The sequence below is a fragment of the Bicyclus anynana genome, chromosome 15 (genome assembly GCF_947172395.1).
Source record: "Bicyclus anynana chromosome 15, ilBicAnyn1.1, whole genome shotgun sequence".
In the NCBI taxonomy this organism is placed as follows: domain Eukaryota; kingdom Metazoa; phylum Arthropoda; class Insecta; order Lepidoptera; family Nymphalidae; genus Bicyclus; species Bicyclus anynana.
The window spans coordinates 9,017,465-9,078,412 of NC_069097.1; the positions used below are offsets into that span (position 1 = coordinate 9,017,465).

Sequence of the window (60,948 nt, forward strand, 5' to 3'; positions counted from 1 at the left end):
GCAAATAGTAGAGCAGTTGTTGTTCACAAGTTCAAAGGTGTTGAAGTGTTTAAATGCATTTTGAAGAAATTTTGGTTAACTATTTATTCCATTTCAATTAAGTAAGGAGTTTAAAACGTATTTTTCTAATTCAGTCAAATTGTCTCGGTTTGGTATTCTGATAAAAAGGCAGACATTTCAATTTAAATGGCGTTTGCATTATTAAATTTCCCCATTAGAATCTTGGCAAGTGCATCAATAATTTCAGTCAGTATAAAATTATAGATTGAACCCTTAAGCAGGCAGCTAATGTAGTTTTGCTAAATTCCTGAATGTGAGTAAGTAAGCAAGTTATAAGAGCAAAAGGGATAATTTCTGTGAAACATTATATAAGTGTACTTAAATAAATAGGCTGGTTTATATCTGGCTCGAGGGATCGCTTTACTTTTTGGAATGTTATTTCTCTTAAATATTTTTGATATCATTGATGATGATCTGAATAAAATTGCTGAATATGTTGCTGCATTATATGTAATAATAGTTATGCATTACACCTGATAATAGAGTCAGAAGATTCGAATGTAAGTCTACATCCTTTAACAGTTCTAAAACGCTTTATTTTATATTCTATTGTTCTGTAATAATATTGTCTGTAGTCTGTACCAATAACCATACCTCTAATCTGTTTCTGCATAGTACCAGAATATCGTCTCGTCTCTTTTATTGTACAGATAACACATGCAGAGCTTCATGTTTTCTCGTGTAAGACGGGTTACAGTTTATCGGCGCAGGTCATCGTCGCGTACTTTTCCTCCTTGGTCTAATTTTAAACCATTAACTACTATAGGAGTCAACTGTTTGTAGTAATTGATATGCGTGAACATGTTAATTGACATAACAGTTAGTAGCGTTCAATGAAAACTATAAACAAGAAAGAACCAATCGAATTTAAAGTATTTAATAATTACCTACAAAGGTTCAATTTACTAGTTGTATAATCATTTACTTTAACTACTATACTTTATCTGTAAATACTATTACTATGATTAGGTATTATACGGTGAAAATTTTCCGAAAGACCCTAAAGACGTCGATTTAGTCAAAAAGGTTAGGTTAGGTTACCTGGATTCTTAAAAATGTCTTTTGTTACAAAACATCAATGAGTTTTGTATTGAATTGTAAAATATAATTAGTAGTCATTCATTTGCAAGTGACCTAAAATTCTATTGTTATCGTTTAAGTAAGGTCAGTGAAGTTTTAAGGAATGGTTAGTTCTTAAAAAGGAACTGGGAAGGTTACAAACAGGTATTCTAATATTTGGTATCATGCAATCTATCATAATATTAAGGCATCATCGACTATCACGCAAAATTGCGTACGTTAGAAGTTATGTCTGTTTTTAAATATCCACACATGATCTTTGGAATCATATTCTGAAATGATGCAAATTATCCAGAGCACAAAGGTAAGTTTGTGTATTGAATTCCTGCAAACTACTCAAGAGTAATAAGGATAATCCTCTAAGGATTGAGGGTATCCAACAATGGCTATACCACGATTGTCAGATCTAACATTGCATCATGAAATTATACAAATGGCACAAAGGTGTATCGAATTCTTGAAAACCACTAAAGAATGATAAGGATGATCCTTTAAGGGTATCACCAAACCACGATTGTTAGAATTATGATTGTTGAAGAACCAATCACATTTGAGACAAAAGAAATAGCTCCATCCGCTTCAGTACTACGTACAATATCACAATATTTTTGCGTCGGGTCTAGAAGTGGGAGACAAAGATCTTGGTACAAAACACATTTGGTATAAAAGGGTAGGTAACGCTGGCATATTACACTTTAGGAACTATTAGCGCTAGTGAAGAAGTTCTAAAGCTTTCGGTTTCTGAATGTGGCAGTCTAAATATTTTGTAACTAAGCTTTGTATTCATTCTACAGAAAATGGTTTGCAATAGGTATAGATAAAATTTAAAGGGTTATTTATTTAAACAATGATATCGCAAATTATTATTAACCGAATTTTAGCTTTCTGAGCAACAATGAATAATGGACAGTTTAGATTTCAGAACAGTCGCAGGATAAGGCTGAGCTGAAGGCATACTTATGGAGTGACAGGTAGAGACAATGTAGAGCCACGGCAGGCAGCAGGCGCCGAGAGTGTGGTCGACACGCTCGGATCAGATACAACCTAAATAAAGCGGGCCAGCAGGGAGTAGCCGTCTCGACTCTCGGACGGAACACGCACACACGCGGCCGGCACACACGCCCACGCCGCGCACACAGGCGCGCCTCACGCACACATTCGTCGCCAGACGAAAATAAAATCCACTCCTTATGCGCCATGCAAATAGGAAGCCGCCGGGACATAATAGCGTTACCCGGCTGATTGAGCGAGCAGTCAGCAGATCCTTACGTTTCGTGGCACTGTCGTTGGACGGTCACGGGCGCAGCATCTCAGGCCGCAGGTCACGACGCTCGGTCGGAGATCTCATCCGAGGCACCGTCTCAGAACTGGTTTTGCACGCACGCTCCTATGGAAAAGTACACGGGCGTGACGTCCACGAACATTCGGCACTCGCGATATCGCGGCTGTCTCACTGCGGTCACTCGGCAGGAAAATCAACGGGCGGAGATTAGCATGAATGATATCATGAGTCGTCACGAGAGGACGCAAATGAGGTGCGACGACGACGCGGGTCGCAACGCGACTGGCGGCGGCGGCACTACGGAGCTCCGTGCGTAGTGAGTGGCCGTGAGGCGCGGGGACGAGGAAACCCGGCGCGAGTACGGCGCGCCCGGCCGACCCACGCGAGGGGCCCGGGGGACACTCGGCCGCGGGGGGAGGGGCGCGGATTAATCACGTAGTAAGTATGCCCCCCGGGGCCGCGCGCCCGCGCCCGCCCCGCGCATAGAACCTGCGCGCACCGATACATGAATAAATACTAAATGCAACCGACGCTCGTCGTGCCAGACTGAAACCGGACACTTTGTCGAAGCTAAATGAATTCCTGGGTGAGCGTTGCCACCGAATCTTGGCTCGGGCGCCGTCGGCGGCGAGGCGCCGCACCTCCGCTCGCCACATCGACTTGTGATGCAATTCTGTAATCGCTTTAAGAAAGTTATCAATCGACTCTCGGAATTCAATGCCATACGCTTCCACTATCCGTTGGTTCTTTTATATAAAGTTTCATAATCTGTAACTGTAAAACTGTCTTACAATGTTGCATCCAACAGCCGAACGTTTAGTGAATCTGTGTATTCCGGTTAGGGTTTTTCCCAACCTAAGCTGCCGGTTCTAAGAACAAATCCGACATGTTACTTACAGTATGTGTAGGTACCTTAGCAAAATATTCCAAACATTAAAAGCTTACGTTACCATGTTTCTGACTTTTAATTAGGTTTAGCGGTAAAAACCACTCAAAGGCAAAGTTTACTTTCTTTAGAGAGGGACTGAGAAAGCGCTTTTATAAAAGCTATTTGTAAGCTGTAAAAAAGTTACAGCCCTTAAATTGCACCGCTCTCCGCGGATCAATTAGCCGATCAGAACCTCCAAAGTTACAACGGTCCTAAATATTGGCTGTTCAATAAACTTTGACGGCCTCCGTAGCGCAGTGGTATGCGCGGTGGATTTACACGACGGAGGTCCTGGGTTCGATCCCCAGCTGGGCAGATTGAGATTTTCTTAATTGGTCCAGGTCTGGCTAGTGGGAGGCTTCGGCCTTGGCTAGTTACCACTCCACCGACAAAGACGTACCGCCAAGCGATTTAGCGCTCCGGTACGATGTAGTGTAGAAACCGAAAGGGGTGTGGATTTTCATCCTCCTCCTAACAAGTTAGTCCGCTTCCATCTTAGATTGCACCATCACTTACCATCAGATGAGATTGTAGTCAAGGGCTAACTTGTAAAGAGTAAAAACAAACTATCTGGTTAATAAATGTAATTCTACCGCGAAACTTCTCTCGGAACATTTTAACCCTCAGAGAGAATTAGATTTTACGATTTTATCTACATAGAGTTTACTTTAGGCTTCGGCCCTGACTACCTACATATACCAGTAAATAGAGATGATAATATGATGTATAAATAAGAACCTGGCTAGAGAAATGACTTAATAGAAGCTTGAGTGACAATTTCTTCGATTATAGGCGGTATTAACATTCATTATTTATGTTATTATGGAGGGGGGTATCAGTTTTGATATAAATAAGAGGGTATTTGATGACTTGAGTTCAGTTGTTTGTTAGGCAGCGTTGACACCGTCACGCTGCCAGACGCGTTAGTGATTTTGTGCAATAATGTTTTGTGTTGTAATTATTGTTTATCATAAACTGTTTTGTGTGGGCATGGAGACCATGTCGAGCAGGGAAGGTGAACATTTTTGCGTTATGAAAGGATCCTTTAATCCTTCTCTCAAGGTCACAAGTCCTGGGACCTGCTCGAGGTATTTCCTCTACCACAAAATAATGGTACAATCACTGTAGCTGCTACCCGACATGACACACTTGTGTCTTGAAGAAACAACATTTTATTTTATCACTTTTCTCGCTCAAAAAATTCGTCAGTGTAACTTATCATAGCGGTATCAAACCGTTCTGAGGGACCCCACCCAAATTTTCACGCAATGAGATCAATAATTATGAAAGTATATAAAATAAAACATTATTTATTATTTTTAAAGTTTTCAAGTAATGTCAGATTTCCTCGAAAATTTAAAGGTATAGTTAACTAGCCTCTGTTGGCCAGAACTTCGTATTTTTGTAAAAGTAAAAAGCTTCGTAATTTTATAAGTTTTTTCCTTTTTTTTACATAACATAAAAATCGTGTCCCTGCTGTCGCCAGGCCAGTCATTTAGCTTCATGACTTCAAATATGCTGATATAGATAAAACTTTAAGAGTCTTAAACGAAGGGTTGCCACTAAGATAAGTAACTGCCGACCAAGGATATGATTTCTCGTGTTATGCGGTGGAAAATATTAAAACGTTTTATGGAAACCACTGTCCAAATTTCATTTTTTTCTTTTAGATAGTGTAAGTGTCATAGGCTCCTTAGTGGGACCTCTGCAGCGGTTTTGGGTGAGCCAGAAGCATCCCTTGAAGTCAGAAGCAGAAGGGGCGAAACGACTGTTTAAGGGCGTTTCTTCTGAGACTCGGGCCATGGCTTAGAAGGCCATTCTGGAAGAGTGTTTTGGAGTGTATCAATACGGGCGTTCCGGGATCGTGAGTTAAAAAACCCACGTCAGAGTGAGGTCAGAATATCGAGGATCTCGTTTTCGCCAGCGAAATCGCTGTGTATAGCTTGTTTGTGTTGCCTGGTAAACATTGTCGGTCGTTATGTCATCGTCAAGATCGTAAAGGACGTTATTCGGGCGTCTAGATCTATAATTAATCGATGTTGGGATAAGGGGTATAGTTGTAATAGTTGCGAATATAACTCTATAGTAGGAGATTCACATATTAGAGAATAATTATCAAGGCAGATAGAACGTACGGAACACGACGGATAGCCGTTCCAAATACAAAATTCCAAAACTGACGAAATTGAAAAACTGTTTACAAAAACTAAAGAAATAAGATTGTTTTTTTTTACTGGTAATTATTGATTATTATATTAATTTACGTAATTGTTGTTAGTGTTAAATTTTGATATACCAATTAAGAAAAAAGTTTGTATCTATGTGCGAATATCAAGGAGACACGCGACGTTTGTTTTTTATAAGTGTCACCGGCTTCATCAAGCTGCTTGTAAAGTAACTCATTCTGGATCATTCTTTATTCTGTGAGTAGGAGCATGCCTTCATAAAATGTGGTATGTCTAGCCATCACGGGTTAGTCTATAATGTCGCCCATCATTTTTCAAACGTTCAGGGACGTTCTAGATCTCAATAACCCGCCCTATCGAGACAACCCCAGCCTTTACCAGGGTTAACCTTCAGCCATTTATTATTCACAGTCGGGCAATAATATCATATAATCTGACAAAAAGGTTTCTACCAAAGGATTGTTACAAGCAATAAAGCTTATTGGTTTAGGTAGAATATACAACTTTGAGACTTTTGTATTAATTTATTTCTTCAATTCGCTAGTAATAATAACTAATTATTATTATTTATTCGATAGCTCTAAGGAACGCGACTTCATCCGCTAAAAAAAACACATTTTTTAATTATATAGAAAACTAGTAGACGCCGCGTGGTTCCCGTTCCCCTAGGAATACGGGGATAAAATATAGCATATAGCCTTCCTCGATAAATGGGCTATCTAACACTGAAAGAATTTTTTAAATCGGACCAGTAGTACCTGAGATTAGCGCGTTCAATCAAACAAATAAACAAACTCTTCAGCTTTATAATATTAGTATAGATTGGTATTGTAAGATTTCCTTATAAAGGCATGTCATTGTAAACTTTTATGTACCTACATCAACAAAAGAGGAATGTCTTTCCATGCATTATTTTGTTATAATTCGTAGGGATTACTTGTATATCCCAGGAGGATCTTTTCCGATATTTCCTACATTTCCACAAAATCTTAGCAAACTTAATAAACATTCCCCTTGAATCACTCTATCTATAACCGCATGGAAATCCATTCAGTATACTCAGTAAATGGGCTGGACTCAAATCTGGAAGGTCTAAGGTTCACACCTGCTTGACTATTCATACCCTTTTCGCTTAGTTCAAGAGGATAGGGCTTATGTTTAAAAGAAATACGTGGTACATTATAATGATGAAAAAATTGCTTTCCGTCCGTCTTCACTATATAAAAACAAGATAGGTATAACAGAAAAACCAATCTTCCCGTGTGTTAAACTATTCAATATTTGTATAAATTCTTTAACCTGCGTACAGAATAAAGACTTTTATTAGTTAAAAATTACAAATAATTATTTATTAGCCATAACACTACCATCAAGTACCTAGGTACTTGAAATCATTGTTTCATTTTGACAAAACTGAGATAAACAATTGCATCCCAGTAGTAAGTCGTACCATCTCGGCGAGCACTTAGAAGGATTATCTTCCATTGTCAAAGAAACGGTTTCTGCGATAAGCTGTAAAAAGGAACCCTTGAAAATAGAATGCTTAACTAAGTATTAGCATTTAGACACTATTGTAATATTAAGTAGATATATTCAATGTATTTATTTTAGAGCACTTGAGCCTTGACGTCACAATTTTCGAGTGCATACCTAACTAACTGTACTTTTTAATTTATTGACGTAATATTGTGGTGAATGCTTGTTTACCAGAATGTAATGAAAAATTAAAACTTAATTAAAATACTCTTAGATGGTTCCATTTATTTGAGTCCTCATGTATTATTATATTCAATGTATTATATTTCTCTAAGTACTTGAATCTAGATGTCACATTTTTCGACTGAATACCTGACTGTAGGAACGTCTTAATTATTGAAGTAATAATATGGTTGTGGTTCCGTTTTTGTACGTGTGTATGTACATTCGGAACCCTAAGAACACCTATAATGTAATGAAAAAATACTTACTTTAGTACTCTTATTTGATTCCGTATATTTGAGACTTCATAATTTGAATTATGTATTCTGTGGTATTCTGTGGTTATTCTGTGGCCTTTTTGTGTAAACAAGAAAAATAGGGATTATTTTTTATATACCTAGAATTCAAGCAACGTAAGTATTATAATGGAGGAGTAATCTTCAGTGATTTAAGCAAATCAAGAGTGATTGACGTCAAGTGTCAACATTGAACGATAATTTTATAAGAAAGCCACGACATGAACAATCAATTCTCATTTGATAAGACGAGTATTAATTTATATGAAATAAATATGCTTATTGTTCAGTTATAGGTATTTATTCATTTAATTTTTATTTTGAAACCTATTTCATTTGTTTCATATCTATTGCATTTTATGTTTATTCCATTTACGAGTACTTCGTTGCTTAATGACTCTTATAACGAAAGAGTAAATGATAATAATTATCTATACAATATACATACTATAACTAGCAGACGCCCCGCGGTTTCATCCGCGTAGTTTCCGTTCCCGTAGGACTACACATATAAAATAAAGTCCATGTTACTCGGTGATGATGTAGCTTTTTAATAGGTAGTATTTTTTTAAATTAATCGAGTAGTAAACTACTAAATATACAAACAAAAAATGTTGTTTATAATATTAGTTTAAATTGTAACACCTCGAAGTCCAGTAGCTGGTAACTGAATAAAATCTTTGAGCCCCAAAGGCCACGCGTTGAACTCTTCGGTAAGGGCCATCGATCGATTTGTTACGCTCCGCGTGGAAACGAGTTTTGAATTGGTTTAGACCTTTTCAGGAGATCGCTAAGGTCAATGTTTTGAGTTATATTGAATTATCAAATATTTTTCAAGAGTTATAATAATATTATACCTATTCCTAAACAAAACATTGAATCTTCAGTTATAATTAATATTCTGATTTAAATTGTTATAAAATGTAAATCGAGTTGTGGTAGCAGATCTTGTTTCAAATTTACTTTTTTCACATTTTTTTCTTTTGTTATGGATATTAAGTATATCGTCATATATTTTTTATTTCTTATCTTTATTCTGAGTCTTTTACTATTTTATTTATTTATTTAGATAAATATGAAAAGAATGTAAATAAAAATAAACATTATTTATTCAACACCGCCACAGTCGTATTTTTTTTAATGTAAGGTTGCCCTGTACAAAGCGATAAGGTCGCCTTTTGTACTCTACTTGTTAGACAATTAGTCTGTTTTATCTTACTCTTATGTTTCCTTGTTTCGTGGACAAATAAATAGTATAAATAAATCAAATATGTAATCCAAATCAAATGATCCATGCGTGGATCCACGCTAGAGTTGGCGCTCTTTTGGCATATATGCGTAGTAAGCCTTGCCATCCAGAGGGGATCCAGTTTATTCGGTACCGGCCGGCCATGGGTGAACAATTAGATTTCTAGTAAATACGAGTAAATTAAATGAAAGTCTTGTAAATAAATATATTTATTGTATTGTACACATCAAGACAGCGATTGTATGCTTGGTAGGTATTGTTTTTGGCTGGTGGAGGCTTCGTCCGAGGCTACCACCCTACTGGCAAAGACGTACCGCCAAGCGATTCAGCGTTCCGGTATGATGCCGCGTAGAAACCGAAAAGTTGTGTGGATTTTCATCCTCCACCTAACAAGTTAGTCCGCTTCCATCTTAGATTGCATCACTTACCATCAGGTGAGATTCTAATCGAGGGCTAACTTGTAAAAAATAAAAAAAAGGTTAGAATTAGTATTACTTAATCTCTCATTTATTTATTTATCTTTTTTTTTAAATTTTAACAATGTTAATATAAAAATATAATACAAAACACTATTAAAAATTCATAAAAAATAAACCCTCCCGGTGCGGGACATTTGAGTGCCCAAGCAACCGGTGGTCAGGGTTCCAGAGTGAGGAACCTCCTCACAATACGCGTCGTCTCAAGAATCACTGCCTTCTATATCCGACTCCTGATCCAACAGTATTACTTGATTATTATTATTTTCTTCTTTATTCATAGTTTACTTTGCAACAAAAGAAATAGCATAATTATTCAATATTATGCAATTCATAAGTGCCAACTAAATGTTATTAAAGTGAAATCATCGCCAAGCATCAATAACAACAAAAAAATTAAAGGTGCGGCGCACAAGCACTTATTTATCCGTTCTCTAATGTCATCTCTTTGTGACTCATGCGCTTTGTTATTCAGAGAGTTATACGATGTTCAGAGAGCTTTTAAAATCAAATTCCAAGTTCAAATTCCTTGGTTTAGGCCAGGCCTTCAAAGGCCAGAGAAGTGCTGAATTCAATGTACCTACTTGCACCGACTTTTTATGCTAAACTAGCGAACCCGGTCAAGGTCACTTCTTTCCTGTCCCTACCTTACATTACCCTACTCCTAACCCAACCCGAAACCCACACTACCCCTACCGTACTCAACCCTACCCTACCCTACCATTACCCTACCCCCACCCTACCCTACCCCCACCCTACCGCTAAGTTCATTAGTTACAAAAAATGTGATAATTGAAAAACCGCTCGACCGATTCTGTGCAAACTTTACATAAACCATCTATTAAGTAAATATCCCGAACAAAACCACTGAACTGATTTAAAGAATCATTTAACCAATGGAATGTCACATTATCAGCAAATAACAACAGGTTATAATATTCATCTCCGTATTTCCACGGGAACGGGAAATACGCGGGAAGTCCTCTAGTGTTCAAATAAAACTGGGAACAAGGGAATCTTAAAACAAGAGGGAATAGACATTTTCTAAGCAAGCGAGGTTGATCTTAGGCCACACCTTCAATAACCAGGAGGGCTATTCAATAACATGATTGAGGGGTGTGATCGTGGTCAAGTGCGAGTTTATGTAAAAAAATTGAATTCATAAGTGAAACAAATAGGGAAAGATAAAGATTTACTCTGCACCAGTACGCGTATAACATGTTCTATGTAGATGGTAAACCGTGTTTGCTTGTCATTCACCTTATTTCTTACAGCGACAAGAGAGCAGCTGGGCAAACGAGTTGAGAGGAGCATGTTTAAAAAGTGTAGGTACTCACGTTGCCTCACTGCCCATTATATGTGCATAGGATGGGTTATTTGAACATCTATACTTATAAATGAAATGACCTCTGCCTCCGATTCCGGAGGGTATGGGTTCGAATTCGGGGCATGCACCTCCAACTTTTCAGTTGTGTGCATCTTAAGAAATTAAATATCACGTGTCTCAAACGGCGAAGCAAAAACATCGTGAGGAAACCTGCAAAACAGAGAATTTTCTTAAATCTCTGCGTGTGTGAACTCTGCCAATCCGCATTGGATTCATTTGAGAGTAGACTCGAGCTCAGCAATGAGCCTAATATGGGTTAATAATGATGACGATTTATAATAAAACTATACCTAACGGCAATAACACTGTACAATAATATATATTCGCTGACAATATAGTACTTGACGTGACATGCCAAAAATGCATGTCATCACCATTATCATTGTACCTATCAGCCGATGGTCGTCCATTTCAGGACGTGGCCTTTTATAGGGACTTCCAATCCTGAGCTGCCTGCAACCAACGTTTTCATTAAATGTGTTATGTTCAGACATACCTACCTATATCTACCATATTTTATGTAAACTTTCAAGCCCTATTTCACCACTTTAGGGGTTGAATTTTAAACATTTTTGAATCACATTATATTTCGTATTTTTTTCATGATTTATGAACAATTTTTAAAACTATAACTCTAAAAATGACTTTCCATATAAACTTTCAACCCCTATTTCACCCCCTTCTTATTTTATTTTCTGAATAAAAGTATTCTATAACCTTCTCCGTATTATGGTCTTAAAGCATGCCAAGTTTCATTTGAATTTATTGAGTAGTTTCAGCGTGATGCCCGAATAACAAAAAAAAAAAAAACACGGACAGACAGACAGACAAACAATCGATCAAATATCTTCAATGTACAGAATTGGACCTGCTACAGTTTTATTATAAGTATAGATATAGATGTATCTATATCATTCATATATCGAATGATATATATTTACTTACAAACGGCCAGTGGCGTGCACTTCATAGATGCATAAACACAACGCACACCCTGTGGATTCATTACGTACCTGATAAGAAGGAGGAATTATCCATTTTGTGCAATTTGCCATACATACCCTAGTTAAAAACTTTGTGCACGCACCTGTAAACGATTTTACGCTATATCTTTCGATATACGAGCGTATATCACGTGAAATAAAGCACAGAGTCCGGCTGTGCGTCACGCAGGTCATCGGTCGTCAGAGACGGCGTTCCGCGTGGTCGCGCGCCCACCAGAGCGTGGCCGCAGGTGCCACCGCGTGATCACTGTTTTAACTACTACCCGCAAATGCCCCTTAAATCGTCTGCTTTTCGTACAGAGAAGGGACCTCTTAGCATACCCTGCTAAGTGTACGACGCAAAAAGAATTGTACACCGGCCTTCGGCCGGGGGTTTCTGATAGGGCCTTCGACCGTGACTTCAGTTAGGAATTTTACCCAAGCACAAAACGCGCGGCTTTCGGCCGCGCACTTAATTATGCACCGGCCTTCGGGTGTTATAAGTTTGAAGTCGATGTCTATCTGTGTATGGCATCGTAGCACTCAAACGGATGGACCGATTTCGTTGCGGTTTTTTCATTTGAAAGCTAGTTCTTGACGGTGGTTCTTAGCTATGTTTGGTTAATATCGGTCCAGTAGTGTAAGATTATCTGCTCTTTTCTAAAATCATATAGCCGCATTACTTTTTAATTAACAAAGCTACGTTATGTTAAAAAATATCATCAGTCTATTGTGTTTGTAGAGCAATGGTTTGATATTAAGTAAATTTTAATTTCATTGGTAAGTTTCTACTAATTTAAAAATGCGACTTCGGCTTTGTTAACGCTCCTTAATTTTTTTATGGTATAAAATCCTGTTTGACCACGATCTCACCTGACGGTAAGCGCAGACACAGACTTAGATTTAAGAATTAAGAAATACTTAGTTCGCGAGAGAGTTCCAAACCCTAGTCATGTGTAGAAGCAAATCGCTTCGTAGGTACTCGAGTTCTAGGGATTTCAATGATGGAAACCTACCCAGTGTCTCGCAGTGCCATGCTAAAATGGTGACGGTAGTACAAGCTCAAATAGCTCAAGTAACATTCTCCGAAATATCTATACTAATATTATAAAGCTGAAGAGTTTGTTTGTTTGTTTGAACGCGCTAATCTCAGGAACTACTGGTCCAATTTGAAAAATTCTTTCATTGTTAGATAGCCCATTTATTGATGAAGGCTTTAGGCTATATATTATCCCCGTATTCCTACGGGAACTTGAACTACGCGGGTGAAACCGCGTAGCGTCAGCAAGTTTTGAATATAATGATCGACTAGCAAATTTCCACTGCGATGACCAAGACTTTGAAGTTTTGTCAGAATGGTTGAGTTTTCATTTAGGAGTCTCCAGGTTTTATTTGTCAATATATTGGGTAGATGTCACAACGCATCGACCATGGGGGAAAGAAAAGGGAAACATTAACAAAATTGTACTTGACAGTGATCTCGCTTCATGGTGATAATACATCATGCATGTTAGTCACTATCTTATCTCTAACTACATGTTACGTATATTTTACTAAAGGTCACCTATCATCTAACTAATGCCTTGTTGTTAATGATAACAACTAGCTCTTTAATTATTCGATTAGTCTTTAAGTTATTTACTTTATTTAATCAGTAGAACGTACATACTAAATAAATCGTAGTAGTAAATACTAAATCTTTCTGTTACACGATTTAAAGTATTTTTTTTATTATTTGAAATCCACGACTATAATATATGCGAATATAATATGCAATTCTTAACAATTTTTAAATTATACAAAACCTTTTTGAAGTGAAAACTTCTTTAACTGCGTTGTGCAGTTTTTTGGAATGAGTAAAAAATATTACGCTCGCATCAGGGTCACGTGATCCGTATTCTACTGTTTTATACTTGTCGACGAACTTTTCGCCAATAACAGGACTTATTCGAAATTGAACTTTATGGATTATTGGATGCCAAAATAAAAATGTGTCTTGTCAACAATATGTCTTTTTCTCTTCACGAAATATGACTCATGCTAGGCTACCATATCCTAACCAAAGCAAATAAAAGCTTGAAAGCTAAAATAACACGATATTATTATTTATTACTAATGTTCTATCGGAAAAGTCTGTCTGTTTTGGTTGTACTGCGGCACTCATCAGAGACGTCCGATCCGCAGCACGGGTCAGTTTTTTTATTATACATTTATGTTCAAAATTGGCTCAGCTGTGGTCTATGCGGATTGGCAGACTTCACACACGTAGAGAATTCAGAAAAATCTTAGGTATGCAGGTTTCCACACGATGTTTTTCCCTTCACCGTATTCAAACCTACGCCCTCAGAATCGAAGGCAGAGGTTATATCCACTACGCTATCACGTCTCATAATAATTTAGCGTTCCGGTACGATGACAAGATGAACCGTCAGAGACTAAACTTGGACCTCTTTAAAGTTACCCCGCTTCCATCTTTAAAAAGCATCGTTACTTAACATCAGGTGAGATCGCAGTCAAGGGTAAACTTATCATTTAATAAATAAAACTCTTCTACACCCAACGGTACGGTAAATTGTTGAACCGTGAAGTTTCTTTGAACTTCGAAGATATTTTTCTAAAAAATTCCATATTCCGTAAAAGTGTTATCTAAATTGTCTTCTAAATGTTGAAAGGAAGCCATTAGCCCCTTTTAAATTACCACTTAAAACATATTAATTTTACCTATCCCACTCACAAGCGTTGGACTGCCTGTGATTGCCAGACCTTTGTCTATTTAAAAATTTAAAGTTTCTCAACCTATGCTCCTACAATAGGTAATAAATAGGTAAGTAAGAGTATGGTAGGCAACTTTGGAGTTTAACCTTTTTTTGCTTTTCGAGATAACAAATTTTAATCTAAATCTATTTATATAAAAATGTATCTTCGAAATGTATCTGACCGCATAACTTTCGGACGACTGCACCAAATTGCATGATTCTTAGTTTTATGAATTCGTTATTGTTAGTACAAGGGTGTGTAATAAAAACAGAAAAAAGTTACAAAGTCTAAGTCTAAATTCACAAATATTTTCCTTAGCATAATATGAAAAATTATGTCCCCTGTTGAAAAGATATTTAGCTTTATGGTAATAGTTTGCCATAAAGTTTCACTCTTGAAATTTTACCTTCAGTGGTGTTTTTCGAATTATTGTCGCGAAGCTAAGCTAAAAAGCTAATTAATTGTTCGTGAATGGGGATTTTTTTATATTACCTATGCACCGGAAAATATAGAATATATTTTTCATATTTCATGAAAAAAAATATGACCTGCCACCTAAAAAAAGCACTAAGTTAAAATCTCTGTAGTTTTATTTTCGTGTTGAGTAAGAAGGCCGATGGCTTCATGTGGGACCACTACGGCGTCACCGGGGGGTTTGGGCGAGCGCAGAACCATCGCCTGATGAGACCCGAAAGCTGAAATAAAGATAGAGGAGGGAATGACTCTCTAAGGGTCTCTGTAGTTGCCTACCGCACATACTTATGGTAAGAGTACAACGTGATATTCTGTCAGATTTAATATAACGAAGGAGGTGTGGCTCTACAGGCTACTTCTTGTATTTATATAAAACAGGTTACGACGAGACGTTAACTCAAAGTCAGATTTGCTTTATCCTTTAATAACATTGGACAACTAACATGCCTTGGAACACTTAATACTTGTTTTACCAAATAGGGTGACACCTACGCTGGTCGTAGGTATTGGTAATAATGGATTAAGAAAGGTATTCTCATTTTTTTAAATATTTCTTACCTATATGATTAAGTCTTACATTTTCTCCTATCTATGCAATTAATATTATAATTTTATAAGCATGCACCTCCAACTTTTCAGTTGTGTGCATTTTAAGAAATTAAATATCACGTGTCACAAACGGTGAAGGAAAACATCGTGAGGAAACCTGCATACCAGAGAATTATCTCAATTCTCTGCGTGTGTGAAGTCTGCCAATCCGCATTGGGCCAGCGTTGTGGACTATTGGCCTTACCCCTCTCATTCTGAGAGGAGACTCGAGCTCAGCAGTGAGCCGAATATGGGTTGATGACGAATACGTATGCTTACCAATAAATAAAATAAATAGATATACTTATTTGTCTGTAATTTCTTAAGATGATCTAAATCTTTTTGTTTTTTTTTATCAGATACTAGCTGTCGCCGCGCGGTTTCACCCGCATGGTTCCCGTTCCCCTAGGAATATGGGAATAATATATAGCCTATAGCCTTCCTCGATAAATGGACTATATAACACTGAAACATTTTTTCAAATCGGACCAGCAGTTCCTGAAATTAGCGCGTTCAATCAAACAAACAAACAAACTCTTCAGCTTTATAATATTAGTATAGATACATATAAAGTACTAACGGACGCCTGCGACTTCGTCCGCCCTTAGACCTCCTTAATCCGGCCCTCTCGCAAAATCCGTCCTTAGTGGACGTCTACTACCTATGAACTACCTCCTTGCTAAATTTCAACTTTGTACGTTAAGCGGTTTTCGCGATACCTTTCGCATTTATTTATTAAGATATCTGTACTAATATTATTTATAAAGAGGAAAGCTGTGATTGTTTGTATTCATTTAATTGGCTTCGAACATACTGCACCGATCTCAAAAATTCTTTCACTTTTGGGAAGCTACACTATCACCGGGTTCTATAGGCTATATTTTATTCCCGCATCCCTATGGAAATAAAATATAGAACGGGAACTACGCTCAAACCACGTGGCGTCGGGTAGTATTTATGTAACAATATACGTCTTCATATTTGCATTAACTAAATTATTTATTTATGGTCCTACGAATAGGTAGGGATCTCCAAAAAATTAAGGCTTGATAACCTCCTGATTTTGGAAGTCTTCGATTATATTGGACAACTAACGCGCCTTGAAACACTTATGACTTGTATAACCAAATCAGGTGGCTCCCACGCTCGCTCGCTAAACAGTCATCGAGAATGAATTGAGAAATATTTAGTAGATACTTTTTTCCGACTGCCTCAATGGTTTACTGGTTAACCTATATGGCGAGTTTCTGTTTTTTTATATATTAAAAGTATATTTGCCATAACTTTTAAATATGACCAATATTCTTCTCTAATTTGTCGGAAGAGACAGCGTTAGGAGTGGGTACGACAATAGTCCAATGGACAGGGATCGAACCACCACCTCTCGGTGATTCGGTGATGAATCCGGCCTCTTTACCGCTGAGTTATTGAGGCTTTGATGTTTAAGCCTTGAGGCAGGTTATGAAATATTGAACTTTTTTTCTTCCAATGAAAGCTCAGTAATAATCCTTAACCATCTTAGACTAAAAATGTAAAACACTTAAAAATATTTCTTGTTTTTTCTCATAAGTTCAACAGTTTATCATACACATTAAAATGGATAAATCAATAAACTTATAATATACTTTTAGCAGACTTAGAAGTGGATTACAAAACAATAAACCCAATGTCGAACAAACGTTTATGATTCACAATATTTGTCAAGACAACGTAAAAAAACAAATCAAACTGTAACCAAAATAAGACCCTAGAATGGCAGAGAATGACCTTGAGTGGAGTCACGAAATTGTGATCGTTGTATGTAGGGTTGAGGACGTCCTTGACAGTTAACTAACATTCCTCTTTTCCACTCAAGTCATTCTCCCCGCCTATCCCAAGTAACCCATAAAGAATCACACAACAAGAAATGTAGACTGCTCGAACGCCACGAGCATACTAAAACCTACCGTATGACGAGCGCCTTATATCGCAAGTAGTTCCCGCCAACCAATCGTTACCCCTCTCTAACTCCCTACTCTTTACGGAAATAAGTCGTGCACACCTAGCGTCAGCACGAGCCAACACGAGATCAAGCGACGTCATATCCGTCTCAGACTACTATTTCCTACAATACATATATATTTATCATGGACGTGGAAAAGAAATAAATGATTTATTAAAATAACAGGAACCCAACTTTTAAATGTAAGTAGGTTAGCTGATTTTCCCTTGTGGGAGATGTAAAAAAATTTTAATAAAAAAAATATAACCGACTTCAAAATCTAAAAACGTACCCACTAAACTAAAAAGTGAAAAATAACATCATAATATGTTCTACCTGCTGATCAGTATGAAGGCGGTGCTAAGCCGGTGATGTATTAATTCATCCATATAATTTTCGAAAGTTCCCCTCAATTTCTCCAGGATCCCATCATCAGATCTTGACATGATGGCAATGGGACCAAATGGGGACTATACTGTTTCAAACAAAAAAAGAATTTTTGAAATCAGTCCAGGCGTCTTTGAGTAATCGGTGTACAATGTACATACATAAAAAAAAAATACCGACCGAATTGAGAACCTCCTCCTTTTTGAAGTCGGTTAAAAAATTAATCTTGAATCTTTATCTATATGAACAGCATTCTTCCACCGGCAACGGTAGATTGCAACACTGACTATTCAAAACATCTTGTATAGGCGCCTGCTTATTTGAATACGCATTTGAGTGGAATCCACCAGTTGTGGGTCATTGACACGATATTTACGTACATTTCTATATTATTGTAGGTTAACCCACTGTAATTTATAATAAATTGATAAATGAAAAAAATCGACAAAATATATTAAGAAAACAAATGCGATCTGGTATGTCTTTGCATAATATATCAAAGGTAACATTGTTAACCTACCATTTACCTAAATATCATAAAAGTAAAACAAAAATAAAAACATGTTTTTTTTAAGGTAAAAATTAAAAAATGTTCCGCACTTTTTTTTGTTCAGCAGAAAAAAGAATGTGCCTGATAATGGATCATAATAAATACTTACTCGTATTTCAATCATTTTGTAATTCTTTCAATTAAATTTGCCTTATTATTTAATTAATAAATCGTTTAAATATTAATAAATAATCTATATTTATTAAATAAAGAGGTAAAATTTGTGGTATTGTGGGGGGTAATCTCTGGATCTACTCAACCGATTTTGAATTTACTTTTATCACTAGAAGCCACGTTATTTGTGAGTGTCATTGGCTAGATTTTATCCCCGTATTTTCACGGGAACGGGAACTACGCGGATGTAACCACGGGGCGTCGGCTAGTAACAATGTATTTACGTGAAAGCTGTTTGGTGAACAGTTTTTACATAAAGACATGCAACAAACTACGATTTTTTTTTTAACTCTAACTTTATACTCAATACACATTTACTATAAATATTGCAACAACCTTATAAACTTACATTCATATTAGAGATGGGCCGAGTACTCGGTTGATACTCGGTACTCGGCGTACTCGGCGGATTTTTGATACTCGTACTCGGCCGAATAACTCGGTCGGTGAATGCCGAGTATACCTTGTTTAAGAAAAGCATTATTTAGGTACATATAATTAAAACAACAGTGTTAATCAAAAAGTATTTATCAGTAATTTAGGACATCTTTGAAAATCTCAAATAAATTAAAATGAAAGATTTAAAAGAGCAACTGTTGAATTTCCCGTCGCTCTTCTCAACAGGAGACTGCGCCTTCTGAGCTGGTGGTAGAGTCACTACAAATAACCAAACTTGACGTTTCAAAAGTGCTTGTAAACTAAGCCTACTTGAAAAAAACAATTTTGAATTGAATTAATACTTGTTTACGCGCGCGAAATCGGAATTTGATTGAACCGAGTTACTCGGCCGAGTACTCGGTTGAAAAAAAATTTAACCGAGTAAAACTCGGTACTCGTTACTCGGCAAAAGTGTTACTCGGCGCATCTCTAATTCATATTATACAACTTAATGACTATCATAAAATTACTGACTCTAGTAGATAGTATGACTATGCCTTGTGATTTTACTTGTAAATTGGCTCAACATTCAACATTGCAATCGACTGCAGTTTATTGACTCTACAGCCATGTCTCTGAGATCAGACGTCTGCCTGCCCACGCTCATATAATTATTATTTTAGACATAACTCTGTACCTATATATCTCTATCACTAATATACATCCGTATGTTTTACTGTACGTAAGTATTCTGTACATTAAAGCGTGTCGCCATAAACTCATAAGTAGACAAAAAAATTACTTTCAATTATTATTTTTGACTAACTGATAGTTTGAATAGACAAGATAGATAGATGGATATTGCTAGATTGTAGCCCGTCTCGTCGATCACGAGAAAATGGATGGAAACTTTCATTGTTTATGATCGATTTTTTTCTTTCTAGACTTGTATTTGTAATACCTTGTAACTGGCTACAGAAAGGATCACGGATATAAGATTTCTTAAGCTTAGCTTAAGTAATTTGTGTTCTATACAAAGGATAAACAGAAAATTTTAGTGCGAAACGTCACCTTCATAACGAGGAGATCAATCTGAAATTGTTTGATCGATACTTTAGGAGATTTATCAATCAGTAGCCTAAATGTATCAATCGAAAATATAATTGATTACTTTAACCTCAACCCAAATATGTCTAAACCACTGAACCAAATTGTGATGAATTTCGATACAGAGATAGATAAAAAATCATCTTGGTAAAATGTGCTCTTTCTTTTCTTCGGGAACGATACTGTACTTCGAACCCTCGAATGTATGAGTATTAAAACTCATACATTCGAGGGTTTATTCGTTACATTCTTAGTGGGAATTGTGAGACCTTTTGGCTTATTCACTTATTTGATTTTTAACAATTTATAAAGTTTACTAACTAACTAACTAACTTACTGTATGATATTTAAGAAGGGTTGTACTGATAACTCTATATGACATTATTACATAGAATCCCAAAGGAGATCATTCACGCTCCATACATTTTTGGGCTCTTTTTGAAAGTGCCGGCCAACAAAAAAAAATGGCACGACTCGTTAGAATTAGCCATTTGGAGCAATAGCTAATATGGCATAAAAGTTGTCGGGTGGCTCTGAACCAAGTTATACAGGTTCGACGATTCGTTATTTCCATACATTTTGTTAATTTTCAAAAATGCCCGCAAAGAAAAAAAAACGATGCGTATCATTAGAACTGCCCATTTAAAGCAATAGTTAGTATGGCACAAATGTTGTAAGATTGGTCTGAACCAAGTTATTAAGGTTCGATGACTCGTCACTTCTGTACATTTTATTGAGTTTCGTACGAACCCACCAACAAAACAAATGATACGTATCGTTATAACTAGCCATTTGCAGCAATAGTTACTGTGGCATAAACGTTGTAGTATAGCTCTGAGTCAAGTTATACAGTTTCGATGATTCGTCAAATCCATATATTTTATTGATTTTTTAAAGTGTCGTTCAACAAAATTATGATGTGTATCATTAGGACTTCCTATTTCGAGCAATATTTAGTATGACACCAATGTTGTAGATTTGGTCTGAACCAAGTTATATAGGGTTCGATGTCTCGTCACTTCTATGAATTTTATTGATATATAGGTGTATTGTTTTAACTGGTCATTTGTAGAAATTGTTAGTATGGCGCACATGTTGTTGGATTGCTCTGAAGTAAGTTATACAATACAGGTTCGATGGCCCGTCATATCCATACATTTTATTGATTTTAAAAGGTGCATGCCAATAAAATTCTTATAAGTATCATTTCAACCGATTATTTAGAATAATACTTAGTTAGTAGTGCAGACACGTTGTAGAAATGCTCTGAGCCGAGTTATACAGGTGTGACTATTTGTGTCATTTTTAAAAAATGATACGTATCGATAGAACTGGGAGCTCAATAGAATTGAGAGTAATAGTTAGTATAGTACAAACTCTGTAGGCCTGCTCCGAGCCTTGTTATACAAGTTCAATGATTCATAATTTCTATACATTTTATCTATTTGAGCAATACAGTTAGTAGGTAGGCACGGCAAAAACATTGTATGATTGCTCTGATCTAAGTTATTTCGTTCGACGATGCGATACTTTGTTTTTGTTGATATCCGAATGTAATGGGAAACATAAAACGATAGTGACGTATACACTGATCCAACTAATAATATAAATTAAATGTCCTCATGGTGTAAGAGCTGCGTCATCATTATTTTTTTTTTTTAGTTGCATTTGCACAATATTGTTGAATTTGCATACTTGCACAAATGTTAAGAATCATTGTTTCTAGATTTTATAATTGTTTTATGTTTTCCAACTCTTTCGAAAATCAATGTATGAAAGTGTCGAATTATGAAACTTTTATAACTAGGTTCAGAACTAGGATTGTTCTGAACCGTGTGTAACGTGCTACTAACTATTGTTGATAATGACTAGTTTTAACGATACGTACCATATATTTTTGGTGCCATATAAACGATACTTTAAAAAATCAATAAAATATATGTATTTGACGAATCATCAAAACCATATAACTTGATTTGGAGCTATACTACAACGTTTATGCCATAGTAATTATTACTGAAATTGGCTAGTTATAATAATAAATATCATATATTTTGTTGGGCGGCACTTACAAAACTCAATGAAAAACATAGAAGTGACGAGACATTGAACCTTTATAACTTGGTTCAGACTATACCCACAACATTTGTGTTATACTAAATATTGCTCCAAAGGGGAAGTTCTAACGATACACATATTATTTTTGTTGAACGGTACTTTAAAATATCAATATAACATATGGATTTGACGAATCATCGAAACTGTATAACTTGACTCAGAGCTACACAACAACGTTTATGCCATAGTAATTATTGATGCCAATGGCTAGTTATAACGATATGTATAATTTATTTTGTTGGTGGGCACTTACGAAACTCAATAAAATGTATAGAAGTGACGAGTCATCAAACCTTAATAACTTAGCTCAGACCAATCGTACAACATTTGTGCCATACTAACTTTTGCTCCAAATGGGCAGTTCTAACGATACGCATCATTTTTTTTTCTTTTCGGGCATTTTTGAAAATTAACAAAATGTATGGAAATAACGAATCGTCGAACCTGTATAACTTGGTTCAGAGCCACCCGACAACTTTTATGCCATATTAGCTATTGCTCCAAATGGCTAATTCTAACGAGTCGTGACATTTTTTTTTGTTGGCCGGCACTTTCAAAAAGGGCCCAAAATGAATGATCTCCTTTCTATATTATGTCAACTACCATACGTTAAAGTTAGTGAATTAGTTGGCATCGGATGACATTTGTTACATGGAATCTTAATTTCATTTGTGTCAACTAACAGTCAGGATCAGCCTGGCTGTCCAGCGCGGAAATGCAGCCAGTATTCTTGCCACCATTCCACGTGGGCATGATTTGTATAGTTATTAGGATAAGTTAGCTTAAGTTCCTTATTGTATTCTTTCTCAATAAAAAAAAAAACTAACAATACGTCAAAGTTAGTGAATTAACCTGCTGATAGACTTTCATTCAATATTTTGTGTTTTGCCACTTAGACACACACTAATAATCTGATGTCAACTCGTCTCCGACATATTCTGATGTTACTCCACACTTTTCTATATGTAATTTTTTTTAAAATCCGTCCTGAGATGTGCGCGAACATACGCTTCTACACATACTCGTAGGTGTGTTTTGACGACCTCCGTAGCGCAGTGGTATTCACGGTCGATTTACAAGACGGAAGTCCTGGGTTCGATCCTTGACTGGGCCGATTGTGGTTTTCTTAATTGGTCCAGGTTTGGCTGACGGGAGGCCGGCAAAGACGTACCGCCAAGCGATTTAGTGTTCCGGTACGAGTGTGGATAAACGAGTGTGGTAATCCGGCGTGGATTGTCATCCTCCTCCTAGTTAGCCCGCTTCCATCTTAGACTGCATCATCACTTACCATGAGGTGAGATTGTAATCAAGGGCTAACTTGTAGATAATTTAAAAAAGGTAGATTATACCTACGAGGAGTACCTATATATAGATTAGTCAGGATATGATATAAGCAATGAATACCCACATCAGTAAATAATATTGAATTTGCATGTAACGCAATAATCATAATCCAACAGGTTGCAAGTGCATAACACTCCGGTAATTTTAGTCTGCCATTTCGTCTATTTCTGGTTCCAGACGCAATATCGTTTGCAGCGTAGTGTTGACATGCAAATAAATTATAAATAACACACTAATGTAACTATAGTATGCGCATTATCATCTGAGTCGTCCGGTCATAAAAGTCAAAAAAGATAGGAATGTGCAGCGCGCCTACCTGCGCACCCTAATTATCGATAAACGGCTACCTGCGCACGTGCTAATGATGAGTCAATAATGATTTGGACGATTCTGATTGGTCGGTTTCTAATGTAATTGCATTGCGTATTTTTTTTGCTATAAATGTGTTTACTGCAATTAAATAAATACATTCATGTGTTACTCGTTGCGCACTATGGATACTAATATATAATAAATTTGGCAGAAGACGAAGATTCTGATGATGAAGACTCAGATGAAGATTAATTTTATTTAGTTAATAATTATATAATATGAAATATGTATTATATTAAATCAAATATTGTTAATTTTTTTAATTTTGTGAACAAGATACGATAATAAACTTTACTTATCGATAATATGTCTTTCATTGTTACACCCTTCACTAGACGGCTCCATAAGACCCATAAGTGCAAGCGAGATAGATATAGAGAAATGATTTATGGCCCTAAGACTCAGTTGTTAATGCTATTAGTATACGAGTACCTACGTGGATGGAACGTATGTGTTGTAATACACGAGTAGGGTTGCCAACAATACTATATATAGTATTGTACTATATTTTGAGTCTGCGTACTATATACTGTTGAAAAAATAGATATTGTAGGGTTACCAACAGTACTATAATATATAGTATTGCACTATATTTTGGACCTACTTACTATATTCTATTGAAGAAATAGGTATATTATAGTACGCAAAAATACTATATATTATTTACATTAATTTTAAACAGAAGCAATAATTGTGTAGACTATCCGAACGTGTCTATTTTAGTGCTTGTTTTCGTTAATTTTAAAATTAATTGTGAAAGACCATGTGGCACTCTTATTTTAGACGAAAAAAAGCTAGAAAAATGCAACTAGAAGATACTAATTGTTAATAAATATAGTTTTTCTAAAAATAAATATTGGCAACCCTATGCGCGAGGACTTTTGTTAGCAAAGTTCACGTTATGTGAACGCTATATTTTCTATATGGGTGTTTTCCAATGTCTTGGTCTATATCAACATTATACATAAGTATTTACATGCATATCCTACTAATATTATTAACGCGAAAGTTTGTATGGATGTTTGGATGTATGTTTGTTTCTCTCTAATGCCGCTACTACTGAAGCGATTTGGCTGAAATTTGAAATGGAAATAGATTTTACTCTGGATTAACACATATACGTTTTATCCCGAAAAAAACTGATGATTTTGATGATATGAAAGTTTGTTACTCTTTCACGCCTCGATTTCTGAACCGAATTAGCTGAAATTTGGTATTGATATATATGATAGCATAGATTAATACACAGGCTACTTTTTATCTCGGAAAAATCCATGGTTCCCGAGGGATTAGTGAAAAACTAAATTCTACTTAGAACCCATAACCCAGGCTACGCTGTATACTTACTTTGGGGTTAGATAGTGATGTGTGTAGTCTTAAGTACAGTTATATTTATTTTTAACCGACTTCCAAAAAGGAGGAGGTTCTACATTCGGCTGTATGTATGTCCAGCGATAATTCCGTCATTTATGGACCGATTTCGAAAATTCTTTTTAATTTAAATTATATACCTCATTCGTAATTGTAGTGACATCGAATTAGTAAATAAACATACCTACCTGGGACTCATTATTGACGACAGACTAAACTGGAAAGAGCATGTCAATCATGTATGTGATAAATTACGAGGAATACTGGCAAAATTTCACTTAATTAAAGGTAAAATACCATACGGAACACTATTATTACTGTACAAATCTTTGGCTGAATCAATTATATCGTATGGCTTATCAAGCTACGGTAGAACATTTAAAACTCACCTTGATCAAGTATTTTCCCTGCAGTTACGTATTTTAAAAGAATTGGTTCCAAATAAAATTAAAAACACGTTCAAAAATGACTATCGACAATTATTCGCATATTGTAAAATTATTCCTGTACATGAAAAAGTTGAACTATCTTTATTGATTGAACATTATTTCACAGAAAATTTAATAAAAAAATCAAAAACTTATTCAGCACGAAGACTTGATAAAATAAAGCTACTCTTACCTAACTATAATAACCTATACGGAAAAAGAAAACTTAATTAAGTTATTCCTAATTTAATTAATCAGCTTCCTAAGTCATTAAAAGACATTCTAACTATAAAAAATATAAAACAAAAATTAAAAGAGTATTATCTAAAACTTATCACTAATAACTATGAGTAACATAAGTATTACCAATTATTGTATGAACAGCCTGTATATACAAATATCACTCAGATGTCAGTTTTATTCACTTCATACCCACCTTTTCTGTTTTTGTTTACTTTTTGTTTCTAATTATTGTTATATTAAGTTAAACGTAGTGTTTTTATGTATTTATGTGTAGTTTTAATTGTAGAATTAGATTTCTCTTTCTAATTTTTATTATTTTTAAATTCATAGTAGATTAGTATTATAGTATTATATAGTAGTAGATTTAATTACAGTATTGTCAACGGCGAAGGGTGCGCAGAAAAACTTTAACAAGTTTATGTCTGCACCTTTTAATTTTTAGCATGTAATTATTATATGTAATTAAATAAATAAAAAAAAAAAAAAAAAAAAAAGCTATGCATTGGCAGGTCCATCATAGTCTTGGGGATCTTGTTATAGAAGAGTACACACAAACCTACAGGTTCGGAGTTAAACCTTTGGTCATAGTAATAGTCATTATTAATAACATTTAATACTAAATAGTGTATTACAACTTCAAAACAGATTTTCTCAGCTTTGCCTTGACTAATTCCGTTATACAGAAGTTAAGAATTTTGTTATAACCAAATAACCCACAAAATGTGTTAAAAATAAACTTACGTTACTATTTATAATTTGTTAATGTGTTAACAATGTATATACGAAGGTTTGTTAATGCCGGAATTGCGTAGAATTTTAACGCTGTTCGTTTTAATAAGCTCGACGCATGTGTTTACAATTCTCTTTTTAACGTTCTCGTTTAGATATCCGCGATAAAGATGTTTCACATACACTGGTTATTAGAGATTTATTTATTACTAGCGGACGCCCGCGACTTCGTCCGCGTGGTATTTAGTATTTCATAAATCCCTGGGGAACCATGGATTTTCCCGGGATAAAAGGTAGACTATGTGTTACCCTATGCTAATTTATATCTCAATACCAAATTTCAGCTAATGCAGTTTAGTAGTAGAGGGGTGATCATGAAAGAGTAACGAATATTCATATCATCAAAATCATCAACGCAAATCCCGGAAAACCGTGGATTTTTTTGGGATAAAATGTAGCCAATGTGTTATTCCAGAGTAAAATCTATTTCCATTCCAAATTTCAGCCAAATCGCTTCTGTAGTAGCGGCGTCAAAGAGTGACAAACATCTAAACATCCATACAAACTTTCGCGTTTATAATATTAGTAGGATTATTAAATTAAAATATTTATTTATACTTAGTGGACGCCACGACTTCATCCGCGAGTAAATTGGTGAAAAATTTTATTATACCTATAAGGAATAATGCAGCGTTTTCGATGAAAGCTTACATGTTGCTTGCTTCCAACATTTTTAACAATATAGGCAGTACATTTTGTATGTATGCCACCACTTCCGATGCTTGTGTACATGAGAAACCGGAGTGTATTTGGGACGGCTCACCTTCATCTAAATTCCATCCTTCGCCACTGCTACTTACGTGTTTTCCATCAGGCACGATTGTAGTCAAACGCTAGACTATTGACCATAGTAAATATAGAGTAAATTACATCTGTTGTGAGAAGTCCCCATAGGCCACAACAGTGCCGTGTGCGCACGCCGTCTGCGCGCTATTTCCATCCGCACGTATTCCTACGCATCTTACGTCTACTATTTGTTTATTTGTAACCGACATTCTTTAATATATATTAACAGCGTAATATACACACTGAGTCGTGATAGCCCAATGTATATGACCTCTGCCTCCGATTCTGGAAGGCGTAGGTTCGAATTCGGTCCGGGTCATGCACCTCCAACTTTTCAGTTGTGTGCATTTTAAGAAATTAAATATCACGTGTCTCAAACGGTGAAGGAAACCTGCACATCAGAGAATTTTCTTAATTCTCTGCGTGTGTGAAGTCTGCCAATCCGCATTGGGCCAGCGTGGTGGATTATTGGCCTAACCCTCTCATCCTGATAGGAGATTCGAACTCAGCAGTGAGCCGTATATGGGTTGATAATGATGATGATGATGAATATACATATTACATCCACCAATATTTTGATTGTTTAATAATATCGAGGTCACTAACTATGAGCCTTATTAGAAGGCTCAAAGTCACTCAGGGGGGTGATGGAGCGAGCTATGCTTGGAGTTTCTCTGCGTGATCGAATCAGATATGAGGAGATCCGCAGGCGAATCAAAATCACTGACATAGCTCAGCGAGTCGCGAAGCTGAAGTGGCAATGGGCCACATAGTTCGAAGAGGCGATGGACGTTGGGGTACCAAGGTGCTGGAATGGCGATCCTGCATTGGAAAGTGTTAGTCGACTCCCTACTAGGTGGACCGAGGATATCAAGCGGGTAGCAGGGAGCCGTTGGATGCTGGCGGCTCGAGACCGTTGTGTTTGGAAGCAGCAGTGGACGTCCATCTGCTGATGATGATGATTATGATGAATTATTTCGAAACAGTGGGTAGGTATGGACAGAACGAAACTGTATTCAAAACCTCTAGTGCAAGTGTATGTATTATATTGTGTGCCTGTATACACTAGCGGATACAGGGGGGGGGCTAGGGGGCTCAAGCCCCCCCCAAAAGGATCTAAGTCCTCCCGTGAAAAATCTTAAAAAAAAATTATAAGTACTGTTTTCAAAAATTTAGTTTCTTTATTACATTATTTGTTAACGTGACAAATCTTAACTTCGTTCGGTAGCTTGTACTGCTATATACTCTGTGGCATCTTGCCGTCCGTGAGACAGATTACCTGTTTTTTTCTGTATATCCATCCCACTGGGATTTCTAAAATATTGGTCTGACAGACCCAAAACTTAGAGCATTTTGTTACAAAATTTACTGTTCTTCTTAAATCTTTTATTAAATTTAAAAACTCTTCAGTAGTTTTTCAGATATTTGCAGAAAACCAAATGGCCGTTTCAGTATTCCGAAGTTCACAAGTCATAAGTTCACAAGTCAACTCTTATAGTTTCGCCATTTCCGTCTGTCTGTCTGTCCGCGGTTACTACTAAAAAGCTGTAATTTACCATGAGTACAACCATAAAAAATATCGGCAAAGTCATAAAATAAAATATAATTTGAAAAATATTTTGTTTTTCAAGTTACATGTAAAGTGAGCATGATTTTTTTTCACTTGTTAGATCATAGTGTGGGAAATATCTTTAAAAATATTGTGGGTCTGAAACACTATTTTCCGATTTAGGGATCCGTTTGTAAAATATAAAGGTTTTAAGGGGTAATGTTTTTTAAAAGAATATTTGCCATATTTTTAAATATAACTAATTTTCCCATTCCTCAACGGTTTACAGTAGCTACCCTGTGATTGGGCTTGATTAATTTGTATTGATGAGAACTTTTCACCTAGATAGTTTGTGAGTGTTATTAAGGGTCCGATGATGAAAACTAAGGAGAGTTATGGGAACTCCTCAACGGCGGCTTTGGCTGGTCCTTTTATCAAAGTAAATATAATACGCGAACAAAAAACGCGTCAGGTAAATGTAATACGCGAACAAAAACGCGCGGCCTTCGGCCGGGGAATCTGATATAGAGCCTCTGGCCGTGGCTTCGGCTGGTCATTTTACCTAAGTAAATATATACGTGAAAAAAAACGCGCTTCCTTCGGCCGCGCTTTACTATATACCGGCCATCATTCAGGGCATTCTTATATAGCCTCTGGCCGTGGCTTTGGCTGGTCATTTACTCATGTAAATATAATGCGAGAACAAAAAACGCGCGGCCTTCGGTCGCGCTTTATTAAGAAAGAAAAAAGAAACTGTCATTAGGTGTCTGATGATAAAGACGAGGGACAGTGAAGGGAACTCCTCATTGGTTATGATACATTTCGCGTATTTTGGGTTTTCATATTTCGTATTTTTAAAATACGAGTATAACTAAAAATTGAAAAATAAATTTTTTTAATAAAAATAAAACAACCGACTTCAAAATCACATAAATATATCCACTAAACTAAAACGCAAAAATAATATTGTATGTCCTACCTTCTGATCAATATGAGGGCGGTGCCAAGCCAGTGACGTTTTCATTAAAGCTGTTCCCAAAAGAACCACGTGAAAGGACTGTCTGTAAATACTTATCTATCTTTATGACTTCGGCTTAAGTAAACGCATCACTGTCTTGGCACTTCACATTGATCAGAAGGCACATACAATGGTTTTTTTTGCTAGTTTAAACTCTGGTTTTCTGGGTTAAAGCTAGGTTTTTTTATTGGAACGATGTTGTTTTATGCAGTTTACAGTGAATTGGTAGTAATCGTCATTTAATATTTTTTGTACCTATTTAAGGGTGTGTGTGTGTTTGACGATGTCTTTTTTAACGTGTAGGTAAGTTATTTTTTTAAAAAAGCCCCTTTTTTAATTTTTTCATCACTGCACCGATGTTGTTCAAAGTTGATATCTTGGTATATGATTGTTAAAAACGGATTTTGAAAAATTAAAAATGCCACCTTTGTGAAAATATTGATACGCACAATATTGAAGTACCTACTTACAAAAAAAAATGTAGTCCGCCATATTGCATTTACAGAGACGTTACTATAATTTTCTAATTATACTCAGCGAGCCAGCTAGATACCCATATTGTAGGAGTGCCATAAGGATACTCGCCAATATGTATCTATCTATGTTCGCAATCTCGGTTATACCACCATGTTGTTAATAACGTCACGCCGATAAACATGCATTATTATCCATACTAAACGTGGTTACAAAAATTTTTTAACAATAAAAAACCTAAACTCTTAAATCTTTTAGCCTTTTAGCCTTTATAAAAAGACGCGAGCCTCTTCAAAAAGCTAGTCTAATATTAATATTAGGGCTCGAAGTTTTAAAAACTATGACTCTTAAATAGAATGCTCCAAGTGGCCTTAAAATATTAAAATGTTCTCAAGAGTCTTAAAGAAAGAGCTACAAGATTCGAGTCTTTTGAAACATAAGCTATATGTGCTAGTTCATTATATGGAACCCTACACGCGCGTAGCCCGACACGCATTCGGCTGTTATTATATTGTTTTCCTTGATAAAAACTACCTTCATCAGGTCAAGCCCCCCCCAAACCAAAATCCTGGATCCGCCACTGCCTGTATATTTTTGGCTTCGTAGCTTACAGACGCACTAACCGATTATTTTTTGTTCAATGACAAATGAGCCCTAGACTGCTATCTCACCTAATGTTAAGTGACGATGCAGTCTAGTCTAGAAGCTATTTTGTCATGTTAATCTATACATAGGTTTAGGTATATGTTTAATACTTGATATTAAACTCTATTGCACTCTATTAAATACTTGTTTTATCACAAACACGAGAGCTAAAAGCTAATAACGGAAACAATGTTAAAAAATAGGTACATTAATCAATTTTATGTAGGTATTAGAACCTCGTCAATTACTTATAATAAGAATTAGCTGACGCCGCGGGGTTTCACCCGCGTGATTCCCGAACCCGTAGAAATACGGGGATAATATATAGCCTATAGCCTTCCTCGATAAAAGGGCTATTTAATAATAAAATATTTTTTAAATCGGATCAGTAGTTCCTGAGATTCAAACGCGCAAAACTTAACGCGTTCAATCGAACAAACAAACAAACTCTTCAGCTTTATAATATTATAGTACTAGCTGACGCCGCGCGGTTTCACCCTCGTGGTTCCCGTTCCCGGAGGAATACGGGTATAATATATAGCCTATAGCCTTCCTCTATAAATGGGCTATCTATCACTGAAAGAATTTTTCAAATCGGACCAGTAGTTCCTGAGATTAGCGCGTTCAATCTTAGTATAGAGTAATCTTTCCATATTAGTATAGAGTAGAAATACTGTCAAATATACTCGTATGTAGCAATTTAGGTACCTTATGTATAAAAATCTGAAACGGATGTTTAAGTTAAGTTTTTTATAAGTTATTTTTTAAAGCATATATGAGGTGCTAACATTTCTAAGGCAGAGCGTTGTACACAGAAATGCCTAGTACACGTTACTTCAAAGGAAGGTAGTTAATTAAAAGCTCACGGCTTAGGTTTCCGCGATTACTCCCTCTTAGAAAACTAGAACACTTGTGCTGAGAAAACCACAAACTGAAACTGAGCATACATTCCTCGGTAACACTAAGCCCTTCATAAAAAGCAGTGGCGTGCACAGCGTTTTTAACTAGGGTAAGCACGAATATACATACAAATTGTACAAAATGAAAAACTCCAGGTTCGTAATGAGTCGTCAGGGTATGCAGTGCATTTTTGCATCTATAAACTGTACGGCACTTGATTAAAAGTAACGTAACGCATAGTTGTCCGTTAACCACTGTTTCGATATAGTTCAGTAGTTTCCTTCGCGTATTACTTTGATTTATTAGCCATCATTACAAATAATAAAGATATTTGTAATTTTGTTTGAACGCCCACAAATCTCATAATTGTACCATATTTAGTATGAGCACGCGACATCGTCCGCGTGGAAATCACAAATTCCGCAAGAACCATGGAGAATAGTAGCCTATGTGTTAATCCAAAGTAAAATCTATTTCCATTACAAATTTCAGTCAAATCAGTTTAGTAGTTGCGGCGTTAAAGAGTAACAAACATCCATACAAACTTTCGCGTTTATCTATACTAATATAATAAAGCTGAAGAGTTTGTTTGTTTGATTGAACGCGCTAATCTCAGGAACTATTGGTCCGATTTGAAAAATTTATCCCCAGAGCCCATTTATCGAGGAAGGCTATAGGCTATATATTATCCCCGGATTCCAACGGGAACGGGAACCACGCGGGTGAAACCGCGCGGCGTCAGCTAGTAATATTATAGTAGGATAGGAAGATTTCACGTTGCAACGGGATATAAATATAACAATATTTTCGGTAGAAATAACGTAAATTCGAGAGGAACACATATTTCAGTGAAACAAAAGCAACGCAGTTACGAACTGAAATAGGCACGCGCTCAAAGCGGCGCGACTCATTACAATCTTGCAGTTTAGGTTCCTTCTGGTGTTCACTTCCCGTTGGAAATAGAACATTGCTATTATAATGAGCAAGGAAACCACGACACTACGTTAAAATTAAAAAATCCATGTAATGAGCTTAGGTTAAAACTACTTTTATGTTATAATAAGGGACTACCGCGAATGGGGATGATGACTAGGTTTGAATATATTGATTTTTATGATACATTCGGGTAAATAGGGTCAATGTTATCTAATTTATATATAAAAAGCAAAGATTGTCTGGATATTTGCAAAATAAATGAGATTATAAAATTTATAAATCTTTTTGTACCACTTTAGTACTATTTGGATACTTATATATTTGGGTTTGAGTAAGGTATGTCGTGTCCCGGGTAGCGGTTATGGGTGATAAATAATAGTAGGCTCCACTGATAAAACACTTATATTGACTATCAGTTACAACGGTTAGGTAACGACTGGCGACAAACCGCCCGTATTGACTTCGTCATAATTACGAAAATGCTTAAGTAGCATTTTCATTTACAATCTATGTGTGTGTGACCACCACATCATTCCACCCCCTTTTTTTTTTTTTTTTTACAGAAAACAATGTATAGGTAGTATAGGGGTGTTTCATTCTTAACACTATAAGCACAATGCTGACAAAACGTTTCACGAGGAGCATACACTTGTTACACTTAAACTAATGAACTCTGTAAAGCTAACAACAAAAAAAAATTTAAACAAAAAAAAAATATAAATGACAATGTAAAATTTGTATAAGTGTAATATTATGTAAACAATTTTGTAGAACACCTTCAAATACAATTACTTTAAGCAGAATATGGTTTTTACTTTAACATTGCACAACTAATTTCTTAAAATTATAAACATGACGAAACAATTAACAATAATGCAACTAAGCATAACGTGCAGGTACGCGGCTGACGCGACCACTGCTCGTTGTTTTGCATTTTACACCGTTGGTATTATAAGGGACCGTACACACTGTGACTTTCTTTTTTAAAATCGGTTCCGTAGTTTTTGACGACATAGTATTTTGGGGATTATCGTTTTCCTCCAAAATATAAGCTGGTTTCAACCGATCTATAGAAACTATAACCTGACGTGTGGGTAATTGGACCTTAAAAACTTTCTCTGTCCTGCTAATTACTCGGTACGGACCGTCGTAAGGCGCTTGGAGAGGCTTACGCACCGCGTCGTTCCTGATAAATACTTTGTCACAAGTGTGTAAATCCTGGTGAACAAAAATTTTTCTCGAGTCTTTATTGACCCTTTTAACAGGTTTTAAATCATTAATTATACTTTTTAATTTGCTTACATAACTAGAGCTATCTAAAATGTTATCCTTACTTATATCATAAAATTCACCTGGCAGCCTAATACTTGTGCCGTATACCATTTCAGCACAACTAACATTAGTGTCTGCCCGTACAGCGGCTCTTAAACCTAGTAAAACGGTTGGTAGTTCTTCTACCCAACTTTTAGTTGACAGTCTAGCCATAAGTGCTGCTTTTAAAGATCTGTGCCACCGTTCTATCATCCCATTACTCTGCGGGTGATAAGCGGTAGTGCGGATCTTTTCAATACCCATAAGATTCATGAGTTGCTTGAAAAGATTACTCTCGAAACAACGACCTTGATCGGAAGTACACTTAAAAAATACTCCGAAACGCGTTGTATAGTTTTCATAAAGAGCTTTGGCTACTACTTCAGCTGTGATTTCTTTAATTGGGACAGCTTCTGGCCAACGCGTACCTCTATCTATCATAGTCAAACAGTATCTATATCCCTCGGGTGATGTATTGAGAGGGCCTATTATGTCAATCATTAAGTGACTAAAACGATCTACTTTCTCGAAAGTACCTAAATCGGATACAGTATGCTTTTGAATCTTAGATCGTTGACATGGGATACAGGCCTTAGCCCATCTTCGGATATCTTTATTCATACCTACCCAAAAGTATCTATCTCTAACCATTTTGTTGGTAGCGCGAATACCCGGGTGACTTAAACTATGAATTGCATCGAAAGCGATACGTCTAAAACTTTCCGGTAAGTATGGTCGGGCCTTATTAGTCGATGTTTCGCAAACAACGCAACTATCGGTGCCTGGCATCACGATGTTTTTGTATTGTATTTTTTTCTTTAGTTCGCTTAACTCTTCGTCATCATTTTGTACACGTGCGAGTTCCGTGAAATCAATGACCGTAGGACAAACAATTTCTTCCACGCGGGACAAAGTGTCAGCTACTATGTTATCTAACCCGCTCACGTGGCGTATGTCCGTAGTGAATTCGCTAATGAACATTATCTGTCTAGCTCGCCTAGGTAGCTCTTTCACGCTACCTATCTTTGAAAAAACATAAATTAGAGGTCTATGGTCAGTATACACAATAAAATTACGACCTTCTATCATATATCGAAAGTGAGCTATCGCCGAATAAATGGCTAATAACTCTCGATCATAGGTACTATATTTCCTTTGTGCTTCCGAGAACTTTTTAGAAAAATAAGCAATAGGTTTCCATACGTTACCTTCTCTTTGCTGTAGAACCGCACCCATGCATGACTCTGAAGCATCCGTCATAAGCGCCAAAGGTTTGTCTATCGCAGGATACGTTAACGTCGCGGCGTCACTTAGGCTCTGTTTACACTGCTCAAACTGAGCGTTTGCTGAATCAGTCCAAGCGATTTTTGACTTATCTTTTTTTTTTGTATTCGTTAAATAGCGATCCAACTCAGACTGCTTTTCAGCGGCACCTGGTATGTGTGATCTATAGAAATTTAACATACCTAAAAATCTCCGGAGTTGGTCCACAGTAGCTGGCCTCGGAAACTCGATGATGGCTTTCACCTTCTCGTCGAGTGGACGAATCCCTTCCGTTGTTACTTCATGGCCTAAAAACTCCATTTTTGTCTGTTCGAAACAACACTTTGATATATTCAGAGTAATACCGAACTTCTCTAAGCGACTAAATACTTCCTCTAAATGTTTTCTATGCTCGTCGACGTTGTTACTTGCAATTATTATATCATCTATATACACGAATAAAAAATCTAAGTCTGGGAGTACGCTATGACACATAAAACGCTGAAAACTTTGGCCAGCATTTCGAAGGCCAAAAGGAAGTCTGATGAACTCGAAAGCCCCGAAAGGGGTTGACACAGACGTCTTTTCAATGTCCATCTCGTTAACTGGTATGCAATTGTAAGCCCTGTTTATATCTAACCGTGAAAAAATTTTCTTATCAGCGAGTAAGTACGTGAAATCGCGTAACCTGGGTATAGGGTAACTATCGGGCTTAGTAATAGCATTTAAGCGCCTATAGTCACCACATGGCCTTATCTGCCCATTTTTTTTAAGCACTATATGCAGAGGGCTTGCCCACGCGCTTTTACTGGGTCTGCATATTCCCATTTCACACATTAACCGAAATTCCTCTTTAGCCTTAGCGTATCGGTCTGGCGGTAACGGTCTTGCTCGACATTGAACAGGCGGACCGTTCGTCTCGATGTGATGACAAACGCTATGCTTAGGAACTTCCTTAAAAGATACCGGTTTAGTTAAATCTGGATATTTAGCTAACAAACTATAATGTGGGTGTTGATTATGAATTGTAGTTATTGAACTTTCCATGCACTGTGACATACTAGCAATAACATTAAAATTTGTTACCTGATCCACTAGTTTCCGTTTACTAAAATCTACCACTAACTTATACTTAGTTAAAAAATCGGCTCCTATTATAGGCTGTCTAACGTCAGCAACTATAAATGTCCACCGAAATGCTCTCCTTAACTTTAAATTTAATACTAAACTATGCAACCCAAATGTCTTAATAGGTGTACCGTTCGCGGCATACAGTCTATAGTCCTCGCACGCTCTATTTTTCTCGCGCACTGCCCACCGGGGTAACACCGACACATTAGCACCACTATCTATTAAAAACCGTAATTTACTGTTTTCGTCAGTTATACACAAGCGGTAATTTATCGATGGGTCACAGCCTCCCGCCGCAGACAGGACCGAAGCTAGTTTTCCGCACTGCCAGTAGGTTGGTTCGATGTCTTCCACGTACACGGTTGAACACATTTGTGTGCTCGGGCTCTAAACTTATAGTGGTAGTAGCAAAGCCAGTCTGGATCTGCCGGTGTCCTCTTCCTGCTACCGCTAGTGTTGCGCGTACGTGGCGCGCCGTGTGACCGTGATCGGCTTCTCCCACCGCTACGCTGGGAATTTTCAATTTTTCTTAGTCGTTCGCCCAGCTTGTGGATCTCCGCTATTACATCTGGAGAATCACTCCTTGCACTCCGTACTGCGGCCACCCCCTGTATAGGCATTGCATTTTCTGTCACCTTGTCTGCCATTCTGGCCAAAGCGTTAATATCGCTTAAACCTGATGCCGTGAGTATTCCTCTCACCCATCCCGGCAAATGGTTTTGCCAAAGGATGGTAAGGGTTTCATCTGTACTTTGCCACTTGCCAGCTCTTGCATTTTCCTCAGCAACTGCGATGGCTTCTGGTCGCCAAGCTCCATTTCAGATATCAATTTTTGTACCTTTCTATTTTCTGACTCCTCATAAATGTCAAGTAATCTTGTTTTTAATGTATCATATTTACCATTTTCCGGCTGTTTGACTAATATGTCTGTCACTTGTTGTATGACGTCTTTTCCTAATTTCGATATGACAAACTGAAATTTCGCCTCGTCAGACATCTTCTGCGGGTGTAGCACTGCCTCCGCCTGTATGAACCAGTGTCGCGGCAAATCCGTCCAAAATTCAGGAATTCTCGCCGATACAGACACGCCGGAAACTGACACCTCTGGTTGAGCCATTTTAAATTCCAATGTGTGAGTCGTTACGTGTTGCTACCCGTGCAAAATAACCGCTAATAAAACCGAGTCGGGTCACCACTTTTGTACCACTTTAGTACTATTTGGATACTTATATATTGGGGTTTGAGTAAGGTATGTCGTGTCCCGGGTAGCGGTTATGGGTGATAAATAATAGTAGGCTCCACTGATAAAACACTTATATTGACTATCAGTTACAACGGTTAGGTAACGACTGGCGACAAACCGCCCGTATTGACTTCGTCATAATTACGAAAATGCTTAAGTAGCATTTTCATTTACAATCTATGTGTGTGTGACCACCACAATCTATTAAAAATCTTTTATCGTAATTAGATGAAAATTCATACATTTTTAGCTTCCTTACATTAAATGTGACATTTTTTAATATAAGAACTATAAACATAAACGCAGAAATAACAAAGATATTAGTAATTTTGTTTAACGCCCATACGAATCTAACGATCATTAATTGCCTACGACGTCATAAGTTCGTACCATTTTGGTGCGTTTTTCAGGGATCCGCGGCAGCGTGAGATTGTAATCAAGGGCTAACGTAAAGAATAAAAAAAAGCAAACTACGACACTACGTTAGAATTAAAAAAATCCATGTAATGAGCTTAGGTTAAAACTACTTTTATATGTTATACCTACTTATAGGAGACTATCGCGAATTGTCCGCTCTTAGATGTCCTTAACCCCTACTAAACCACAAACTTTACCACAAATATTTAGTATAGGTGAAATTAGAAAAGAGCGTGGAAAAAGTTTTAATAAAAATATACAACCGACTACAAAATTATAAAAATGTTTTTATTAAACTAAAAAGTGAAAAATAACATCGTATGTGCTACCTTCTCAGTTTGCGGTACCAAGTTAGTGATGTATTAATTCAAGCCGTTTAAATCATAAAGATTTAGGATTTTCAGACAGTTCTTTTAGAAAAGTTGTAGTGCTTTAAAGTGGTTAATGGAAAAAATATAAAACGCCCTTACGATTTTTGAAAGTTCCTTTCGATTTCTCCAGGATCCCATCATGACTGACAATTACTATGGGACCATACCCGCTCAAACGAAAAAAGAATTTTTCAAATCGGTTCAGGCGTCTTTTAGTAATCGGTGAACATACATGAAAAAAAAAATCTGACGATAACCTCCTCCTTTTTTTGAAGTCGGTTAAAAATAAAATAGATAACTTTTTACCCCGTGACAATCAATAAAGATACATTTATTGATACGTAACAAAATAACAACGGAAGCTTATTATATCTACTGTGACGGAAGTTAAACACCTACATACATTCAGAAGTTTGCAATACAACATTGATATTGTTACACAATATATGTTTCTGTATAATAAATACGAAATGAAAGACAAAAACTTATTGTAAGACAAATGTGAGAATTTTTTTTTCAAAGAGAAACTAAATCACATTGTTGTGCTGTTAGTAAAATACTTCAAAGCGGAACGGCTAATTGGGAGCTTGTATTTTAGGATGTTATAATTTCTCATTGAAAACATGTTGTATGTACTAGAAAACGCTATAATGTACGAATAGGGTGTATTTCATGGGAGAGACAAATAATAGTAGAAGACCCGAAGAGGAGATTTTGGGATTTACCTTGTACATGCATGTTGTTGAGGGCAAACAATAAAACCGATTTCCGAAAAATATCCAGCATGGATAAGTCAAGTTAAGGTCATGGGAAGCCTCAATAGCTCAACGGTAAGAGTAATCGGACTCATCACCGAAGGGTGGTGGTTCGATCCCCGCCCCGTTGGTCTATTGTCGTACCCACTCCTAGCACAGTCTTTCCCGACTAGTTGGAGGGGAATGGGAATATTGGTCATATTATAAAAAATATGGCAAATATTCTTTTAAAAAAAAAATGGTTTGGTAATAGCTCAAACAGCATGCCATATGACAGTAAGGTGCGGTCGTTAATAGCTAAAAATATGCAATTCAATTATCTGAATATTTTAGCGTAAACTTCTGGTGGTTGCAAATAAAACAGTTGTGTTTCTATTCTCGAGCCATGAGCGCGGTTATTTTTTTTTTATTTTAAAGTAATTAAACACAAATAACTACTAACTAACTAAAACTAAATACTAACAAAAAAATATAAATTCTGTAAGCCGAAATAATAAAACAAATATTTGAAAACCTGTAAATGGACGCTATCCCCACCATAGAAAGCGGAAGTATATTATATAACCGTATTATATTCTTCCATTCAACTACATAATCTACCAAATTTTCATCGAACATCAATTTCCACGATGATCGATGAAAATACTACTTTAACATCATGGGCTCCCCAACTACAATCTAAACTATATTGTTAGAATACTAATTAAATAAAAATGTAACAAAATACTAGCAGGAATTATAAGAATCATGATTACTTCATATTAGGTAGAGATGTGATCCAACAAAAATGAAAAAGGCAGCACATTTGGCGACCGCCACAAAACATCATCATAAACCATCAAAAACCAACCATCTAATGTCTAATTAATTAACATTCACATACCTACGAATGGTATTTGACGTTTAGTTCGCGAAATAATTTAGTTGCCTTCCAATTAGGCACCGCCTTCCCTTATCTCGTCCATGATCTTCGATAAATGTTTCTAATTACGTCAAATTGTTCATCCAAAAGAGAGAAGAATCTAATTGAGGACGTGATCGCATTTTAAGGTACGTATTGACCTTACTAATATAAAATCGACATTGGTGGCAAGGAGTTTGAATCGTGCAGGTGGTTGAATCGTCTGGCTTACACTACACGACATTGGTTCGTAAGAAAATTTTGTTATTTTATAGTATTTTTTTTTATTTTTAAACATATTTTTTGTTAGATTTTAAAGACTTATGCGTCGTAGGATTCGTCCGAATCTATGTACATTAATAAAGTTCCGAGAAGGCTGGTAGTATTGCCACGTTGTACGGCAATTCTCATCTGACCTAAATATAGGCCAGCCTTCTGATCACGGGAAAATATTATTTTATAAAAAAAATCTTTTTAAATAGTTATTTTTATAGACTTAGTATAGTCCAGTTTTTATCCCTTTACTCCCACAAGAATGGGGTCTACGCAGGTGTCACTGCGGGACACAATACAATTTCAACACATATCAGCTTTACGATAATTGAACGCTACTTAACGTCAACATCTCTTGAGGATTCACTGGAACTCGGTTCGGTAGGACTTAGAGGCATTTTCGCGGAAAATAGCATAAACTTTATATAACTATGATTTACTTTTAAACACTATATGTATTAGGGACGCTTTCCCAATCCCGTGGTCATTTAGAAATACCCAAGCCTAAATAGATTACGATGAAATCATATAACTTCTTAAATCCAAAAAACGTAAAATAATTAAATTTATTGACAAAGAAATGTCCAATGTATTAAACAAAGGATTTAGACATTTCATTATTTAGAAAATACGTTTAACTTAAGTGAAATATGTGTTTTTTGTGACAAGACGGGTTTGTTATGATCTTAGGACATCTAAAGAAATTTCCAGTATACAAATATTAGTACATTGATTTCGTTTTAAAATCGCCTTGTGAAAACGTCCAATTTGTCTTCCCCCCAAGACAAGATCCTGTCAAAGAATGTCGATTTGTATAGCTCTATTTTAACTTTTTTAAAGGACAGTCTTTCTACATTTGAAAATCTTAATTGAACCTTTGGATTTATTTATGGCGCCTGCCATTCGATGTCAGCCTTTTTGTTCCATTCGATTTTCCCCGAACTCAGAAGAGTTGGCAGTTATCAGAACCAATACAATGTAATTGGGCTTTCTATTTTGAGAGTTTCAATACTGATCCAGGGTTGTTACTGATGCATAATTATGTCACTTTAGCGGATGCTGATGCAGATTTTTTGTTTTAGACATCAGCGGATCCTGACGCTGATGCTGATTTTATGATATTTTCCTAAAATGTACTATTTTTTTATGATGTTTTATATAAAATTTACATTTTCTTAGCTTCTTTCATTACAATAAAAGATAAAAAAATATTTCTGCAAGTTTTAATTAACCGAAAAAAAAATTATCTATCTCTACTATATAAAAATAAGTCGGGTTTTCCTTCCTGACGCTATAACTCCAGAACGCACGAACCGATTTCCACGGGTTTGCATTCGTTGGAAAGGTCTCGGGCTCCGTGAGGTTTATAGCAAAGAAAATTTAGGAAAAATTTCGACAGAAAAGCGGGAATATCTTTTTTCACATACAGCGCCATCTCTTATACATAGCATGTACTACAAATCAATATTGTAGGGGTAGGGTAGGGGTAGGGGAGGGTAGGGGTAGGGTAAGGGTAGGGTAGGGGTAGTTGAAAGTTTACATCAAGTTTCACGCGGACGAAGTCGCGGGCGTCCGCTAGTATTTACTAAATATTTAACCTAAGTACATATTATCAATACTTTAATTGTATTAAAGGTAAATTGTACTTTAAAAACAATAGTTGAGCTGCTTTTTCAGCTTGTAATCTGTTTCGGGTTCGCTGGGAATACTTGCAGACGGAGGTGACAGGAAGATCAGCATCGGCATCAGTAACGAACAATGCGGATGATAATTCTGATGCTGATGTTTAAAGCTTATACCCCTACCCTACCCCTACCTTTACATGCATACATGTCGAATTGTGTGTTTAGAAACTTCAAAACTTGTATATACATAAATATATACAACAAAATTGTGCATGTGTGCGCTTAGTGGAGTAGCTAAATTCGGCTCTGTTTTTACGGTGATTTTTTAGGCACGTAACATGTCTATAGTGCCAACTAGCCGACGCCCGCGACTTCGTCCGCGTAAAACTCGATATAAATACCCCTATCCTACCCCTACCCCTACCCTACTCCTACCTACCCGTACCCTACTTTTCTGGTTAATTTTTTACACCTTGTGTCCGAAAAACACAAATATCTTACGGAACCCTATTTTTTTTCAAAATAAAATTTAGCCTATGTTACTTGTGGATAATGTAGCTTTCGAATGGTGAATTTTTAAAATCGGTTCAGTAGTTTTTGAGCCTATTCATTATAATCAAACAAACAAACATACAAACAAAGTTTGCCTCTTTATAATATTAGTATAGATAAAATGTCATTGTCTACAGCATTAATTTTGTTATTGTGTAAGCTCAAATTGATTCTCAGAACAATGTTTTGCGGTTTTGCTTTAACTTTGGCGTGTACAACTAATTGGTATGTTGGAACAGGTTTAGAATTAATCCTTGCCGTTGAAGGCTATTGAATTTCACAGCTTCTATATAAAAGCATAATTAGAAGCTTTTAAGTAAAGGATACCTACTACATACACTTTTTGACGGCCTCCGTAGCGCAGTGGTATGTGGATTTACAAGACGGAGGTCCTGGGTTCGAACCCCGGCTGGGCCGATTGAGATTTTTTAATTGGTCCAGGTGTGGCTGGTGGGAAACTTCGGCCGCGGCAAGTTTCCTATTGGCAAAGACGTACTGCCAAGCGATTTAGCGTTCCGGTATGATTTCGTGTAGAAACCAACTGGACTGTAGCAACGTTGTCAAAAGTTATTTGCACTATTTTAAATTATTTAACAAAATGAAACTAATGTATGAAAGAATTTTTGCAGTAAAGATTTCTTTAGGCTGAAACAGAAAGAAATCTTTTCCCAAAACAACACCCTGTATATTTTTTCTTTACCCCGGGTCAGGAGCTCGGGTCACGCAGCTCCCGGGGGAGGCACAGGGTGCGTCATTCATGGCTGAAACTGGGTCACAGCATTCATAGCGCCTGTTTAAAGTTAACTTTGTGGTTTTGTGTTGATCCTCATTAACATAAAAAAATAAAAATAAAAATTATGTTAATGTATGCCTTATTTGTCCAGTGGTTAGTTTATACCGCTTCGGAACATAAAGTCCATAGATCGAGTTTTAGTTTTAGTTATGAAATAAAAGATGATTTTTTTAGAAATTCGCAAGCCGGAAATGGAATGTTACACCCTCGTGCTTCGGCGATCACGATCAGCTGTCAATCCTGCCCATACTTTTAAAATCTGATGATATTTACCTTATCGTAACTTAGTCCACCTTATTTTTATTGAGATTTTGCATGTTTTCTAAATCCGACATTAATTAAATAAACCAAAAATTAAACAAACTAAATGTTACTAAAAACCATTCAGTATTTTCGAATGTAATCATACATATTAAATAGGCATATAAAAAGACTAATGATTTCTTCAAAAGCGTGATAGACGGAATTATGAGTATGAAATATCATAAATAACACATTATTTGTCAAATATTTAAATAGGTATTACCTAAATCCCTACCCTCTTCATCTAGTCGTAAATATTGTAACAGGAGTAGGTAGAACCAGTGGAGTGCAGTCTACCATAATAACCCATTACGAATCTATATTAAAAAGATTTCAATTTGTATGTGCAGTGCCTACCCTTGCCTAAAGAGCTTGTGGACGCCACTGGATTTGACAATCATCGAAAGGGCGAGGCACGATCCTATGAATCCATGGTATGATTTACGTTGAGACTGTCCTTGAAGCTCCAACATGAATTACATGGTAAATATTACCATGTAATCAGTGTCTAATAGTTAATTTACTATATTTGTAGTGCACTATAGGCATATCACGAACGGCGGAGGGAAAACATCGTGAGTAAACCTGCATACCTGAGAATTTTCTTCTCTACGTGTGATAAGTCTGCCAATTCGCATTGGGCCAGCGCGCGTGGTGGACTAAGGACTAACCCCATCACATTCTGAGAGAAGACTCGCGCTTATTAGTGAGCCGAATATGAGTTGTTCATAGTGCACTAATCGACGTCCCCGGTTTTACCCGCATAGTACCGTGATATTACAGGAATAAAATATAGATCATGACATTCACAAATAACGTAGTTTTCTAGTGGTGAAAATTTTTTTAAAATCGATTGAGTAGTTCCAGAGATTACCTCCTACAAAACCTTTTGCCTCCGTGGCGCAGTGGTATGCGCGGTGAATTTACAAGACGGAGGTCCTGGGTTCGATCCCCGGCTGGGCAGATTGAGATTTTCTAAATTTGTCCAGGTCTGGCTGGTGGGAGGCTTCGGCCGTGGCTAGTTACCACCCTACCGACAAAGACGTACCGCCAAGCGATTTAGCGTTCCGGTACGATGCCGTGTAGAAACCGAAAGGGGTGTGGATTTTCACCCACTTCCTAACAAGATAGCCCGCTTCCAGCTTAGACTGCATCATCACTTACCATCAGGTGAGATTGTAGTCAAGGGTTAACTTGTAAAGAATAAAAAAAAAAAAAAAAAACCAGAAACTTTACCCCTTTAGTAAAGTACAGTACACTGAAAATTTTATTGAATGCATAATACCGTAGGCGGTGAACTAAAAATCATTCATCGCGCGGAATTGGGTCATGAGTATTGGTCATGACATAAATGCACGCGACACCGACCTGATAAAACGGTTTAAGTTCTTCCTTCTGTATTTACGGATACCGTTTTAAAAATATAATTTTAGTTTGTATTTTTTATTTATTTATTTGACAGAATCAAAACCGGGAGCCGCAGCAGAAAAAGCTGAAACCGGTAAGTGGATCAAGTATGACTCTCTGACAGAGTTACATATTTGTACCTTTTGCCGTGGAGACCCCTTGGGCCATGGGGTCGCAGTGCCAAAAAAATTACCGAATAATTCACCGCGGCTAGTTGCCTCAACTGGTGACAGAAGGGCTGGCTCATATTTTGCGCAAAGGATCAGCCTGGCTGTCCATCGCGGAAATGCAGCCAGTATTCTTGCCACCATTCCACGTGGGTATGATTTTTATAGTTATTAGGATAAGTTAGCTTAAGTTCCTTATTGTATTCTTTCTCAATAGTTTGTATTTTATATTTAATCTTAGAAATTGTAGGAAAGTTCATTATTTCATCAATTCACAACACGAGTTGTTCACGATTAAAATTTAATAAATTATAATTTTAAAAATTTTAAAAATTCGTTTGCCAATACAGAGCTATAGCTTATATTACTTTATACACGGACTAGCGGACGCCCGCGACTGCGTCCGCGTGAAAATCTATGTAAACATTCATCCCTTATTTCACTCTCTCCTATTTATATTTTTGCGTGTTTTTTATAACCCAATAACCATTCAGCAAAAATATAACTCAAAACAATTTGTACAAAAAAAAAACCTTCAACCCCTTCAAATCTTGAATTATACATTATTTTTAGTATTTTTTTTTTTTGGAGTGCAATACCAATCTTTAAAAATGTAACTTAAAAAAATCATGAACTTCCCTTACCAACTTTGAACCCGTATTACACGCCCTTCTGATTTGATTTTCGCGGCAAAAAGTATCCTATCCTCCTTCGTATTATGGTCTAATCGTGCCAAATTTCATTTTAATTCATTCAGTAGTTTCAGCGTGATACCTGGTCGACACAATTACGGACAAACAGACAGACGGACAAAAAATAAAAAAGAATTTTAGCTTCGTTATCGATTACATAATGCCCTCCAACAAAAAATTTAAAAATATCTTCAATGTACCTACAGAATTTCACCTGTTCAATTTTATTATAAGTATAGATAGATTCCCACGGGAACGGGAACTACGGGAGTAAAACCGCGGGCTGTCCACTAGTTAGTTACAATATTCATTAAAAATAAATACAAACTTATTTTGCAGTAAGTATAATTATTATTAGATTTCAGGTATAATCTAAGTAGTTATAATAATTCGATGATCACCGCAATACCTACACGTGTATGTTATTTGTTCCAATAACCTATAAATAGTGCTCATTGGTTTTCCGTTCAATGTTTATAATTATTAACAATTAACAAAATTACACGAGTCGAAAACGTGTCAATTCTATAAATGAACGAGATAATTCATTATATAATAGGGTTATATAATGAATTGTAAACATTTTAGGTGTAATTTTAACTATGTGTGTTTATCTAATAATAGATATGTAACTTAAATAATTATATAGTAGAACTTATAGTACGTATTATCTATACTAATGTTATAAAGCTGAAAAATTTGTTTGCTTGTTTGCTTGAACGGGCTAATCTCAGGAACTACTGGTGCGATTTAAAAAAATATTTCAGTGTTAGATAGCCCATTTATTAAGGAAGGCTATAGGCTATATATTATCCGCGTATTTCTACGGGAACAGGAACCACGCGGGTGACTAACTGGCTACTTTCCGCCGATGTTCAAGGGTTTGGAGTGGTGACGATGGTGAAGCTTGAAGTGATAATAAAGCTAATGTATAGCGGTACCGATGCTTAACGTGCTCTCCAAGGCACGAGCGTAGCACCAACATTTAAAATGTAATACGATAAATATTGTCAGTTACCCCAGTAAGTAAAACACGTGTCTATTTCCTCGCTGGTTGACGGCTTCATGAGCTCTCCTAGGCTCGAGTGTAGCATCACATTGCCCACTATACATTTAAAAATTTAATACGATAAATATTGTCAGTTACCCCAGTAAGTAAAACACGTGTCTATTTCCTCGCTGGTTGACGGCTTCATGAGCTCTCCTAGGCACGGGGGGTAGCACCACCATCCCTAGTCTACATTTCAAAAATGTAATATGATAAATATTGTCAGTTACTCCAGTAATTAAAACACGTGTCTATTTCCTCGCGGGTTGACGGCTTCATGAGCTCTCCTAGGCACGGGGTGTAGCATCACATTGCCCACTATACATTTTAAAAATATAATACGATAAATATTGTCAGTTACCCCAGTAAGTAAAACACGTGTCTATTTCCTCGCTGGTTGACGGCTTCATGCCATCTCCTAGGCATAGAGTGAAGCACCACATTCCCCACTCTACATTTTAAAAATATAATACGATAGAAATTGTCAGTTACCCCAGTAAGTGAAACGCGTGTACTATATATTTCCTCGCGGGTTGACGGCTTCATGAGCTCTCCTAGGCTCGAGTGTAGCATCCCATTGCCCACTATACATTTTAAAAATATAATACGATAAATATTGTCAGTTACCCCAGTAAGAAAAACACGTGGCTATTTCCTCGCTGGTTGACGGCTTCATACCCTCTCCTAGGCATAGAGTGTAGCACCATATTCCCCACTCAACATTTTAAACATGTAATACGATAAATATTGTCAGTTACCCCAGTAAGTAAAACACGTGTCTATTTCCTCGCGGGTTGACGGCTTCATGAGCTCTCCTAGGCTCGGGGGTAACACCACAATCCCTAGTCTACATTTAAAAAAATGTAATACTATAAATATTGTCAGTTACCCCAGTAAATAAAACACGTGTCTATTTCCTCGCGGGTTGACGGCTTCATGAGCTCTCCTAGGCACGGGGGTAACACCACAATCCCTAGTCTACATTTTAAAAATGTAATACGATAAATATTGTCAGTTACCCCAGTAAGTAAAACACGTGTCTATTTCCTCGCGGGTTGACGGCTTCATGAGCTCTCCTAGGCACGGGGGCTAGCACCACAATCCCTAGTCTACATATTAAAAAATGAATTACGATAAATATTGTCAGTTACCCCAGTAAGTAAAACACGTGTCTATTTCCTCGCGGGTTGACGGCTTCATGAGCTCTCCTAGGCACGGGGGGTAGCACCACAATCCCTAGTCTACATTTTAAAAAATGTAATACGATAAATATTGTCAGTTACCCCAGTAAGTGAAACGCGTGGACTATTTGCACGCCGTGAAATAGGTCAGGCCATGTCTTTGGCTGGATGCAGCTGGCCGGGTGACCTACATCCGTGGCACAAGGGCACACTTCCCCACTTACATTACAACCCGGGTACATTGAATTAGACTATACGCACAATACTTTTTTTTTTAATTCTCTACAAGTTAGCCCTTGACTACAATCTCACCTGATCGTAAGTGATGATGCAATCTAAGGTGGAAGCGGACTAACTTGTTAGGAGGAGGATGAAAATCCACACTCCTTTCGGTTTCTACACGACATCGTACCGGAACGCTAAATCGCTTGGCGATACGTCTTTGTCGGTAGGGTGGTAACTAGCCACGGCTGAAGCCTCCCACAGCCAGACCTGGACCAATTAAGAAAACCTCAATCGGCCCAGCCGGGGCTCGAACCCAGGACCTCCGTCTTGATAAACCACCGCGCATACCACTGCGCAACGGAGGCCGTCCATACATAATAAAAAAACATATTTTTCTTGTAATTTTCATAATTATTTTTTAATTAGTGTGTAATTATTATTTTATTTCTCTCATTTTCATAATTAAAAATTAATAACAATTTTTAATTATAAAAATAAGAGAAAAAATATTTTTATTTAAACGTTAATGTTCTGATGATAATAATCCTTTCGTTTTTGCTTGGATTCAAGGGTCAGTTAAATCACTTAGTCCTTGAGATTTCGAGTATTGTTTTTTTATTCCTAACAATTTAGCCCTTGACTACAATCTCACCTAATGAAGTAATTGTGCAATCTAAGATGGAAGCGGGCTAACTTGTTAGGAGAAGGATGAAAATCCACACATTCGGTTACACGGCATCGTACCGGAACGATAAATCGCTTGTCAACCACGACCACGACGACGAACTAGCCACGACCGAAACCTCCCAACAGCCAAATATTGTGAATGTGAACTCCTAAAGTTCTGACCACCACTGACAAGATAGGGCCAAAATCCTTGACCTAAATACCGAATGTTTTAGAACTCTCAGTATCTATAATTTTTTTTAAACACGTTTGGTGATAAAATAAAAAAAAATAGTAGTTAAATAAATGAGAGATGTAAATACCTAAAGTGTATATACCTAAGATTAGGTAACATAAATCCCTGAAAACACATACCTACTTATGTATATAATTATTAGGTACTTAATTGTATTGTAAAACTATATCAATGGAGTAGTTTATTAATAAATAGTAGTGATGCGCCGACTAGTTGCCGACTAGTCGGTAAAGCCGACTAATCGGCAAAGTCGCCGACTAGTCGGTAAAGCCGATTAGTCGGCAAAAAGCGCCGACGATTCGGCTTATTATTTTGTATTTATTTCCCAATAATATTATGTATTGAGTAAGAAAACACATCTTATCTAAAGATTTTCTTTTTGTCATGATTAAATTTTAAATCAACTCTTTAACTTCCATGAACAAGAACAATATATTTGTACAAAAAAAATATTTTCATTTCACTTGCTTGAAAAAATAAAGTTTACATTAAATGTATTGTTTAGGAATACGGAGATATTATATAGCCTTCCTCGATAAATGGGCAATCTAACACTGAAAGAATTTTTCGGTAGTTCCTGAGCGTGTTCAACCAAACAAACAAACTCTTCAGCCTTATAATATTAGTATAGATAATACATTTTTCCCTCGGAGCTTCAAACCATTTTCTCAATATTTTCCTTTAGCATCATCGCAGCAGCAAAAGATTAAGTTCACAGTCTATGTACTTCAAAGATTTACTTAATAATTTTGTATGTAACTTCATTTACGTTTTAACAACTAGTTCGTACTTTCTCTGCTTTTTAGGATTCCGTATTAAATTTTTAAAGAATCTTTCTGTCTGTACTACAAAGCTCTAATTTAGCATAATATTTGCTTACAATAATTTAACAAAGTTACTTACGAGTACCTCGCCTTCAATCTTCATGTTTAAGACAAAAACCCTCAGACCAATTATAGAAGGACCTGTATCGCACTCATAGTCATGAACAAAATTGTCTGTCATTTTCTGAGGAAAACGAGCTTAGATTTTGTATATATCTTATACTAAACTAGAAGTTTTTGCCCATTTTTTTACACAATTCAATTACACAAAAGGTATTTTTACGGAGCTCTTTAACCGACGAACACGATTACAACTATTTAACATCGATTCTATAGAGACAGTTTTTATAATCGCATTAGATCGTTGATCATATACTTTGACAGAAAAATAACATCTAGCGAGGCAGGTCCTATACAATAATTGGTCTGAGCAAAAACCACAAAAAGCTTTTGTATTCTACTTGCAATAATTTATAGGTGACAAAAAGCTTTACTATTATTAGAACATATTATCACAAAAAATATTCTACGACTAATAAAATACACGAATGTTGTAAAAACTACTACTTAACAACTAATCCACTCGTACTACCTACCTGTTAGATTTATAACGATAATAAAGAAGCTTTTCTTTAGTAAAACGTATATTAAACTGGTAATATATTTTTTAATAAAAACTTCGTCCATATACAGAGCTATTACTGAATCTGCTTTAAGGTTGTAATCATACTCGTATATCCGGATAAAATAAAAAATAAACATTTTGATCGATGGAAAAATGTTGCATAAAACAGACGCTATCGTGATTCTTAGAATTTATTCACTAAACAAGTTATGAAGCTCAGCCTACATGTGTGAGAGTAAGTAAGTGCTTCACACATGCGGCTGGTGCAGCGACAACATGTTACGAGTGTAGTGCAAGAGATGGTGGTAACATTTCATATATATTTTAAATAATATTTGGCATATCTTTTAAATATGAGCAATATTCGCTCCAACTAGTCGGAAAAGATTAGGAGTGGGTACGACAACAGTCCAGTGGGACGGAGATCGAACCACCACCCCTATTGAGGCTATTGTCTTTATACAATAAAGTTCAAAGGGGGAAAAAGAGGTCCCCAATTATTTAAGTCACCTCTAGGCTACAATGCGCGAACTGACATCTCGAAATGAAAAAAAAAATCTTGAAAAAGACAGCCACCATATAGCAGACAGCATTTGATTGTTGTAAGTTTCATTAACTACCAAATAATATATACTTTCAAATTTTTTTTTCAACACTTGAAATGAAATGAAATTAAATGAAATTTATTGTTACAATAAGTACTTTTACAATGGTGCTGAGGACCCTGAATTCAGTTTATCACTACATAGTATAAAACAAAGTTGATTTCTCTGCCCTTAAGTATTCTTAAATCATTAAAACTACACAACGGATTTTGATGCGGTTTTTTAATAGATACAGTGATTGAAGAGGAAGGTTTATATGTATAATAACATCTGTGGTGCCCACGGGATTTGTGAAAAGCTAAAATCCACGCGGACGAAGTGGCGGGCGTCCGCTAGTTTAAAATAAATAAAAGCATGCTAGCACACTATTTGTATTCAAACCGTTTTCGAGTTTCAGTGACACTAACAAACATCGTTTCATTGTTGTGTGTAAGATTACAACGATCTCTTAGCGTAGACGCGGAGAGTACACGCGTCGAAGCCTGGCCACAACAGAAGTGTGCGCGCACACAGCCACAGCTAGCGCGCGTGTGTGCTATGTGTACACGTAGCGTAGGCGGAACGTACACAGAGCTTTCACGGCGCAGCCTTGGCCGCGGACACGTGCGTCACTAGAGCTGCCCCGCGGCCCTACGATGCTTTTTACGATGGTCGCTTTTTCTTACGGGCTACGGCGTCACTTGCGTCTAAACTTGTTGCATTTGTAGGTAATGTAACAAAGGCAATAAGTTTAATATTATAAATTATAAACGATTTTGATTATGACGTCACTTGTGTCTAAACTTGTTGCATATGTAGATAATGGAACAAAGTTTAATATTATTAATACGAATGTCAGTTTGTTAGCTGTCACGCGGCTCTACGATGCTTTTTACGATGGTCGCTTTTGCTCGAAGCTAACTAAACTTGTTGCATTTATAGGTAATGTAACAAAGACAATAAGTATAATATTATAACTTTAAAAGTGAGTTTGTTAGCAGCCCCGCGGCCCTACGATGCTTTTTACGATGGTCGCTTGTGCTTAAGGCCTCACTAACTAAACTAAACTTGATGCATTTGTAGGTAATCTAACAAGGGCAATAAGTTTAATTTTATAACATTAAAAGTGAGTTTAGCTTCGCCGCAGGCCTACGATGCTTTTTACGATGGTCGCTTTTGCTTACGGTGTCACTTACGTCGAAACTTGTTACATTTGTAGGTAATGTAACAAAGGCAATAAGTTTAATATTATAACTTTAAAAGTGAGTTTGTTAGCAGCCCCGTAGCCCTGTGATGCTTTTTACGATGGTCGGTTTTGTTTACGGTAACGGTTTAGACACAAGTGACAACTAAACTTGTTGCATTTGTAGATAAAGGAACAAAGTTTAATATTATTAAATCAAATGTCAGTATGATACCCCACGGCCCTACGATGCTTTTAATGATGTCCGCTTTTGCTCGCGGCGTCACTTTTGTAAACAAACCCAAAAATATAAGCGCGTGTGTTCGAAACAACCACAATATTCGCCACAATGTTGGCCTTTGTGCAAAGATAAAAATAATACAATCGAAAAAAACATCGATAACTTTAACATTGTTGTGTACCGCACACCACTACGGGGTAGGGGGAGGGTAGTCCACCCCCCTCTATCAGCTGAGCGGCACGTGTACTATCCAGTACTACCGTCTAGTGTAGATGTGGACTCTAACACGTTATACAATATACACGCTGTACGTGTAACGTGTATATGTATACGTATTGTAAACACGGCTCTCTCTACATTTACTTTGTTACCAATGTATTTAGGTACCAACTATATATACAAGCAAACAGTCCTCGATATATTCAAGATCTATATAGATAGCTATCTCTGTATATAGACGGTGGATAAATATAGTTGTTTAACCGATACAACCAAGCTTCAATACAATGAGTCGTATGAACTGAAACTAACCGCCTCCGTGGCGCAGTACTAATATGTGGACATACGTGGACATTTGACGGCCTCCGTGGTATGCGCGGTGGATTTAATGACGGAGGTCCTGGGTTCGTTCCCCGGCTGGGCGGATTGAGGTTTTCTTAATTGGTCCAGGTCTAGCTGGTGGGAGGCTTAGGCCGTGTTACCACCCTACCGACAAAGACGTACCGCCAAGCGATTTAGCGCTCCGGTACGATGTCGTGTAAAAACTGAAAGGAGTGTGGATTTTCATCCTCCTCCTAACAAGTTAGCCCGCTTCCATCTGAGACTGCGTCATCACTTATCATCAGGTAAGATTGTAGTCAAGGGCTAACTTGTAAAGAATAAAAAAAAGAACTAAACTGATGATTTTAAACTAAAGTGGTTGAAGGTTTTTTATACTCAGTAATAGTTAATGGTCATATCCACTGGACTGGGCTTCACGGTCATCAATGATATCTGCTTAAATAACTTTCATTGTTTATGAAATTAAGACAATTATCCACATTTGTCCGCCGCAGTTTTGATGCGCTAGTGCCCTATCTCTAGTATTAAATATCTTTGGCTACAATGGGTAAATAAATTAATTATCACGTGTCTCTAACGGTAAAGGATAAACATCGTGAGGAAACCTGCATACCTGAGAATTGTCTTAATTCTCGTAGTATGTGAGGTCTGCCAATTCGCATTATGCCAGCATGGTGGACTATATTCCTAACCCCTCTCATTCTGTAAGGAGACTCGTGCTCAACAGTGGGTGAGTAGTTAATAATGTAATAAGATGCTCAGTGGAAAAACAGTATGCCAGAGATGTAAATACCTGCCTACGCAGGGCATAGCTATACTCAGGCACTGCACAAGATATTTAATTAGGGTAGGCATTATAGGCACGTATAAATTGAAAAAATCAGCCTCCCTAGCCAAGTGGCATGTCGATTCTCTTTCTACGATCGCTAACGTTTCGAATACTATAGAGATGTAGGTATGGGAATGACACTTGCTACCGACAGGTCACGTGATCAAGATCTGTCATTCCCATTTTTCTTCAGTTTTCGAAGCGTTATCGATCGTAGAAAGAGAATCGACGTGCCACTTGGTGAGGGGGGGGGGGAGGGGGGCCAGTTTGTATCTATGAAGTACACGTCACTGCAAACGCAGGGAACACGATTGGACATGCTCCTCGCGAATGTGACCTTGTTACGCTAACAAGGCGTGAAGTCTGATTTACCTGTAATTTGACCGATAGCCACACCCTTCTACAATCCTCTTATTTTCTTGCTCCTATTATTATTATTATGCTAAGTAAACAATTGTTTTTTTTTTTAATAAATAACAAATATACTTAAACAATACACATCACTAAAGTAAGCATACAGAGTAGCTTGCGTTATGGGTGCTAAGATAGTTGATATTATAATATTAATATACAATTATATACTACATATGTATAAATACTTGTATAATGTATAAATACAAACAGACACTGAAAACACCCATGCTCATCACACAAATATTTTCTAGTTGTGGGAATCGAACCCACGGCCGTGGATGCAGAAAGCAGGGTCACTACCCACTGCGCCACGTCATTTCATCATCATATCAGCCGATAGACGTCCACTGCAGGACATACGCCATTAGTAGGGACTTCTAAACATCACGATCCTGAGTCGTCTGCATCCAGCGAATCCCTGCGACTCGCTTGATGTCGTCAGTTCACCTGGTGGGGGGTCGACCAACACTGCGCTTTCTAGTGCGGTTCCAAGGTGCTGGAATTGTTTTCTTTAATGGTAAATAATTGAGCTATTTCCGCACTAGTGCTAGAAATGAGAACTTTAACTTACATATTATATTGATAACATAAAGTAAAATTACAAGTATCTACGTAATACACGAATACTAATTTTAAAATACAAACAATACATATAAGTACGTAGGTACAATTTCCTGTTCGAGTAATGTTATGTCGGCCATTAAAATACATTGTATTTATAATGAAAGAAAACAAGAAACAATGCTCCACTATTATTCATTCTCTTACAGATTCGGCCGTCACTTTGTTTTGTGTTGGGATCGATACGATCCGCGCGCGCGCATGAATGCATTCGCGGTGTGTCGGGTGCCCCATATGGCCGGGGGTATGCCTTTTATGGCTCACGTAAGTGGCCACTCACCCACCGCTGAACGAGCCAGCAATATCAATGAACTGCCCATCAATAAAACATGTGGCACTAAGCCAGGAAAGGAAACGGCGAAATGAGAAAAAGAAATATTTCAAAAAGGCATGCAATGCGTACACTCGATTGCGATTCTTTGTGCCATTGGAAAGCATTGAATGTAAAGCTTCGCGTACACGTCATGAATTATTCGAGAGGGTATTAGCTTTTTTTTTTAAATCCCCCTTTCCGTTTATCACGAGCCATATTCGTCGTGATTGATTTGATGTTACATAACTCGTGTTGCTATGCCGGACCGGACGTTCTGAAAGGCAAAAAGTTTGCGTTTCATTGAACGGAGCGGTACGCGAGGTTCCTGACACGTCCAACCTCTGAACTTGTTGCGAGATAGGCTTTATCGATGGGTACGTGAAGCCGGATTAAATAACAAGCACAAAAAGAGGTCCGTGGGAAGAGGTTTGTCGGCCCGGTCGTGAGCGCATTCCGTGCCTCAAAATCGTAAACAATAAAACCCAGCCAGCTTATTAAAATATTAATTGCATTGCAAATTAACCGCAAACTGATTTGCGTTTTGACTCACTGTTTATGTTTACATAGTGTTTAATCTTTTGTGTTTATATCACCTATTTCCTAATAGGTAACTGAACAGCTGATGTCACTTAAATAAATAGAATAGAACAGAATTATACATTACACACACAATACAAACGAGTTTAAGTGTATCATATATGGTACTATTTTACAAATCAATGGCCGATTTTGCTACGCACGATCTGTTCCGGAAGATAATAAGTGTTTCTCAGATAAATACATCGCTTTATTAAAAATTGGAATTATTTAATGCTCTACTAAGTTAAGCTGAACTTTAGGCAATCACTAAATGTCATATTTAATTGAAAATATAGACCAGTAATCCATGTGAGAGTCACTAATCTCCTCTCAAAATTTCTCTTTCTTAAACAGATTTTTCAATACAACTACTTAAACTAAACTTTTCAAAAAGCTCAACTAATACCTAGGTATAGTATGTGTTAATTAAAACTTTTATCCTAATATATACACGTATAAGATGGTATAGTATTTATATTCATCGGGTACATCCTCAGACTAATTACATATGGACCTGCCTCACTAGACGTTACTTTTATGTCAAAGTATATGATCAACAATCTAATACGATTATAAAAACTGTATCTTTAAAATCAATGTTTCATATTTGTAATCGTGTTCGGTTAAAGAGCTCCGTAAAAATACCTGTTTTTCTAGTTGAATGGTGTAAAAAACAGTCAACAATTTCTAGTTTAGTGTACCTAATCTAGGCTCTTTTTCCTTACAAAAAGAGAGACAATGTTGTTCGTGAATTTGAGTGCGATCCTTACGTAATTAGTCTGAGGGTACATCGCACGAATCGGTCCGGCGCAGTGCCCACGGGCCCCTAACGAAGCAGGTTTAAGCAGCTGCATTCCAGCCGGACATTTTCTGGGAACACACTTTTTTAAGGTGATGGAATGTCAGTTTTTAGAGCCGGTGCGTATGATTTTTCATTGAAATTAAAAAGAAAACGCAATACGTTCGCGGAGCGGTAAGCCCTCATTCACACAAGAGTTTTTTTAACGGACGTTAAAAAAGCGTTCAAATATAGTATGAGGTTAAATGAAGGTCTATATCCAACGACCAAAATTGAAAATGCAACACTGCTCAAAAATAAGCGCTGTGTTTTAAAAACGCTGTCGTGTGAACATACTCTGTACTATAGAGTACTAGAGACTACTACTACTACTATTTATTATTATTACTAGAGCCTCAATAGCTCAGCGGTAAGAGCGGTCGGCCTCATCACCGAGGGATTCGATCCCCGCCCGTTGGTCTATTGGCTTACCCACTCCTAATACAGTCTTTTCCGTCTAGTTGGAGGGGAATGGGAATATTGGTCATATTTAAAAGATATGGCAAATATTCTTTAAAAAAAATACTTGGGAATACATTGTTTTATTTGAACGCTTTTTTAACGTCCGTTAAAAAAACTCTCGTGCGAATGGGGGCTAATAAAAGCAACTCAGCATGCCGCCCGCGTCTGTGCTCCTCTTTTTGTCGTCTGCAATCCTCGGCCAGTTTTATTATAACTTGGCAAATGCACGTTCATCTAAGGATGGACAGATAGTTTTATATGGCGCGAGCGGTGGCCTGTGTGAATGTATGCTGCTCAATTTCGGCTATATTAGGATAGCGGCTCTCTTTTGAGAACAAATTGTAATTGGTTAGTGAAAAGTTTGAATTTTAAATTTTTTTTGGAGTTCGTTGCAGTCAATCCATGTGTCATTTTACCAAACGTAGAATGGTCCAAATGTTTGAAAATATTGTACAAAAGATATATGGGATTAGAATAATTATAGCGCCATCTAACATTAATTAGAGTAACTAATTAGATAGCAATACCTGTTAGAAACGTCAAAGAGTACGAGTCGTTTGTCTGACAGTTATTTGTCTGTGGACATCTGTCAGTTGACGATCTCTGAGAAAGCGTTAATAATAGTCTCAGGTTAATTCAGTAATGTAGGTAATGATTGAGTCAGTTATTGTCCGGTCATAGCATGGTCAGTTACTTGGCTGGGAGGCAACACGAGCGGAGAAGGGGAGCGGTAATAAGTTTTAAATGGATCCCTTAAACCTACTACCATCGGTCGCAAGTCCGATATCCGCTTGTGTTTGACTCCCTGCCATACGACAGTTTATTCTGGTTTCTATCTGACTACTGTCAGATGAAAACCAAACTAAGCCTAATTGAAATAAATGAATTGTGATTTTTTTTTGGTATTTTTTGAATATACTTCATATGCTAGTAACACATAGCCATGTGGTATATTTAGATAGGCTTTACATGAATCCGATAACGATGTAATTCTGGTCTGGATCGAAAATTTTTGTTCCTTTTTGTAGCCTTGGCTGCGTAAATTTCCCATGGGAGGCGTAGAAGCCTGTCGCTACGTCACGCGAAGCTCGGAACGCACCGTTGGGTAATGGGTAATGGGTTGCCGTGAGAACTCTCATATGGGACCATTACCCGAATATTTAAGCTCTACTAACGTATATTATAATATTATACCCGTAAATTAACATGCTATTTTCAATGTATTTAATTTGTCTTCATTAACCTAAGTATATGTAAATTAGTTTTCAACTGACTCTTTAATATATTCACATTGTAGTAAGTAAGAAGGTAAAAGCGACATTCCAATGTAATAAATATATCACACTAATATTATAAAGACTAAAGTTTGTGTGTATGTTTGTTTCTCCTTTGCACTGTCTCTAATGATGCGATTTGGCTGAAATTTAGAATGAAAATAGATTTTACTCTAAATTATATATAACATTTGCTACTTTTTATCCTGGAAAAATTCATGGTTTAATAAATTCCACGCGGACGAAGTCGCAGGCATCCGCTAGATTAAATAAATAAACAAAACAGAAAGAAAATAAAAAAAAAATATTTTTTTTTTATTTTGAAGAAATGATCACAATATTAAATTCTAAAATATAATTATAATGGCTTAACCAGAGTAAGCCATTATAATTATATTAGTAACCATGAATTTTATAAAAGACGAAGCAAAGGTCGAAAACGACACTTTGCAATTGCACGTTGTAGAGTCAACATCTCCTGAGGATGCTCCGGTTTCGGGGTGAAACGTACGTAGAGAGTATTTTGTCGGACCTGGGTGACGTTGTCGCATGGGTTCGCCGAATTTTCGCTGATGATAGCAAAATAAATAAATCATTATATAATCATGATGAACTTCCGCAAAGTAACGCCTGCTTCTATCCAATAATTATTATTATTTATTTATATATTGCTCTAAAAAGTGAGGGAAAATAAGCAATATTTAGAACTAGCTGACGCCGCGCGGTTTCACCCTCGTGGTTCCCGTCCCCGTAGGAATTTGGCGTAGAAATAACATAGCCTTCCTCGATAAATGGGCTATCTAACACTGAAAGAATTTTTCAAATCGGAGCAGTAGTTCCTGAGATTAGCGCGTTCAAACAAACAAACAAACAAACAAACAAACTCTTCAGTTTATAATATTAGTATAGATAGAGCAGAAACCATGTGATAGACAGAAACACTTCATTAAGAGAAAGTTTGAATTTTTTTAAAGGATTATAAATAAAGGTTTGTACCGTGGTGGTTTTGGAAAGTATAGAAGGTTGCAAGTTTCTAGCAGGTCCAGCCAGTCCAGGTTCCAGCAGGACGTAACATACCAAATTCACTTTGACGTATGTTAGTGAACATACCAAATTCTTAAGTCACGTGAATATTATCATTATTTATATTGTGCATTAAATAAATAATCACGTATTCACTATTTATTTAATGCTAACTGATCAAAATTCAGAATATAGGTAAAAATCACATTCGATGCATATTGACAACCCTTCTTTGATATCATACCTACTCATAGTAAAAGTAGGTGACTTTTCCCGGTTGAATTCATTCTTCATCTAAAATGTTTAATTTGACTCAGCTCAGTTCGTTTAAAATAAACTTTCATAGATAAAAGGAAAAAATGTAAAATAAACATTCATAGATAAATCGTTCTAGCACATAATTTAAATAATGTCGTAGCTTTGTTGTAATCTACGAGCTTAATTTAAATAAATCACTAGCTTTAAGCTCAAGAAATCAAAGCGAGTTCGTTTTAATTAGTCTTAATTAGAATTAATAAAGTTTTCCCTGTTTTCCTCCTGCAAGCGACATCTAAAGCTAAGTTACACGAGGCGAGTTTCTAGATTGCAAATCTGTACTTATACAGGACTCGTAGTGAGTAAGTAAAGATTTTGTTTCCAAAAATTTGTCGTTTGTGTTCTTCGCCTTTCATTGCGAATTCTAAAAATAACAAAAATATTTTTAGAGAAATGAAAAATTAAAAAATAATTCTTAATCGAAATCATAGTTACAGAAAAAAAATATGAAAAATCTTTTATATTATAATATATTAAAGTCAACAAAAATAATTAAAATTCACAGTTGTTAATAGATTTTTATTTGTGTTTTTTGTTGAAATAATTGTGCATTTTATAATGTAGACACTTCTATCTTCTATATTCTATGAAACTGTCAATCAAATTGAAATTGAACCAGACAACTGATTTTATTATTTAACTAGCGCCCGCGACTTCATCCGCGTGGAATTCAGTTTTTACAAATCGC

The 60,948-nt window shown here is 36.6% G+C and overlaps 2 protein-coding genes across 2 annotated transcripts in view; both read right to left on the bottom strand.

The window, feature by feature from the left end:
* The window catches only part of LOC112051921 (ataxin-1-like), a 59,763-nt gene extending 56,764 nt beyond the window's left edge, over positions 1-2,999 (bottom strand). The window contains exon 1 of the mRNA XM_024090778.2: positions 2,410-2,999. The gene's annotated coding sequence lies outside the window, so the exon portion shown is untranslated. The remainder of the gene's footprint in view (positions 1-2,409) is intronic.
* An 8,034-nt stretch (positions 3,000-11,033) lies between these two features.
* On the bottom strand, positions 11,034-37,816 carry LOC128198818 (uncharacterized). The gene is made up of 3 exons (XM_052885929.1): positions 37,401-37,816; positions 37,208-37,347; positions 11,034-11,095 (listed from the first exon to the last, which is right to left on the bottom strand). Exons 1-3 carry the CDS (start codon positions 37,814-37,816, stop codon positions 11,034-11,036), a joined length of 618 nt encoding a protein of 205 aa, XP_052741889.1.
* Positions 37,817-60,948: the final 23,132 nt, after the last annotated feature.

Bases quoted from the DNA above. Each gene is read 5' to 3' on its own strand.
- LOC128198818 (XM_052885929.1), bottom strand. From the start codon at position 37,816: ATGGCTCAACCAGAGGTGTCAGTTTCCGGCGTGTCTGTATCGGCGAGA. The intron at 37,348-37,400 runs GTGAGAGGAATA...CGCTTTGGCCAG, and splicing joins AAAACCATTTGCCGGGATGG to AATGGCAGACAAGGTGACAG. The intron at 11,096-37,207 runs GTAGCGGTGGGA...CGTTGGTTGCAG, and splicing joins AAAAATTGAAAATTCCCAGC to GCAGCTCAGGATTGGAAGTC.